The sequence below is a fragment of the Bufo bufo genome, chromosome 4, assembly GCF_905171765.1.
Source record: "Bufo bufo chromosome 4, aBufBuf1.1, whole genome shotgun sequence".
Taxonomy (NCBI): Eukaryota; Metazoa; Chordata; class Amphibia; order Anura; family Bufonidae; genus Bufo; species Bufo bufo.
The window spans coordinates 219,666,674-219,738,762 of NC_053392.1; the positions used below are offsets into that span (position 1 = coordinate 219,666,674).

At 44.8% G+C, this 72,089-nt stretch overlaps 1 protein-coding gene across 1 annotated transcript; it reads left to right on the forward strand.

Moving 5' to 3' along the window:
- The first annotated feature begins 575 nt into the window (after positions 1 to 575).
- Positions 576 to 42,624, forward strand: LOC120999118 (fetuin-B-like). The gene is made up of 8 exons (XM_040429989.1): positions 576 to 835; positions 15,690 to 15,692; positions 18,928 to 19,053; positions 20,461 to 20,548; positions 20,628 to 20,794; positions 32,254 to 32,367; positions 39,398 to 39,484; positions 41,946 to 42,624. The coding sequence occupies exons 1-8, from the start codon at positions 647 to 649 to the stop codon at positions 42,552 to 42,554; spliced, it is 1,383 nt and encodes a 460-aa protein (XP_040285923.1). The 5' UTR covers positions 576 to 646; the 3' UTR covers positions 42,555 to 42,624.
- The last annotated feature ends 29,465 nt before the right edge of the window (positions 42,625 to 72,089 follow it).

A 72,089-nucleotide genomic window follows, 5' to 3' on the forward strand; every position in this document is an offset into this window, starting at 1 on the left:
ATTTGGAAATTCGGCATACAAGCGGACCAGCTACAGGAGCGGTAAAGTACCGTATATAAATATGGATACATTGAACTCTGTGATTTACCAATTATAACCGTTTTTGGACTATAGAATGTGCAGCTAATTGGGAATAGCAATAACCTCTGAAACTATACCAGTGTCTTTGCAAATAGCCCTTCAGAGACTTCAGCGCTATTGAACTATAGGTCTACACCTAATGACCTCTTAGTGCGGTGCCAATTTTACACTGTTTTTTATTAACTGTTTTTTATGAAATTTTTTATGAAATGTTTTATGTGTAATATTGTAATGTGGTTATTTTCAAACCTATAAAATTTATGTGGATACTCATATCGTGTGTTTGCCTATTATTCGAGTGACCCCCAATCCAAATTTTACAATTATACCTAGAAATCAGTTGAGCAAGTCAGTTTACCATAGATAATAAAATGGGCACCGATCCTGAATAGATAGTGGCAGTATTTCTCAAATCAAGCAGACTAATCATTTACCTTTTATTTGTAGTTCCCTAACAAAAAGTTCAGGGATAAAAGCCAGTGTCCACAATTAAGTGCTATATAATACAGGGCATTGGAAGTTAAACGGTTGATCAGGCCACACAGTTTTGCAGGACTTGATCAACATGGAGCAGTTTGTAATAATAGCCTTATTGGTGGCATTGTGTTCTGCCACAAGCCCGCCATTTCCTAATATAATCGCTCTAGATTGCAATGAAACACTATTTGAAACAGATGTGGCAATGAACCTCATCAACGAACATCGTGATGAGGGGTTTGTGTTAAGACCAGTGCGAGTTAAGTCGGTTGTCCAGTAGGAGGTAAGTGACCATCCTATAGCAATGACATGGTAAAAACTAATTGAATTGGGTTTCATTGTCACAAACATATCAACATAAAAATACATGGCCAAAGAGGTGAGAAACCATGCCATCTTTGATAAATTTGATAAAATATAATGATCATAATATCCAGTTTATACTACAAATCAAAATTTTTAAGTAGGTTTATATAGGTTTATAGAGATATACAGAGCTGGATTTGACTTTCTTGTTATAACTAGTTTATATAATTCAGTAAGTTTACCTGCACAGCAAATCACATTGAACTGAAGTCTGCTGTCCGTTTTATTAATATTAAATATAAGGAATAATAATATATTACCGTTTAATTACAACATAAATGGATATAATAGCAAAAACATGTAGGTTTTTTGTAGGTTTTAGTGGAAACAGAAAATTAATTACAAGTTTCTATGCTATTTTGCACTATGACTGATATAGGAGGACATTTCATGCACACGACCGTTGTGTGCATCCGTGTCTGTTGTTCCGTTTTCTGTGATTTTCTGCGATTTTCTGCGGACCCATTGACTTTCAATGGGTCCGTTGAAAACTCGGAAAATGCACCGTTGTTCATCCTCGTCTGTGATCCGTGTTTCCTGTCCGTCAAAAAAATAGGACCTGTCCTATTTTTTTCACGGACAACGGTTCGGGGACCCATTCAAGTCAATGGGTCCATGAAAAAACACGGAGGCACACAAGATTGTCATCCGTGTCCGTGATCTGTGTCCGTTTTTTTCCTATCATTTTCAAGGCAAACTTGACTTAGATTTTTGGAGGATTTTTGGAGGATCCACGGACATGAAAAAAATGTCGTTTTGGTGTCCACCTGGCCGTGCGGAGCCAAACGGATCCGTCCTGAATTACAATGAAAGTCAATGGGGACGGATCCGTTTGACGTTGACACAATATGGTGCAATTTCAAAAGGATCCGTCCCTCATTGACTTTCAATGTAAAGTCAGGAGTCCCTATTATACCATCGGATCAGAGTTTTCTCCAATCCGATGGTATATTTTAACTTGAAGCGTCCCCATCACCATGGGAACGCCTCTATGTTAGAATATACTGTTGGATATGAGTTAGATCGTGAAACTCATATCCGACATTATATTCTAACACAGAGGCGTTCCCATAGTGATGGGGACGCTTCTAGTTAGATTATACAACGAACTGTGTACATGACTGCCCCCTGCTGCCTGGCAGCACCCGATCTCTTACAGGGGGCTGTGATCCTCACAATTAACCCCTCAGGTGCTGCACCTGAGGGGTTAATTGTGCATATCATAGCCCCCTGTAAGAGATCAGGGGTTGCCAGGCAGCAGGGGGCAGACCCCCCTACCTCCCCAGTTTGAATATCATTGGTGGCCAGTGTGCGGCCCCCACCCCCGGCCCCCCTCCCTCCCTCTATTGTAATATCATTGGTGGCCAGTGTGCGGCCTCCCCCGGCCCCCCCTCCCTCCCTCTATTGTAATATCATTGGTGGCCAGTGTGAGGCCTCCCCCGGCCCCCCCGGCCCCCCCTCCCTCCCTCTATTGTAATATCATTGGTGGCCAGTGTGCGGCCCCCCACGGCCCGCCCTCCCTCCCTCTATTGTAATATCATTGGTGGCCAGTGTGCGGCCTCCCCCGGCCCCCCTCCCTTTATTGTATTATCATTGGTGGCCAGTGTGCGGCCCCCCCGGCTCCCCCTCTATTGTATTAATATCATTGGTGGCCAGTGTGCGGCCTCCCCTCTCCCCCCCCCGATCATTGGTGGCAGTGGAGAGTTCCGATCGGAGTCCCAGTTTAATCGCTCTGGGGCTCCGATCGGTAACCATGGCAACCAGGACGCTACTGCAGGCCTGGTTGCCATGGTTAATTAGCAATATTACAATATTAGAAGCATCATACTTACCTGCTGCGCTGTCTGTGACCGGCCGGGAGCTCCTCCTACTGGTATGTGACAGGTCTGTGTGGCGCCTTGCTTAATGATCTGTCACTTACCAGTAGGAGGAGCTCCTGGCCGGTCACAGACAGCGCACCAGGTAAGTATGATGCTTCTAATATTGTAATATTGCTAAGTAACCATGGCAACCAGGCCTGCAGTAACGTCCTGGTTGCCATGGTTACTGATTGGAGCCCCAGAGCGATTAAACTGGGACTCCGATCGGAACTCTCCGCTGCCACCAATGATCGGGGGGGAGAGGGGAGGCCGCACACTGGCCACCAATGATATTAATACAATAGAGGGGGGGCCGGGGGGGGGCCGCACACTGGCCACCAATGATAATACAATAGAGGGAGGGGGGGGGCCGAGGGAGGCCGCACACTGGCCACCAATGATATTACAATAGAGGGAAGGGGGGCCGGGGGGGGGCGCACACTGGCCACCAATGATAATACAATAGAGGGAGGGAGGGGGGGCCGGGGGAGGCCGCACACTGGCCACCAATGATATTACAACAGAGGGAAAGGGGGCCGGGGGGGCTGCACTGGCCACCAATGAAATTAAAACTGGGGAGGGGGGTCTGCCCCCTGCTGCCTGGCAGCCCCTGATCTCTTATAGGGGGCTATGATATGCACAATTAACCCCTTAGGTGCAGCACCTGAGGGGTTAATTGTGCGGATCACAGCCCCCTGTAAGAGATCGGGTGCTGCCAGGCAGCAGGGGGCAGTCATGTACACAGTTCGTAGTATATTCTAACTAGAAGCGTCCCCATCACTATGGGAACGCCTCTGTGTTAGAATATAATGTCGGATATTCTCTGAAAAAGCTTTTATGCAGACGGATCTTCGGATCCGTCTGTATGAAAGTAACCTACGGCCACGGATTACGGACGCGGATGCCAATCTTGTGTGCATCCGTGTTCTTTCACGGACCCATTGACTTGAATGGGTCTGTGAACCGTTGTCCGTCAAAAAAATAGGACAGGTCCTATTTTTTGACAGACAGGAAACACGGATCACGGATGCAGCTGCAAAACGGTGCATTTTCAGATTTTTCCACTGACCCATGGGTCCGCGGAAAAAAAAACGGAAAACGGCACAACGGCCACGGATGCACACAACGGTCGTGTGCGTGAGGCCTTATGCTCAGGATAGGTCATCAGATCTGCAGTGGTGCAACACCCAGGACCCCCACGATCAGCTGTTAGAGGAAGTGCTGAGCGCTGCAGCCTCTTCCTAGGCTAGTGACATCACTGTACATCGGTCACATGGCCTATTTGCAGCTCAGCCACATTCCCCAATGAGGCTGAGCTGCATTACCAAGCACTGCCACTATACGATGTATGGTGCTGTCCTTCGAACGCTGCTGGGAGCCTGCATCGCTCACCAGAACTTGGGTAAGCACAGCAGCTACCTATATCAGCTTATAAGAGGAGATGCCAGGACTTGGACCCCCACTGATGTAATAATGGTGACCCATCCTGAGGATGTCATCATTATCTTTTCTAGGATAACCCCTTAAAGCCTCATTCACATTGCATTTTTCTATATACTTCAGGGAAAGTATATATTTTTTTTAAACTATAAAAAAGCTCACAAATTTTCATGGGCTAAATATAGGTCTAAAGTGTCTCCTTGTAGCAGGTGTCGACCTGTGCAAACTGTGCAGACCTTTCCCTTATTGGTTATCAAAAAAAGTATGTCACAAAGATTTTCTGTCACCATGAAAGTTAATAAGATGACTATGGAAATTTATGGCATATATTTGTATACATTTGTATCCTTTTTTTCTCCCTTTTTTTAATTTGTAAATGTACACACAGAAAGAAGGAACACAAAATATATCTATATATACAAAGAAGGACGCATGTATGTATGTATGTTCCACGATCACTCAAAAACGCAACCATCGATTTCAACGAAACTTGGTATACACGTCCCTTGCTACCTGGAAAGAAATCACAGCTCTCTAAGACGTACCGTTCCTGAGATATTCCCAAAAAAATGCAAATATGGCACATCATATGACCTACATTAGCCAATAGAAGCCTGCAGATCTTTGTCTTCATACCCCAACTGCCATACACACGGTCACATGTCCCTTATCAACCAATAGAAGCTTGCAGGTCCTTAGTCTCCACATACACACAGTTTTACACCAGGTTTCCATAACAACCCAGCCATTTTTCTTCACTGCTGCAGGTCAGCTTTAAAAGAGCAGGGAGCTGTGGATGACACTGTTAAGGGGGCAGGGTGCTGTGGAATGAACAATTCAGGGGGCAGGTAGGGTGGCCATTCAGGCCACCCTCAAAAGACGGACTTAAAAACCCGACCCATGTCATGCTAAGCCACGCCCCAATCCAGTTAGGCCACGCCCTCCCCCCACTCCGCAGCCGACAGGGATTGAAAAAATTAACGTAAAAATTAACTTCTGTCAGCTGCAGGGGTGGGAGGGACGGTGACTTTCTCCCTGCAGCTCATGCTCAGACATCACTGTGCTGTTGTCTGAGAGTGAGCTGTTCAAAAGGACATCCCTGCATGAGATATTCCCAAAAATGCATTAGCCAATAGAAGCCTTGTCACATGACCGATATCACCCAATAGAAGCTCACAGGCCCTTAGTCTCCACATACACACAGTCGGGAGGGCTGGCAGCCTTAGCCCTGGGGGCAAATCCAGTCAAGTGGCTAATTTTAGCCCCGCCTATTAAAAGCCCCTCCTACATATAATAGGCCACGCCCAACAAACTCTGTACAGCTGAAATTCTATTGTTGAGGCCTGTCTCTGAACATCATACGGAGAGGGTAGGGCCTGTCCTGGCTGCACTGCCTGCTTCACATTATACAATAAACAACAGCAGGCTACAGCCAGGAAGCTCCTCCGCTCTACTCCCTCCCCAGATCCTGCTCAAGGCTTGTGGTTCCCCCCACCATCTGCCACCCGCCCGTGGCCTGCTGCCCACCTTGGCCGTCCTCACCCAGTTCTGAATCCTCCTTCTGCAAATGGCAGGGGGAGGAGCCAGAGCATCTCTTCTCCTACATAGCGCCCCATACCTCTTACATCCAGTGATGTCACCTTTGTTGTAGACGTTCTTGTCACCTTTGTTGTAGACGTTCTCTTTCCTCATCTTCTCCATTCAGACCAGACCGCCATGATGATTTTTCAGCCATCTCCCGTCTCTGCAGAGATTCACAAACTGTCACGGATGGTGTTTCAGAAAACAAGAAGTAACAAATAAAGATCCGACTGACTTGATCCCAAACTAAGGAACAAAAGGGTGAGCCCTATTAAAGCCCTAGAGCTCTCCCTGGCTGCTCAGCCCATGCAAAGATCTCAATGATAGAAAGTTGCATGTCCACGTACCTCGACTGAATGACACCTGAAAACCCTATAATAGTGAGGGGACACGACCACCGGCTCCCTGCACTTAATACGGAGGGAGTCAGGGTCGCCTAGAATCAAGCCAACAGGAAAACACAAATACAGAAATAGACTTATCTTGAGGAACCAGCAGTAGCAACTTCAAGCAGTGAACAGAATCCAGGAAGTAGTATAAACCGCAAAGTGAGGCAGTATGGGAGGAGATATATAGGGAGGCAATCACTGCTAATAGATGAGAGCTGGGAGAGGGAGAAGAGATGTCAAAGCGAAAGCAAAACAAAAGAACATCATGCAGAAGGTATTGAAGAACGTCTGTCAGAACTTCTCAAAGATCTGGCGGAGACAGTACTCCTTACTCTACGAGTGGACTCCGGACACTCAGAGCCCACCTTCTGAGGATGGGACCTATGGAATGCCCTGAGAAGACAAGTGGCCCTAATGTCCGCCACTGGAACCCACATCCTCTCCTCAGGACCATAACCCTCCCAATGAACGAGGTACTGAAGAGAACCGCGGACAATACGAGAGTCCACAATCCTAGAGACCTGAAATTCGAGATTACCATCAACCACAATCGGAGGAGGAGGCAAAGAGGAGGGTACAGTGGGTTGGACATAAGGTTTTAATAGGGACTTGTGAAAAACATTATGGATCTTCCAAGTCTGAGGAAGATCAAGACGGTAGGCAACGGGATTGATGATGGACAAGATTTTGTAAGGCCCGATAAACTTAGGACCCAACTTCCAGGAGGGAACCTTCAATTTGATATTCTTAGTAGACAACCACACCAGATCACCAACATTCAGGTCCGGACCAGGCACACGTCTCTTATCCGCCACACGCTTATATCTCTCACTCATGCTCTTTAGATTATCCTGAATCTTTTGCCAAATAGATGACAAAGACGAGGAGAATCTCTCCTCATCAGGTAAACCAGAAGCCCCCTCTCCAGAAAATGTCCCAAACTGCGGATGAAACCCATATGCACCAAAAAATGGTGACTTATCAGAGGACTCCTGACGACGGTTATTTAAAGCAAACTCCGCAAGGGAGAGAAAAGAACACCAATACTCCTGATTCTTCGCCACAAAACAGCGCAGATATGTCTCCAGATTCTGATTGACGCGCTCTGTCTGGCCATTCGACTGCGGGTGGAAAGCAGAAGAGAATGACAACCGAACCCCCAAGCGAGAACAGAAAGCCTTCCAGAATCTGGAAACAAACTGCGTGCCCCTATCAGAGACTATGTCTGAAGGAATACCATGCAATTTGACAATATGATCAATAAATGCCTGCGCCAGCGTTTTAGCATTGGGCAACCCAGGAAAAGGAATAAAATGCGCCATTTTGCTAAAACGGTCCACCACCACCAGAATCACAGTCTTCCCTGAGGAATGAGGCAGGTCTGTGATGAAATCCATGGACAGATGTGTCCAAGGACGGGAAGGAATGGGTAACAGAAGGAGAGGACCTGATGGCCGTGAATGAGGGACTTTGGCACGAGCGCAGGTCGGCAATGGGCACCAGATTTGCCCCGAGCTACGCCAACATCTTCATGTCCGAATGGGAGCTGGAGATGATTGGCCCCAGGCTCGGGGGGAATCTGGTGCTATGGAGAAGATACATAGATGACGTGATTTTCATATGGCAAGACACAGATAGTTCTCTACAGTTATTTCTAAATGAAATTAATGTCAACAATTTAAATCTAAGATTCACATCCAACACAACAAAAACCCAACTAGAATTCCTTGACTTAAATATTCAAATAGAAAACACAAAACTAATATGTATTACATACCAAAAACCGGTAATGAAAAACAACCATATCCTATTCTCCAGTTGTCATCTCCCACAATGGTTAACCAACATCCCAACTAACCAATTCAGAAGATTGAAGAGAAATTGTACCATTAACACCAAATTCGAAGAAGAAGCCATCCAAATGAAAGAGAAATTTGCAAATAAAAAATACCCAGACAAACTATTAGACAACGCATTAGATAGAGTCAAGAAAATGGACAGATCAGAATTTTTCAGAGAAAAAGAAGAGACAAATATACAACAAAAAGAAGAAGCCAGACTGATCCTACCCTATAATGCCCAACACAAAACCATTGCCAAAATCATCAATAGACATTGGCATCACCTACTTAGAGACAAAATTATAGGCCCCTTAATAAACACCACACCATCTATAGTCTACACTAAAGCCCCCAATTTAGGACTAAAAATAGCCCCTACAATTAAACAAAAAACAAAACAACCACAAAATAACTGGCTTTCCCTTAAGGGCTTCTTTCGATGTGGACGATGTAGCAATTGCAGAGTGACAAATTTCCCTAAAAAAACAACACAGGTCTGCTCCACACAAAACCCATTCAAAGTACGAATAGATGAATGTCTTACATGCAACACGACAGACGTCATATACATACTGGAATGCCCATGTCACAAACAATACATCGGAAGGACAAAAAGACAGCTGAAGAAAAGAATATCGGAACACATAGCAAACATCAAAAAAGGATACGAACAACACACATTATCCAAACACTACAAAACACACCACAACAGTGACCCGTCATCTCTTAAATTCATAGCCTTCGAAAAAATCAACAAACCTTGGAGAGGAGGAAACCATATAAACAATATGTCACGACACGAATCTAAGAGAATTTATGAATTCGACACCCTAATGCCCGCAGGTCTAAATGCCGAATTAGAAATTTTTGGATTCTTATAGATGGGGATGTGCCTCTTTGGGAAAGAGAAATAGAGGTCAGGCTGTTTTACCAGCACCTCTATCTCCTCTCCTATTGAGGCCCCTCCCCCAATCACACCTCTCATCCCCACCAAGAAACCCATGAGACCAATACTATATATGGAATCAAGGAAATCCCTGCGTAATAGACCATCATAATGACAATTACCAATGAAAAGACAAAGAAGCAGACCCAGGACATAAAAGAAAAAAGACAAGAAAACTCCTAACCACAAAAAAGCCTAGATATCACAAAATTACCACAAAAAAGCAAAAACCCAAATAAAACGCACAGAAACCGCACCAGAAACGTAAGGACTGTGTAAACATCCCCAAAAAAAACCTTTCCACTAATGACACATCCATACATAATCTGAACAACCAGATTAAGCTAATGAACAAAAAAGAAAGATAATGACCATCCATCAGGTTAAACTTGAAAAACATATAGTGAAAGATCATTCAAAATACAAGTTAAAACCACAAACGCTTGTTAGGGTCAATCGATATGGACCATCAGGACAGTAACATATATACATCTACAACACAAATGATTCAACCCCAAATTCCAAAAAAAACACTCTAAAACCGCACTGTAATATATATTAATATATATATTAAAAAAAAAACACACTGAAACCGCAATGAAACTGCACAAAATCATGACAGGAACATACATCCACAACACAAATGATTTAATCCTAAAGTAACATAATTTTTCAAAAAACGCACTGAAACCGCACTGTATTATATTTATCATAAAAAACCGCACTGAAACCGCACAAAAAGAAACCGCACATAGAATATAACAAGTTTTAGTGGAAATCGATTATTATTTTTTATTAACTAATAGACAAAGATCTTTATTGTAGAAACATATTCTTTATGGGATCCTAAGAATGAATTGTACGGACATAAATTCACCTGACTGCCGACAAAATCCAGTCCAGGACTTATATCTAACCCAATAAAATTAGGGCAACACCCCTTAAAGAAGAACGCACATAAGACCTCACTTGCTCCGGACTCATCACTACGTGACCACTGAGGAAGGGACCAGAAAGTGTCCCGAAACGCGTCTGGTCAAGAGGAAGCAGTGAGGACCATAAGGAAATCAATTACAGTGAACTAAAATTCATCGGAAGAAAATACCTGCCACCGTGATATTTTCAAATTTCCCGCAGCTAAGGAGATTGGCCAATAAGAAAGCAACCATCGTGTGACGTCAGGCTGCATCACCATCACGTGCAGCATTCACACGGTAAGGCAAGCGATCACGTGGGACGCCACGCAGGTCCTTGCAGAACGGGAGATACCGTAACCAACTGAAGAGGGGTAAAGTAAACTTTATCTTTTTACTATTCCTCCATAAACAACATATGCTATTTGCCCGTGAGAACGGCCATATGTAATAACGATATCGGGAAATTTTACATCCAAATCCAAGTGAATTGGAAAACTGCCAGGAGAGTCGCTCTCTCTTTAAAAGGCGGACACTAACACTTGACAATTCGGTGTATACAGGTCCTAACCAAGCTGTATCAGTACCAACAACGATTTTAACACATTTTTCACTTGTATGCTAAAAGGAAACATTTGTTGTGCACAACATATGCCATTGAGCACATATATTTATTATTATTATTATTTTTTTTTTCCCAATTCTCTATTTTTTCCCAATTCTCTATTTTTGCACTGCACTTTATTCCTATTTTTATCAATTGGATTTTATATGCGCATATACTGCACTCTTCTCAAGAACACCACTACCTGACTGAAGACAGACAACATCTATTATTAGAACTTCTTGGACCACATTTATTGATTCCAGGACCTCTTTGAACATTCTCTAATATATTTTTTGGACACTACTTTTTGGACACTACTTTTACTTTATTTTACCTATTTTTAATCATAATTTTAGGGAATCCTACTCCATCAATACCCATTGAACTATATACCTATGCCGAATAGACTCTATACTCTACCCTAACGTACATATATATATATATATATATATATATACATACATACATACACACACACACACACACACACATATTTTATATATATATATATATTTTTCATTTATTATTATTTTTTATTTTTATTTTTATTTTTATTGTTATATTTATAGCATCATCTATATAATATAAACATTCACCATCAAATACTTTTTTACTTCATATAATAATAAAAAATTCCCGTATATAATCCAAGTGCGAGTGTGCCATCACAATTCTTTTCTATTGTAACAATTTGACAATATGATCAATAAATGCCTGCGTCAGCGTTTTAGCATTGGGCAACCCAGGAAAAGGAATAAAATGCGCCATTTTGCTAAAACGGTCCACCACCACCAGAATCACAGTCTTCCCTGAGGAATGAGGCAGGTCTGTGATGAAATCCATGGACAGATGTGTCCAAGGACGGGAAGGAATGGGTAACGGAAGGAGAGGACCTGATGGCCGTGAATGAGGGACTTTGGCACGAGCGCAGGTCTCGCAGGCTGCCACAAAACCCTCAACGGACTTACGAAGAGCCGGCCACCAGAATCTCTGAGCAATGAGATCCACTGTGGCTCTACCCCCCGGGTGCCCAGCAAGGACAGTATCGTGGTGCTCCTTAAAAACCTTGTGTCGTAAAGCGAGAGGCACAAACAACCTTCCAGGAGGACAAAGATCAGGAGCCTCTGCCTGGGCTGCCTGAACCTCTGCCTCCAATTCAGGATAAAGAGCAGAGACCACCACCCCTTCAGCCAAAATGGGACCCGGGTCTTAAAAGTTCCCCCCTCCCGGAAAACAACGTGACAGGGCATCCGCCTTCATATTCTTAACCCCAGGGCGGAACGTGACAACAAAATTAAACTTTGAAAAGAACAAAGACCATCTGGCCTGTCTCGGGTTCAGACGCTTGGCTGACTCCAAGTAGGCCAGATTCTTATGGTCGGTAAACACGGTAATAGGGTGTCTGGCTCCCTCTAGCCAATGGCGCTAACTTGATGGCCAACAACTCCCTATCTCCCACATCGTAATTTCTCTCTGCGGAGGAGAGTTTCTTCGAGAAAAAGGCACACGGTCGCCATTTGGCAGGAGAGGGACCCTGAGACAAGACCGCACCCACACACACCTCAGAAGCGTCCACCTCAACAATGAAGGGCAGAGAGACATCAGGTTGTACCAAGATGGGAGCGGAAGCAAAACTCTCTTTGATACTAGAAAAGGCCTTACGCGCCTCTACCGACCAGGAGGAAAAATCTACCCCCTTTCTAGTCATATCAGTCAGTGGTTTAACAACAGAGGAATAATTCAAAATGAACTTCCTGTAATAATTGGCAAAACCCAAAAAACGCATCAGTGCCTTCTGATTCTCAGGAAGCTCCATATCAAGCACAGCGCGAACCTTCTCAGGGTCCATGCGAAAACCAGAAGCATACATTTTTCCAGTTTAGCGTACAATTTATTCTCCCGCAAAATGAGCAAAACCTGACGTAGGTGGTCCCTATGAGTCTTGAAATCAGGAGAAAAATATCTAAATGTCATCTAGATACACTAGTACAAATTTCCCCATTACATGATAAAAAATGCTGTTCACAAAATGTTGGAAGACGGCTGGAACATTCATCAAACCAAAAGGCATAACCAAATTCTCAAAATTGCCCTCAAGGGTATTGAAGGCCGTCTTCCATTCATCCCCTTCTCTGACCCTGACCAGGTTGTATGCCCCTCTCAAATCCAACTTGGAAAAAACTTTAGCCCCAACAATCTGGTTAAACAGGTCCGGGATCAGAGGAAGCGTATAAGGGTCACGAATAGTGATACTGTTCAGCTCCCTGAAATCCAGACATGGTCTTAAAGAACCATCTTTTTTCTTAACAAAAAAAAACCCAGCGGCAACAGGTGACTTCAAGAGTCGTATGTGTCCCTTTCTCAGGCTCTCAGAGATATAAGTACGCATAGCGACCCTTTCTCTGAAAGAGATGTCGAGAGGCAATTCTCTCTGCAAAAGTCACTCCAACCATTTATTTGCCTCGCTTGCCAATCAATGGTGGGGTTATGTTTAGTGAGCCAGGGTAGCCCCAACACTAGAGGAGTAGGTAATCTGCTTAGGATGAAGCATGACACATCCTCAACATGAGCATCAGCCACAATCAAACGGATATTTTTGAGAAAGTGGAGCGGAATCAATAGCAAAAACAGGTATGTCCTTTCCCAAAGTGCATACCTGGAAACCATGTGTTATAGAAAATTGATTATCAATGAGATTGACAGCTGCTCCACTATCTACAAAAATCTCACAAACAATATTCTTGCTCTCTAGCGCCACCCTGGCAGGTAGGACAAAACTGGAACTACAAGCAAACGGAAAACCTTCAATTTCCGCATCAACCTTGCCAATAGTAACAGATGGAACTTTTTAGAGGATTTTTTTCTTTTTGTTTCTTTATTACCCTCAAAAAACTCCCTGAATCTCCTAGAGGGACAAACATTTGCCAAATGATTTATACCTCCACAACAGAAACAAACCCTCCTCTGAGAGGTGAATCCTCTATTGTTAGAGGCAAGCAAACCCAGCTGCATGGGCTCCTGCTCAGAGAGGATTGAGAGAGACTGAGGCTCCTGCGCACTGAATGAGACCGCCCCACTGTCCTTGGACTGAGTATGACAGGAAGGAATGATCTCTCCTCTCTCTCTAAGACGCCTGTCAATACGAACAGCCCGAGACATGGCAGACTCCAAAGAGGTAGGTCTCTCATGAAAGGCAAATGCATCTTTCAATCCCTCTGAAAGACCATGGCAAAATTGACTTCGGAGTGCAACATCATTCCAACCAGTATCAGCTGCCCATCTCCGAAATTCTGAACAGTATATCTCTGCTGACTGTTTACCCTGGCATAAAAGATGCAGTTTAGATTCAGCCAGAGCAATACGATCCGGATCATCATATATCTGACCCAGGGCTGCAAAAAATTCATCCACTGAACAGAGGGGCCGTGCCCCCACCGGCAGCAGAGAGGCCCAGGACTGAGCGTTATCCCTGAGCAGTGAGATGATGATCCCCACCCTCCGCTCCTCATCACCAGAGGAATGGGGAAGTAGGCGAAAATGGAGTTTGCAAGCCTCTCTAAAACAAACAAAATTCTCACTACCCCCGGAGAACGTATCCGGAAGCGAGATTTTAGGCTCAGAACAAATTCCATGAACGCAAGCAGAAACGGTCACCTGAAACTGAGAGACAGTTTTACGGAGATCTGCTACCTCCAGTGAAAGACCCTGCATGTGGTCAATCAAGGCTGAAACCGGATTCATGCTTAAGACGGTTTTGACGGTTTATAATGTCACGGATGGTGTTGCAGAAAACAAGAAGTAACAAATAAAGATCCGACTGACTTGATCCCAAACTAAGGAACAAAAGGGTGAGCCCTATTAACGCCCTAGAGCTCTCCGTGGCTGCTCAGCCCATGCAAAGATCTCAATGATAGAAAGTTGCATGTCCACGTACCTCGACTGAGTGACACCTGAAAACCCTATAATAGTGAGGGGACACGACCACCGGCTCCCTGCACTTAATACGGAGGGAGTCAGGGTCACCTAGAATCAAGCCAACAGGAAAACACAAATACAGAAATAGACTTATCTTGAGGAACCAGCAGTAGCAACTTCAAGCAGTGAACAGAATCCAGGAAATAGTATAAACCGCAAAGTGAGGCAGTATGGGACGAAATACAGTACAAACCAAATGTTTGGACACACCTTCTCATTCAAAGAGTTTTCTTTATTTTCAGGACTATGAAAATTGTAGATTCACACTGAAGGCATCAAAACTATGAATTAACACATGTGGAATTATATACATAACAAACAAGTGTGAAACAACTGAAAATATGTCATATTCTAGGTTCTTCAAAGTAGCCACCTTTTGCTTTGATTACTGCTTTGCACACTCTTGGCATTCTCTTGATGAGCTTCAAGAGGTAGTTCCCTGAAATGGTTTTCACTTCACAGGTGTGCCCTGTCAGGTTTAATAAGTGGGATTTCTTGCCTTATAAATGGGGTTGGGACCATCAGTTGCGTTGAGGAGAAGTCAGGTGGATACACAGCTGATAGTCCTACTGAATAGACTGTTAGAATTTGTATTATGGCAAGAAAAAAGCAGCTGAGTAAAGAAAAACGAGTGGCCATCATTACTTTAAGAAATGAAGGTCAGTCAGTAAGCCGAAAAATTGGGAAAACTTTGAAAGTAAGGTCTATTTGACCATGAAGGAGAGTGATGGGGTGCTGCGCCAGATGACCTGGCCTCCACAGTCACCGGACCTGAACCTAATCGAGATGGTTTGGGGTGAGCTGGACCGCAGAGTGAAGGCAAAAGGGCCAACAAGTGTTAAGCATCTCTGGGAACTCCTTCAAGACTGTTGGAAGACCATTTCAGGTGACTACCTCTTGAAGCTCATCAAGAGAATGCCAAGAGTGTGCAAAGCAGTAATCAAAGCAAAAGGTGGCTACTTTGAAGAACCTAGAATATGACATATTTTCAGTTGTTTCACACTTGTTTGTTATATATATAATTCCACATGTGTTAATTCATAGTTTTGATGCCTTCATAGTCATGAAAATATAGAAAACTCTTTGAATGAGAAGGTGTGTCCAAACTTTTGGTCTGTACTGTATATAGGGAGGCAATCACTGCTAATAGATGACAGCTGGGAGAGGGAGAAGAGATGTCAAAGCGAAAGCAAAACAAAAGAACATCATGCAGGAGGTACTGAAGAACGTCTGTCAGAACTTCTCAAAGATCTGGCGGTGACACAAACAGACATTAGTTTCCCACATTTCCAACACCTTCACATCTTCGGAACACCCTTTCCTGCCACCCCCAATACTATACTGCAGAAACAGTCCCCCTGGAAATACTACTACCACACAGATAGTGCCCCCTTCAACAATTATTGGCACACAGTGCTCTAAAAAAAACTGCGCCCAGACACTAATAGTATAAAGATAATGTCCCCCAGAAATAATTGTGCTAAGCTAATACTGTGCCAGGATGCCCCCCAAAGTAATAGTGCTCCCCAAAATCCCACCAATAGAAATAATTTTCTGCCAGAGCACACTTAGTAGTAATAATGCCCCTATAGTGCCCATACTCGTAATCATGTTCCTCATAGCCCCCCAGTAGTAGTAAAGCTCTGCATAATACCTCCTAGTAGTAATAATTCTCCCTATAATATGACAGTACATGAAATACCCCTGCTTAGTGCCAGCAGTTGAGCTAATGTCCCCATAATGTATGCCAGTATAAAATACCCCTATATAGTGCCACAGTAAATGCCCTCATAATGCTCCTCTCCCCCTTCCCCATAGTGTCCCCCATAATATGCCAGTAAAAAAATGCCCCTTCTTAGTGCCCCCAGCAGATGTCCCTAAAGTGCTCCTCTCCCCCATAATGTGCCAGTAAAAAATGCCCCTTCTTAGTGCCACCATATGCCCCAATAGTGCTCCATTCCCCCATAGTGCACCCAAATAATGCCCCATAATGCAGCTCTCCCCTTTAGTGCCTCCCATAATGTGCCAGTAAAAAATGCCCCCTTAGTGCCACCAGATGCCATAGTGCCCCCCATAATGTGCCAATAAAAAAGGTCCCTTTAGAGCCCCCACTTCCCCATAGTGCCCCCAAATACTGCCCCTATAGTGACACCAGATGCCCCATAGTGCCACTCTCCCCTATAGTGCCCCCCATAATGTGCCAATAATAAAAAAGCCCCTTTAGAGACCCCAGATACCCCCATAGTGCTCCTCTCCCCCATAGTGCCTCCCCCAAAATGGGCAAGAAAAAAAATGCCCCCAGAATGCCACCCCAATAGAAATGGGGCTGTAAGAAATGACAGCTCCCCCCATAGTGCCAGCCCCCCATAGTGCCAGCTCCCCTCATAGTGCCAGCTCCCCTCATAGTGCCAGCTCCCCCCATAGTGTCAGCTCCCCCCATAGTGCAAGCCCCCCCTATAGTGCCAGGCCCCCATAGTGCCAGCCCCCCCCCCCCCCCATAGTGCCAGCTCCCCCCATAGTGCCAGCTGCCCCGGCAAAGAAAAAAAAAACACTAATACTTACCTACATCAGCAGCGATGCGATGCAGGCCTCTTCCGGCCTGTGTCCCTGCTGAGTGCTGCCCGGCTCAGGCGGCGCGATGATAATGACGTCATCGCGCCACCTAAGCCGGCCTCTGATTAGTGCCAGTGGCCTATCAGAAGAACAGGTGAGGAAGACGCCTTTCCCTCCCCTGCCCCACAGCACAACCATCTGTATCACTGTCCTGAGGACGGCGATACAGATGAATATGGAGATGAGCGATTCCACAATGAAAGCGCTCATCTCCTACTGCCCGCCGCCACTGCTGCCCGCCGCAATTACATCCAGGGCTGCGCCGCCTGTGCCTCCCTGCCCCCCGTCCCAGCCCGCCCCTGCACACAGTTTTACACCAGGTTTCCATAACAACCCAGCAATTTTTCTTCAGTGCTGTACTGCTGTAGGTCAGCTTTAAAGGGGCAGGGTACTATGGATGACACTGTTAAGGGAGCGGAGTGCTGTGGAGGTCACAGTTCAGGGGCAGGTAGTGTGGCTATTCAGGCCACCCTTAAAAGATGGACTTAAAACCACGCCCCCAGGTCCCACTAAGCCACACCCCCTCCCACTCCACAGCCGACGGGGATTGAAAAAATGAAGGTAAAAATCAACTTCTGTCTTTCTCCCTGCAGCTCATGCTCAGACAGCACAGTGCTGCTGTCTGAGAGTGAGCTGTTGAAAAGAACATCCCTGTGTCCGTCCAGCGACGGTCCAGGTCCGGTGCCGGACGGAGGACAGGGAGTCTGAAACCGGACCTCTGGCCACCCTAGAGGCTGGCTGCTGTGGAGGTCACAGTTAAGGGGACAGCCCGCTATGGAGGTCAGTGTTAAGGGGCAGATTGCTGTAGAGGCCACTGTTAAGGGGATTGGGTACTGTGGAGGTCACTAATGAAGGGGCGGCTGCTATGGAGGTCACTGCTAAAGGAGCGGGCTGCTGTGGACGTCACTGATAAGGGGGCGGGCACTGTGGAGGTCTCTGTTTAGGGGACAGGGAACTGTGGAGGTCACAGTTAGGGGGACGGTTTGTTATGGAGGTCAGTGTTAAGGGGAAGATTGCTGTAGAGGCCACTGTTAAGGAGATTGGGTAATGTGGAGGTCACTAATGAAGGGGCGGCCGCTGTGGAGGTCACTGTTAAGGGGGCGGGATGCTGTTGAGGTCACTGTTAAAGGAGCGGGCTGTTGTGGAGTTCACTGATAAGGGGTCGGGCACTGTGGAGGTCTCTGTTAAGGGGACAGGGAACTGTGGAGGTCACAGTTAAGGGGACGGTCCGCTATGGAGGTCAGTGTTAAGGGGCAGGGTGCTGTAGAGGTAACTCTTAAGGGGGATACTGTCGATATCTTTTAATGACATACACAAACATTAAATGAAATAGATGAAATATACCTGTGCAAAGCTGGGTCCTTCTGCTAGTAACATATAAAACATATACAAAATTATGTCATAAGTAAACATATATTTGCCTTAGAATATACACTCACAAGCACACTAAAATGTAGTATGAAAGGAACCTTATAGGGTGGCCATTGTAATTAGATATTATCTGGATGGTTCTCCTGATTCCAATGGGATCCATTACCAAACCTGTGTTGTATTATACATTTCTCCTATTATGCCTTCTTTTTCTACAAAAGTGACTGACGGGAATGATTGCTATTACAGTTCCCATAGAGGTTGTGACCAAGTCCTGGGAATACTGGTGAACAGCAACCCCTCAGACAATTATAATGGCGGTCATCAGATATAACAAATATAGTTGGAAATCACTGAAAGAAAGAACAACTGAATGAGAGAAAACAACTCAATGACTTCTATTTGTTGTTGTCTTTTATTTTAATTTTTTATTCTCTCTTTTTTTTTTTATCATTTTCTAATTTTAGTCAACGACACAACATGGAGGCTTCATCTACTATATGGATCTGGATGTGGTTGAAACAAAATGCTCTGTCCTGAGTGGGAAATCGTGGAAAGAGTGTAGCAATCATAACATTTCAATCGCTGAAGCTGTAAGTAGAGACCACCAGAGAGCCATGCCACTTATCGATAAGCTGATAATAACAAATACCAGCAAACATCTATAATGTCTTGTGTGTTACACAACAGGTGAATGTGCTAGCTAGTATTGTCTGTAGTTATGTTTATAATATTCACCATCAATACATCTATTTTACTTGTGCAGTGGGTTAATATTGCTGCTCTACCCTCAGAATAGTTAATCAATATCAGATTGGTGGGGATCTGACTCCCGGCAACCCCACCGATCAGCTGTTTGAAGACTTCCTCTTCAAAATTACAGTACCTGTGTGTCCTGTCTCTTGTAATTACAATACATTCACTGGAATGGGAAGGATCAGTCGTAATTACACTGCACCTCCTGTACAATCGAGTCAATGGGCAGGTAATTATGAGGAAGTAGCACTTACATGAGCTCCACTACCTCTTCAAACAGCTGATCAACAGGGTACAGGGAATCAGACGCTTGCAGATCAGATATTGACCTATCCTGAGGATAGGCCATAAGCATTAACCCACCGTAGAACCCCTTTATCCGCTTTGAAATGAGTGGAACAATAAAAAATTGCATGTTTGGAATTTGAGTATTTGGAGATATCTAGGTGCTAATTTATGGGTGCTATCCATTTTTTATCTTGCCATGATTTTATTTGGCTTGACAGCAGCTGTCTGACACTGGTTGCTAATGGAAAGTGTACTGTCCACCACTATCTTTTTCACTAGTAGTTTTACTCAGTAAAGTATTATTTAATTTTAAATAGGACCTGTCACCACTCCTGACGTGCCTGTTTTAATAGCTACTTGCATTCCCCATGTAATACCAATTCTGGAACATCTATTCTTTTGGCTCTATGTTGTGCCGTTCTTTTAATATTTCTACTAGAAGTTATGAATGAATTGCTATTAGCCTTCAGTAAGGGTACAGAGGGGTGTTACCAGTTGGGGGGGGGGGGGGTGTACCTGTACAGTCTGAAAATGGAAGCACTGATTGGATAGAGTGAGTCTGTGCAGGTACACCCCCCCCCCCCCCCCAACTGGTTACCTCCCCTCTGTACCCTTACTGCAGACTGCTGGCTATTCATTCATAACTTCTAATAGAAAAAATAAAGGAATGGCACAACATAGAGCCATAAGAAGAGATGTTCCAGAATTGTTATTACATAGGGAATACATGTAGCTATGAAAATAGGCACGTCAGGAGGGGTGACAGGTCCTCTTTAATACAAAACTGTACATGTTGTTTCCTCAGTCCAGGTGCATAACCTTCCATATATCAACATTGATTTTTTTCTTGCCAACTCTCTGTGTAAACACCGAGCTTCTCCATTGTTGTAAACTCATCTCTAAAAATATGCATAGAAAAAAGAATACTTTAAAAGCTCTATACTTGTATGCTCCAGGTATATGGTCACTGTAAAGTCATCACTTTCATATCCAAGCCATCGAGAAGTCAGAGTCTCTTGAATTATAATTGCACCCTTGGCACAGGTAAGAGCAACGTATAATGTAGGACGTCGGCTGCTCCTGTCAAATCAATCTGCTCATTCAATGACCCTTTTATTATCAGTTCCTTCTAGGGCAGTTGGTCATATTTCCCCAAGCAGCCCCTTTCTAATGGACAAGATCACCCCACACATAAAAAGAAAGGCTAATCGCGTCATCCAGCAGTTTAATGAAGACAGCAATAAGACGCATCATTTCAAAGTGGCTGTAATTGAAAGAGTGAGAACACAGGTAAGATGCAGCTATGCATGGAAGCTCCTTACTTGCATGCAGCCTTGTCTATTTCTGACACAATCAATTGAAAAACCAGATCAGGCATTACATTGTGACACAACTAATAAAAAAGTCTAACAGCAGTGAAAGCCCCGATCACAAGAGCTTACAATCTATGAGGAGCTAGAAGTACAATAGTCCAGCCATCTTTTAGAAAAACGATATACTGCACATAAAGCTGCACAAGCCAGTCTCCAGCCAGTGTCTAGAAGGCACAGATATGAAGGGCCTTAGGGTGCAAGTCATGTGGAGGGTACTGTGTACACTGTAACGTCAATCATTCATGCAGGATATGCGTAGGGCGAACATACTGCATGGGCCCACACTTCAGTGTACACGGCTCACCCCTGTGCAAATACTGCAAGGACCAACATTGCTGCACAGTAAATAATAAGGTAATAATTGCTCTCTGCAAAGATCCTTTAGGGTCCTTGCACATGACCGTATGCCCTCCGAAACACGAGTCATAAGATCATATGAGCACGGGACACATTGCTATATGCACTATAATACAAGTTAAACTCTTGGACCAAGCCAAGTTTTTCTTTCCCTGCCTTCCAAAAACCCTAATTGGTTTTATCTTTATGTTTTTTATCTTTTGAGTTTTTTATGAATTGTATTTTTTACTGTTTAATATTCCATATAGTACATTGTGGGTTTTTTTTTTTTTTTTTTTTTTTACATAAGTCAGGTGAAATAGAAAAAAACCACAATTGCAGCATTCTTTTTTGGGTTTTCTTTTTTCTTTTCTGCAGCATTCACTATATGGTAAAAAGGACTTGATAACCTTAAAAGGCATCTGTCAGCAGATTTGTACCTATGACACTGACTGATCTCTTGATGAACGCTTGGCAGCTGAAGGCATCTGTGTTGGTCCCATGTTCATATGTGCCCGCATTCCTGAGAAAAATGATGTTTAAATATATGCAAATGGACCTCTAGGACCAACAGGAGTGTTGCCGTTACACCTAGAGTCACTGCTCTCTCTGCAACTTTCATGCCCTCTGCACTTTGATTGGCAGGGCCAGGCATGATGACGTTTACACTGCCTGGTCCTGTCAATCAAAGTGCAGAAGACATGACAGTTACAGAGAGAGCAGAGCCTCTAGGTGTAATGGCAATGCCCCCATTGCTCCTAGAGGCTCATTTGCATATATTGAAACATCATTTTTCTCAGGAATGCGGGCACATATGGGACATGGGACCAATAGAGATGCCTTCAGCTGCCAAGTGCACATGGAACAGGTCAGCCAGTTTGAAAGGCACAAATCTGCAGACAGATGCTATTTAGTCTTCTGGTCAGTACGTTTACAGTAATAACAGTGATAATAATATACATTCAATAGTTTTTGGTATATATCACTACTTTCAAACTTTAAAAGTAATGCTTTGTGTTGGCATATTCTGATTATGTCACGAGGGTGTCAAGAGCCACGTCTGACTCCGTTATACCCGGGGTCAGGAAGTCGCAGCGGGTGGCTGCGCGCTCTATGTCTAAAGATCGCGCTGTTACTTAATGGTAGCTTTCTGGGTTTGCCTTGCAATCCTTTTTGTCTCACTCAGGGATCCGTAGCTTCTTCTCCTGAGCTGTTTCTTGTCCGGCACTCCCAACCTCCTTATATTCCCCTCTCCCACTTCTCTGGTTGCCAGATATAGAGCTTCCTGCCTGGACTTCTATACTGACCCACTGAAGCTGTGTAGCTGTTATTCCTAGTTGTTGTTCCAGAGCGTTACCCTCCGGATCCCTGTTGGGTTTTTGTTGTCTGCTGTTGTCGCCCACCTGGGATTTTATGTTTTGTCTGTATTGTCTGTCCTCTCCTTGGTGTTACCCTTTAGTGTTAATGGTGTGGACTAGTGTTACCACCGCCCTATTTACTACTTAGGGATCATCTTAGGGAAAGCCAGGGTTTAGGCACGAGATCGGCGTACGGGTGAGAAACCCGTCTAGGGACGTCAAGGCAGTCAGGTGCCAGCCTCAAGGTGAGTTAGAGGTCACCACCTTTCCCTCTCCCTTGGACAGGGCCTTCCCTTTTCCCTCCCTTTGCGTCACGTATGTGATCGATACGCCAGTCGTGATAGATTGCTTGTACAATACACTGCAATACTACTGTATTGCAGGGGATTGTGATCTTACTGGTTCTGCCAGAAGCAGCATTTAATATGCAGGTTAAGTGCAGGCTTGGGGGGGTTTTACAAGGCCCCTGACTTCTATGACATTTTTATGGTTCAATTATTTTTTATTGAAAACCATGTAAACTTAGACATAAGAAATATAAGAAGGTTACTGAATCACATATCATTTCAGCATATAGAGATAAAATCCATAATCATCAATATAAGATGAAAGGAAAAAAAAAGGGGGGAAGACAAGACGAAGGATCAAGGGGGGAGGGGAGAGGAGGGGAAGGGGAGGAGGTATTGTACTCGTAGTCCAGACAAGATTTTATTGCAGTCAGACTATGTAGAGTAAGTTAAGTAAAAGAGCCTGAGGTCAACCAACCCAAGAAACCTGTAGATGTGCGGAACTGGTACCAGGCTTCCCATTGTTTAGAGTGAGCCACTCCAGAACCCTGGTCCTCGGCACCCAGCTCCTCCAGGCGCGCCAGAGAATCCAAAGCCCCAACCCAAGTGACTCTGAGAAGACTTTCTGTTGAGCGCCAGACTCGAGGAATTATTTGGCGCATTGCTATGACAAAAAATCTGAGGATGCCCTTCCTGACCACCTTGATTCTGCCCGGGTAAACTGACAGAAGAGCTAACTGGGGAGACATAGGAATACGGATTTTGTATAGATGTTCATATAGCGTGAAAATGTCACGCCATAGCGTTGCCACTCCTGTACACTCCCACCAAATGTGTAACATAGTGCCTCTAGATTTCGAACACCTCCAACATGTGTCCGACACCGAAGGGTAGAACTGATTAAGCTTAACCGGGGTTCTATACCACCTAGACCAGATCTTGTAATTGAGTTCCTGTATCTTACAGGAAATCGAGGACTTATGAGTGAATAGAAGGGATCTCTTCCACTGATCAGGCGTTAGGGGGCATCCCAACTCAGATTCCCATGATTGCATAATTTTCTTAGCCGGGGCAGGGAATTCCTCTGTGTCATCCCCGATCTCTCCTGAGTTCAGAATGGCATATATAAGGGATATAGAATGCCTAGGAGCTGAAGTAGCCAGGCATAGTTTCTCAAAGTCAGATAAGGAGGATTGAAGTTGCGTACCGGGTGCCAGAGATCTAGTGAAACTGCGTAATTGTAAGTAGTGGAACCATCGCCCTGGTGAGTCAGGGATAAGATGCCCTAAATCTTTAAGATCCTTAATCCCTCTGACAGAGTATATGTCTTTGACCCTGGAGTGTAACCCGAGAGCTGGCAGAGCTGACAGTGTGGCTGGCATCAGCGGATGACCAGATATGTTTGTGAGAGGGCCAGGGATCGTGGCCAATCGGGCCGTGGAGGCGAACCTAGACCATACATCTACCAGAGAGGATAGTAAAGGTGATAGCCTTTGGATAGGTATTTGGATCAGGGTACTTGACGGGAACCAGAAAACGCCCGGAATTAGATCAGGGGCTAGAGCGTGTTCTAATTCGACCCATAGCTTTTTCTCGAGATTGAGGGTAAGGTCAATCACGCAATTGGCAACCGCTGCTCTGTAGTATGATAGGAAGTCAGGCAAACCCGTTCCCCCGTGTTCCTTGGACCTAATCATGAGATTGTAGCTCAGTCTGGCTTTGGATCTACCCCATATAAAGCGGGAAGCAAGCTTCCTTAGTCTTGCAAAATAAGAGGCTGGGATCCGACAGGGGATTGTCTGGAATAGGTATAGGAGCCTGGGCAGAACGTCCATTTTTAAGGTGTTTATTCTACCGAACCAGGAGACATTTAAGGCTGACCAAGTACGCAGGTTATTTTCAATGGTGTGGAGTATAGGAAGGTAATTGAGCTTGAACAAGTGGGAAGTATCAGAAGAGATGTAGGTTCCCAGGTGTTTAAGCTTATTTGGGGCCCATTTAAAAGAGAATGAGTCCTTGAGTGCGGTAACATCTCGAGGAGGGAGAGTGACATTTAAAAGTTCAGACTTTTGGACATTGACCTTAAAGTTGGACAATGCCCCAAAAATCCGAAATTCCTTCAGTACCGAGGGGAGTCCAATTCTAGGGGATGTTAAGTAGAGCAAGAGATCGTCGGCAAACAGTGATAGTTTATGTTCCACGTTTACCAATGTGTAGGCCTTTAATTGCGTCATTAGCCCGTAGGGCATTAGCTAAAGATTCCATAACAAGAATGTAGAGGAACGGGGAGAGAGGGCATCCCTGTCGTGTTCCATTTGAGATGGGGAAGGAATCAGACAGAGTACCATTGACACGAACCCGAGCAGTAGGGCCAGAGTATAAGGCCATGATTCTATTTATCATCTTGGGACCTACTCCAATATTTGTCAAGGTCCTTTCCAGGAAGTGCCAACTGACCCTGTCGAAGGCCTTCTCCGCATCCACCGAGAGCATGCACATGGGGATCTTTAGTTGTTTAGCTTTAGAGATCAGACTTATAGATTTAATGGTGTTGTCGCGGGCCTCTCGTCCTGGAACAAATCCTACCTGCTCTCTATGAATACAATTTGGTATATGGGGGTGTAGTCTTAAGGCTAGCATTTTGGCAAATACTTTCAGGTCGATATTAAGAAGGGAGATGGGCCTATAATTGGAACAGAGGGAATGATCTTTGTCCGGTTTGGGGATAACTGTAATATGGGCCTGAAGGGTTTGAGATGGGAAAGGACATGTGGCGGATATAGAATTGAATGTATCTAGTAGTATGGGGGCCAGATCATCCGTGAAGTATTTATAGAAACGTGCGGTCAACCCATCTGGGCCGGGACTCTTCCCATTTTTGAGGTCTTTAAGGACATATAGGAGCTCTGATGAGGAAAAATCTTCCTCCATACCAGCAGATGCATCATCTGGAAGATTCGAGGGGCCAAATTGGGATAGGTAATTTTGTACGTCGTGGGACGACGATCTTGGAACAGATGTACATGTGTGATCTAAGTTGTATAGGTCCGAGTAAAATGACCGGAACTCACGTGCAATTTCAAGCGGGGCGTGTATCTGACCATTTGAACCTACATTCAACGAGGGAATATGTGTAAGAGGGATACGCGGATGTAAAGCTTTCGCCAGCCATTTACCACACTTGTCACCAAACTCGTAGTAACCTCGTTTAACTTTGTCTCTCAAGCAAAGAGATTTTTGGTCTAAAATTTTTAATATCTGCTGTCTAATGGAAGAGAGTTCAGCTTTAAGAGAGTCTGAAGCAGAAGTTTTATTAATGGCCTCTTTAGAGTCAAGCTCTGTAAAAAGAGTAGCTAGTTTATGTGTCCTTTCTCTTTTAAGCCGAGACCCATGGGACAGAAAAACGCCTCTAACCACACATTTGAGTGCTTCCCATTTTAGAGGTGAAGCAGTATTATCCAATCTATGGTCCGCAACAAAGTCAGCAATGGTTTTCTTTATAGCTGCAGAACATACCGCGTCATTTAAGAGATTATCGTTTAATCTCCAAGTGAATGTGCGAGGGAATGTGTGGGTTGGGGACAGGAGTCCGAATACCGGAGCATGATCCGACCATATCATAGAATCGATCGAGCATCGAGGATCAAGGTCCAAGAAGCTCTGCGATACGAAGAGATGGTCCAGTCTGCTGTATGTGTTGTGGGCAGCGGAATAATAACTATAATCTCTGACACCCGGATGCAAGACCCTCCAAAGATCAACCAACCTGAGGGATGTGAGAGCTGTTCTGAACTTACGTAATGCAGAAGGAGAGATCGTGGACTTACCCACCGAAGAATCAAGCTCAGGGTTCATGGTCATGTTAAGGTCACCGCCCAAGATAATACGGGAGCCCTCAGCAAAGCCTGCCAATCTTCTCAATAGCTTGGTCCCAAAGGAAGCCTGGCCCTGGTTAGGGAAGTACATATTAGCAACAGTGAATATGTGATCATTAAGTGCAAGCTTAAGGAATATATAGCGCCCCTTAGTGTCAATGTCAGAGGCTAAGACCTTGGGTTGAAAGGCTTTATGGAAAGCTATGGAGACTCCACCTGCTTTTTTGTCTGGGTGTGGACTGTGGAACCAGGTAGGGTAGTACCTGTTCCTACAATTTGGGATGGACGAGATCTTGAAATGGGTCTCCTGAATCATCGCTATCATGATCCTCTTTTTATGGAATCGGTATAGGATTTGACTGCATTTCTCAGGTTTGTTGAGGCCCCTGGCATTGAAGGAGCTAAATGACAACAATCCTGCCATGGTGGATGGGAGGGATAGGGGTCAAGGGTGTGTGGATAGACTACACGCAGGGGGGAAAACAAGAGGAAGGTGTAGGACAAACAAACAATACAATAAGGGAACACTGGGATATCAGTGAACAGATAATGATAATCTGAGAAGTAACAGGAACCAAACAATCGGTTCAACGGTCACTAAGTAATGACTATTCGTCATATACAACACTCAGTAGGTGTTGTAATACTTACTGGGGGTAAGAGAAGACAAGGGCATTGCGACTGCCTGACTTGTCTCCGGGTAAGCAATGTAGTAAATGGTTAAAACAGGTCAAAATCAAACTGTCAAGACATTAGGTAGAGCATTAAGAGTATTTTAAAGAGCCTGTACAACTAGGCCTCTTTTAGAGAGAAAAATAAATCACTTGCAACTAGAGACTGGAGCCTCTCAATAAATAGACAGATCAGTCCTTAGACGTGCGAGAGCTTCTAGGCGGTCTCTGTTGTTTTGGGAGCGCCGTCTGCCAGGGGTTTCTGCGTGGCGTAGGGATCATCTCTCGCTGTCTGGGCCAATCAGGAAGGCTAACAGAAGGTAAGTTGAAAGTGTCCAGTATTTTCTGGAGGTCAGTGATGGTCTTGAAAGTGGCAGACTTCCCATCTTTTCTGGCGAAGAGCTGAAAGGGATAGCCCCAGCGGTATATAATATCATTGTCCTTAAGGAGGATCAATAAAGGTTTAAGGGCTTTCCTCAGCATGAGTGTGCGCCTAGCTAAATCTGGCAAGATGAGCACTCCGGGGTAATCCTGGAGATTTGGCGGCATGCTCCTAGAGGCTTTGAGGATCTCTTCTTTCTCTTTAAAGAAATGAATCCTGCACACTATGTCGCGCGTGCGAGCTGGATCTGAAAGTTTCGGACCCAGGGTTCTGTGGATCCTGTCAATTTCGACCGGAGTATCCAGATTTTTATTAAGCAACTTGACAAAGAGGCCTTGAGCCCAATGTTCCAGGTCCTGTGGGAGAACAGATTCTGGGACTCCCCTTATGCGGAGATTATTTCTCCTATTTCTGTTCTCAATGTCATCAAGATGACTCAGTATGTCCTGGATCTGACCTGTATGATCTTGCAGGATCTGCTGATGAGACTCCAGTGTCTGGAGGGTCTGTTCTTGAATGGCTTCCACATCCTACACTCTATGGCCCACTTGCTTGAGGTCTGATTGCAGGGCAGCAATATCTTGCTTGTGTGACGCTTCTAGCTTTGTGAAGAGAGCATTCAGCTCATGTTTTGTAGGCAGAGCTTTAAGATGGACCTTCCAGTCCCATTCCTCCTCCGGTGAGGACGGTGTCGCCTGTACATCAATACTTGGACGCCCCTGAGAGCGGTGTGACTGAGGTGAGGAGCTAGGTGAGGAGTGCCTGCTGTCCGTCATGGCGGGTGAGGAAGGGACCGCTGAAGACGGGCTGTGAACCGCTCCTGCATATGACTGGATACTCGGTACATCGGGCGGTGAGTGGTTAGGGTCAGGGGATGTTGCTGCGGCGTCCTGATCCGCTATCTTCTCCTCAGGAGGTGCGTCCGCCATCTTAAGACGCATGGCTGTCTTGGCGCCACTCACCGGCTGAGAGCTGGAGGCCAGAAATCTTTCCATGGCGCCGGATTTTCTGTCCACCGGTGCCGGTGTGGACGACGTTCTTTTCCCCCTGTTTTTCATGGTGATATGTGGGTCGACTGTGTCCTGGGCTCTGAATAACTGCCGGAGATAGTCAGGAGCTCTGAGTGCGCGCTGCTCACTCGGCCATTGGCAAGCTCCGCCCCCCTTCTATTACATTTTTAGGTCCAAAATGTAGAGCTCATTTAGTGCTAAGTATACCAGTGCTCCAAATCCCTTGGTTCCCTTTACATGGCCAAATCAAGTTTTTATGTTAAACGTATTTATTTAGAATTTTTGGTAAAACATTTTTTCCATGTCCCTATCTATATTTTAAAATATTCCTATAATCCTGCAATTTTCACACTGGCTACAAGGCATAAAATATGTCAAGACTTCCTGTTTGAGAACAGCCACATGGGCCACAGACACAAATAGACTAGAGCTGCTATCATTGACTTCTATGGGAGAATTTTCTAGGCATGTGACTGTAACAGGAATGTGAAAAGCTGTGATCACACTTGTTGTGAATGGTGGATCCTGTGTTATCTATACTAAGGTGATATGTCATTCTAATCCTGCCTGTGATGATAACGCAACGGCTACTGAAAAGTTACCTGTATTAAGAAGAGGAAGTCTCGACATTAGGCCTAGTGGCCAGTGTGAAAACTGCATGTTTAGATATTTTTAAACAAAAATCATGAAAAATTCTGAAAATAAATGTTTAACAAAAAAATGTCAACATTTTTTAATAACACACTGCCTAAAGACATAAATATGTCTACCTACAGTCACTGGGAGTTGCTTATAGAACATAGATTTCTTTAGCTCAGGAGCAGCTTACTGATTTGGACATCTGTATTGGAAACCTTAGGTCCCCTATTAAGATATAAAATTATCAGCACAGAATTTTTGATCTACTTAGGCTATTTTCACAAATCTTCCGGCAGGCTGTTTCAGCAGAAGAATTGCCTGCCACAGTTCATTGCATCCAGCATAGCTGGAAAAGGCTGGAGTCAAAAACCTATTGACTATAATAGAACCCAACGGGAATTCCGTCATTTTCCAGCAGTAGTGACAGGGAATGTTCCACAGGATTAGCGCATAGCAAATATAGTGGCAATATTCAAAAAGGGTCCAAAAACAGAGCCCGGGAACTATAGGCTAATGTTTTCTAAGAGATGCTATCTTGGAAAACCTCAATGAAAATAAAAAAATAACACCATATTAGCATGGCTTCATGAGGGATCGGTCATGTCAAACTAATTTAATCAGTTTCTATGAGGAGTTAAGTTCTAGACTTGACCACGGCGAATCAATGGATGTCGTATATCTGGACTTCTCCAAAGCATTTGACACTGTACCACATAAAAGGTTAGTATATAAAATGAGAATGCTCGGACTGGGAGAAAATGTCTGTATGTGGGTAAGTAACTAGCTCAGTGATAGAAAACAGAGGGTGGTTATTAATGGTACACACTCAGATTGGGTCACTGTCACTAGCGGAGTACCTCAGGGGTCAGTAATGGGCCCTATTCTCTTCAATATATTTATTAATGATCTTGTAGAAGGCTTGCACAGTAAAATATCAATTTTTGCAGATGACACTAAACTGTGCAAAGTAATTGACACAAAAGAGGACAGTATACTGCTACAGAAGGATCTGGATAGACTGGAGGCTTGGGCAGAGAAGTGGCAGATGAGGTTTAACACTGAGAAATGTAAGGTTATGCACATGGGAAGGAAAAATGCAAGTCACCCGTACATACTAAATGGTAAAACACTCGGTAACACTGACATGGAAAAGGACCTAGGAATTTCAGTGAACAGCAAACTAAGCTGTAAAAAACCGTGTCAGGCAGCTGCTGCCAAGGCCAATAAGATAATGGGTTGTATCAAAAGGGGCATAGATACCCGTGATGAGAACATAGTCCTACCACTTTACAAATCACTAGTCAGACCACACATGGAGTACTGTGTATAGTTATGGTCTCCTGTGAACAAGGCAGACATAGCAGAGCTGGAGAGGGTTCAGAGGAGGGTAACTAAAGTAATAACTGGAATGGGGGGACTACAGTACCCTGAAAGTTTATCAACATTGGGGTATTCACTTTAGAAAAAAGACGACTGAGGGGAGATCTAATTATAAGGTATAAATATAACAGGGGTCAGTACAGAGATCTCTCCCATCATCTATTTATCCCCAGGACTGTGACTGTGACGAGGGGACATCCTCTGTGTCTGGAGGAAAGAAGGTTTCTACACAAACATAGAAGAGGATTCTTTACGGTAAGAGCAGTGAGACTATGGAACTCTCTGCCTGAGGAGGTGGTGATGGTGAGTTCACTAAAAGAGTTCAAGAGGGGCTTGGATGAATTTCTGGAGTGTAATAATATTACAGGCTATAGCTACTAGAGAGGGGTCGTTGATCCAGGGAGTTAGTCTGGTTGCCTGATTGGAGTCGGGAAGGAATTTTTTTCCCCTTAAAGAGTACCTTTCACCGATTATGACAATGTGAACTAAGTATACAGACATGGAGAGCGGCGCCCGGGGATCTCACTGCACTTACTATTATCCCTGGGCGCCGCTCTGTTCTCCCGCTATGACCTCCGGTATCTCCGGTCACAAAGTTATGGTAGGCGGAGTCTGCCCTTGTTCTGCTGTAGCGCTGGCCAATCGTAGCGCAGATCTCACAGCTTGGGAGGTTATTTTCTCCCAGGCTGTGAGCTCTGCAATGCGATTGGCCAGCGCTACGGCAGAACAAGGGCAGACTCCGCCTACCATAACTTAGTGACTGAAATCTCCGCCTACTATAACTTAGTGAGCCAAGATACCGGAGGGCATAATGGGGGGAGAACGGAGAGGCACCCAGGGATAATAGTAAGTGCAGTGAGATCCCCGGGCGCCGCTCTCCATGTCTGTATACTTAGTTCACATTGTCATAATCGCTGAAAGGTCCTCTTTAAGTAGGGAAAATTGGCTTCTACCTCACAGTTTTTTTTTTTGCCTTCCTCTGGATCAACGTGCAGGATGACAGGCCGAACTGGATGGACAAATTTCTTTTTTCGTCCTTATATACTATGTTACTAGTGCTAGCATTCTGCCCAACAAAAACTGGTGCTTGCAGTATTTGGCTATGCTAGTGTATAACTAGCCTTAGATTGAAACCAGAAGCATTCCCAATTATAAAAATGATGGCGAGTGCTCTGGTTGTATCTTTAGTTTCCTTACCAGCTTGGTATAGAAAAAGAGAGATGATAGTAGAACTGTCAATGGAACATTTCTTACTAGTATGATACAGTAAATCCATAACAGTATATGTGAAAGAAACAGCGTTGAACATAAATACATACATACATATAGCTAACTGCTCAATATAAAGAAAACAAAAACACAATAGACAATAAAGAATAAAGGACAACTCCATTATGACTGCTTTTTATATAATGTAGTCATTTTTTTTCTTTTCTAGTATAAGTTTGGACAATTGTATTTCTTTGAATTCATCATAAAGGAAACTGAGTGTTTGAGAACACAAGCTGATGTAAATCTTGATGATTGCGTGTTCCGTGCAGACAAGGATGCAGTAAGTTGTATTATTTCATATTCTTTTGATCCTTTATATATTTGCAGCTTTATATTTTACTAATGTACTATCACAAAATACTGTAAGGGCTTGTTCACATGTCAGTGAATCACGGTTCTGTGCTTTCTATGTTCTCCACATGAGGGGGCATTAGACATACTGAAAGGGGTTGGTACAAATTACCACATCACCATTCATTCTTTTCTTGTTGTCTCTAATAAATGAAAGACTCCAAATGAATCATGACACGCACTTGATCGGTGAGATTTAAAAGAGTTTTCAGAGAATTTTTTTACTGATGACCTATCCTCTGGAAAAAAAAAAAGCTATTCTACCACAGTTTTATAGGGTTTTTATTTACAACGTTCGATGTGTGATAAAACTAACCAGTGAACCCGGTGTTTTTCTTGCATTTTGATACTGGTAAAATAATAAATACCTTGGAAAAAAATCTGTTTTATTTTTTTATCACCAAATATTCTAACCCCTAAAACTGAATTGGCCACTTTTTATTCCGTTTCGCAGTTTGCCATATGGGGAAAATATTTTTATAGTATGGGTGTTTTCACACGTGGTGATACCCATTATGTGCTTTTTTTTATTTTGGGGAAATTGAGGTGATTTGAATTTTTATATTTTTTTCATTTTTTTATGTTAAAAACGTTTTTTTTTTTACACTTTTTTATAGTTCCCATAGATAAATATAACAAGTAGTCATTAGATTGCTATTGTCATAGATTTTAACGCATTAGCATTGGAGTCTATGAGAAATTTACTAGATTCCTGTGGAGATGGAGCCCTGGTACAGACAGGGGCTTCATAGGAAACACTATGCAGCGGAAAAAAACCAAGGGCAGACTCCGCCTACTATAACCAAGTCCCCGAACATACCGGAGGACATAATGGGAGAACGGAGCGGCGCCCAGGAATAATAGATCCCTGCAGTGAGATCCCTGGGCGCCGCAGTATATGTCATGATACTTAGTTCACAATGTCAGGATCGGTGAAAGGTCCTCTTTAAAATTCACCATATGTCTACTTTATGTTATCATCATTTTGGTAATGTTTTTTTTAATTTTCTTTACAACTTTAGGAGGCTTAGGCCCCTTTCTCACGGGCGAGTTTTCCGCCCGGGTGAAATGTGTGACATGAACACATTGCACCCGCACTGAATCCTGACCCATTCATTTCAATGGGACTGTGTACACGAGCAATGTTTTTCATGCATCACTTGTGCGTTGCGTGAAAATCGCAGCATGTTCTGAATCCGGCACACTCGTCTGCAAGGGGCTTTAGAATTTTAGAAGCAATTTTTTTAATTCTCAAGAAAATTTCCAAAATCAATTCAGTTTTGAAGTCACTTTGAGGAGCTTACATAATAGAAACCACCCATAAATGAACTACACCCCTCAAGTGATTCAAAACTAATTTTAGAATTGTTACTCCACAGGAATTAAAGTAAAATGGAGGTGAAATTTTCTAATTTCCCTTATTTTTGCAGATAATCCATTTATTCCTGTAACACATCAAGGGTTAACAGCAAAGCAAACCTCAACATTTATTACCCTGATTCTGTAGTTTACAGAAACATTCCATATCTGGTCATAAACTGCTATATGGGCACATAACAGTGCTCAGAAGCCAAGGAGTGCCATATGGTTTTTGGATTGCAGATTGTGCTGGAATGGTCTTTGGGCGTCATGTTACCCAAACCATGTTGACTCTGAGGTACCCATAAAGTGGGAACCCCCAAAAAGTGACCACATATTGGAAACTACACCACCCAAGGAATTTTTAAGGGGCGTAGTAAGTACTTTGACCCAACAAGCGCATCATAGAATTTATAAAACTCTGTGGAAATTAAAAAAATACATTATTTTTATAAGAAAATGGGCCCAAATTTTCTTTTACACAAGGGATAACAGGAGAAAATCACTCCACAATTTGCATCCCATTATCTACTGAATACAGAAACACCCGATATGTGGTCTAAAACTGCAGTTTGGCGATATGCCAGGGTTCAGAAGGGAAGGAGCCGCATGAAATGAAATTGCTTAAATGTTTTTTAAGAGCCATATGTTTTTTATTATTTTGTTGACTGAGCTGTGTGGGTGCTTATTTTGGCTGGACAAGCTGTTGTTTTTATTGGCACTATTTTGAGGTACATTTGGCTTCCTGATCTTTTTTTTAATCTCATTTTTTGGGAGGTGAAGTGGGCAAAAATTTAAATGTTGTCAATGCTTTTTTACTTTTATTTATTACTTTTATTTTTTATGAGGTTCACTATGTGATACATATGATATGATAACTTTATTCTGCAGGTTGATATGATTATGGCGATGCCAAAGGTGTATAGTTTTTTTCATGTTTTACTGTTTTGCATAATAAAATAACTTTTTATTAAAAATATTTAGTATTTTGCATCACCATATGCTAACATCCATAACATTTTTATTTTTCTGCCAATATAGATGTCTAAGGACTTGCCATTTGCAGGACAGACTGTATTTTTATTGGTACTATTTGGGGGTACATAAGACTTTTTGCTGACTTGATATTATGTTTTTGGGAGGCCAAGGGCACAAAAAAAGCTGCTTTGTCCCCAGATGGCTGATACGGACGTGGCGATAACAAATATGTCTATTTTTTTGTTTTACACAATAAGAGTACTTTTGAAAAAAAAAATCTTAGAGACATATTTTTTTTTAGATTACAATGGTCTTGTGTGAGGGCTCTTTTTTTACGTTTTCATTGGTACCATTTTGGGGTACATATGACTCTTTGATCGTTTGATATGTTTTTTGGGAAGTGAGGTGACTAAAAATAGCTGTTTCAGCATAATTTTGCAATACCAAATATGTCAATTTTTTTAAAAAAATTAAAATTTTTAAATAACTTGATTACGGGAAAAGGGCACTTTTTTACACCTGAACATTTTTTTTTTTACACTTTGTGTCCCCCATAAGGTCATACAAGACCTTTAGGGACATTTAACATAACATTTTTTTTATTATTTTTTTACTGTTGATTTCTCCTGTAACTAGGGTTGAGGTTGTGCAGTGGCACAGTACAGATTTACTGCAGAGCCGATTGAGGTCTAGGAAGGCCTGGCAGCTCCTGCAGTCTCTGGGCCCGGCGGTCACATAATCGCTAGGGCCAGAACAGGATGCAGCATCTTGTTTCCTATCTGTAGACACAGTGCTTGTTCAGTGCTGGTTCTATGGCACTATACTGCAGATGTTGTACCGTGCCAAAACATTAGAAGCTCCTTTAAAATTACTTTTTTATGATGACTGTGAGGAATATGGAGTATGATTTCATTCCTGCCATATGCTCCAGGAGTGGGCAGAGGAAGTCAAACTCCACAAGGGGGCCCTGCTTCAAAAACGCAGCCAGATAGCAGAGGTCAGAACTCCACAGGAGGTCCTGGACAAGCAGGCCACTTGCGTACAATTTCACACCTCCATTCAGACAACACGGATCTTGCAGGAAAACTTCCTTGCAGAAGGTCTAGGCCATTCCCCAGTGGCATCATGGCCGGGCGATTCATTATGTGACGAATGCCGCACCTCGCTGCAGCCAGGACGTCAAATACGTAGAGCCAGTGAGATACGGTATACTGGTTACCAAGGCATGACGTTACGCCGTCCCTGAGGAGCAGGTAAGGTCAGCTTGGTACAATGTTCACAGACTCCTCCTGTCCACATGGACACAGAGAGGCAACAAGCTGAGGGACCCTTTTCACTGCCCCAGTGAAACAGTGCTTCCTCCGCCCGGGAAGACTGCCACCAGCTTCTCGTTTGATATAAGCCCGGTCCGTTAACAGGGTTATATAGGGTGAGAAACCAACACGCAGTAGCGTATAACTAGGCCGAAACACGGACATGGGGATTCATGATCGAGATACCAGTCAGCACAAGATTAAATTATATATTGGGTGGTGGTACTTTGGGTAATTATGAATAATGGGTTTCTGTAAGGCTTGGCTGTAGTCACAATGACCCTTTAAGCTTTTCATCTTGGGGAAATTTGGACATTTTAAGCTTTTGCGGTTTTTAATTTTTTTTTATAAATATTACTAAATGTAGCTAAAATGTATACCTATATTTTTTTTATTTTTTATGAAAGCAAAAAGGAAAAAAATGTGTGTACGTTTGTATATTGCACACACACAAAGTCCGCTATACTATTGCTAAAACTAATACATTTTTTTATGAATGAAAAACGGTCAGCTAATGGCTTATGTAAAGGTCTTATCTGTGATGTTCTGAACTCATAAACACTCATTCTAGCTAAACTCTTAGCAAACTAATAAGAATATGGCTTATACTGTAGAGTGTTTATGAGGTCAGGAGATCACAATAAGCCCTCTACATGAGCTGTTATATCACCTGACAGAACTCAGGAAAGATAGTCTCAAATGATGTTTGACCGCATGTATCGTTAAAACTGCTGACAAATTTTTATAAAGACCAATGAGTAAAATGAAATCATAAAAAGATGTCCATAGCAGTGAACTTGTTTAGGAAGAGAAGGTGCAGGAATCTGGTTTGGGTTTGGAAGTTCTCCACTACAATCTGAATTGGTCTGGTTTATAAGCAATTTATGTAGCTGGTGAAGGAGGGAATTGATGATGAAGGCCAAATGAACCATCGTCAAATTGTTCATGTGACCATTGGCTGCCGCAGGTAGACGTAGCCTATGTGAGCCAGGCTGCAGATGGATGTTTAGCTTATCCTTACATACATGCAACCAATGTGAAGGGAAGGATGACTCTCTAAAACCATTCAGGGTTAAACGAAACTTAGGGGGACGTTTATGAAGACTGGCGATTTAGATGCTGGGCCGCTGTCCCTTCTGCAATGGCGGTTCATAACGTAGGCAGACTTTATACTTGTCTAAATCTAAATCAGCTCCCTTGCTGGTGTACATTTAGACCATTTTCTACATTAAAACAGACGTAGAAAATGATAAATGAGACGGGCCATCTGGTCCGCCCTTTTACCCGCCCACGCCATGCCCCCTTTTTTAGACCTGTCGTGAGCAGTGAAAAAGGGGAAAAAGTCACAGATTGCAGAACAAATAACCTTTGCACCGCAATCTGTCACAGATATATGCCAAAAGTGCCATATATTTGTTCTTAAATGACCCCCTTTAGAGTTTATTCACACACAAGTGAAAGTGTGCCTCAGAATTTGAACGTCATTCCATTATTAAGTCCAAATAACACTTAGGTGAGAATGTTCTGGCTGCCTTTAACCACCACTCAGGAAAGTGGAAAGGGATTCTATGGGTATTCATAAAATAAAATTACTAAAAATACTTTAATATTACTATATTATAAGTATATTCCTAAATACATTTCATTAGTTATAATGACTCATTTTCTCTAGGGAGCAATCATCGGGGGAAATAACATGGCCACCGTCCTATTAGTGCACACACAACCTGTCGCACAGGTGGACAAGTTACTTCACAACACTAAGGTAAAGAGCTGCCTCATCCTCCTCTCCTACTTGTCATAATCCTGAATACAGCTGATGAGATCTACAGCTAAATCTCTGTAGGATTGGAGTTCATGAGGAGACATGAATTACAGAGAGGAGGGTGGGGATGTGACTAATGAGCAGCAGCACTTGTATGCAGTCTCTGTTACCACAGACCCACATTACCACAGTCTGTGGTAAAAAAAAATACAAGCTCTTTGCACACATTTTTGATCAAACGTGTGTAGGGCCCATCTACCAGGTGTCAAGGTGGCTTCTGCAGATGGGTCCCTAACACTGCCTATCCTGGGCTTGACTAAGCCTACAATATTCAGGGCAGTGTAGGAACCAGCTACATATATACTCTGCTCAGAAGCCCCAGGCAGATGAGCGGGTAGTGCTCAATCTAAAAGAGGCAGCTACCCTCAATATATACTACACTATACTAGCATCCTCTCTGTACTTCATATCTTTTCATGAATTCCTGCAGAGATTCAGCAGAAGATCTTATCAGCAGAGAGGAGGCTGAGGCAGTTATTTAGCTCAGTGTTGTGAAGTAACTTATACTCCTGTGTGATTATGACAAGTAATATTTAAGTATTTTCAATAAATTTATTTTATGAATTCACGGAGAACCCATTTAAGGGCTTGTGGAATAGAAATGTATTGAAATGATTGCCAGCCTTCCCTCTATGACTGTGTATACCGATACACTGATAGGACCACCTCCTAGACTTTAAAGCTCAGAATGAGCTGGAATTTATATGACTGAATTAGGCCTCATGCACACGACAAAAAAACTGACACACTGTCAGTTTTTCATGGCCATTTTGCATCAGTGTGTGCATCCATTTTCTGGCTGTGTGTCCATTTTTAATGTCCGTTTTGCATCAGTTTTTCTTGTCCGTCATTGTGCTCTCCCACATGGTTACGTCACCACGCAGATCGCAGGTCCTTCTGTAGGTCCTGCTCAATGAAGAGAGAAGAGACTGCCGCACCGCGAGCAAGTGGATGAGGTGAGGTTTCGTTTTTTTAACCCCTAAATGGCCTGTGTACCCGTTTTTAACGGCCGTTAGACGGGTACATTCCTGTCAGTTGGCCATTAAAAACAGTCCCATTGATTTTAATGTGGTCCATCCGGCCGTGAAAACGGCAAAAAATAGAACATGTCCTATTTTTGGACGAACGCTATTCACTGGCTGTTAAAAAAAAAAGTGTGCATGTAGCCTAACAAGTTATACTGAATATTTTCCCATAAAACTACATGTCAATCTGCTCAGCTTCTCCTGCTCTATAACATGATGCCTTCAGCTCAGGCACCATGTTTAACATGACAGGTTCCCTTTAAACATCACCTTGAATTTATGGCTTCTGGGGAAAAAAATAATTATTTGACCGCACCAACATATGGGGGTCAGTCTGCTATAGGTTTCAGCATGGTATGTTTGTCAGATAGTAGAGTTATAAGACAAAAAAAGAGATTGTTAGCTGCAAATACCAAAGTAATAAACAGCAGACATAACTGAGGTGTTCCCTTTCCACAGCATGTTGGTTTCTGCACAGGAGGTGTTTACCACACACCTGAAAGGCAAGAAAAGTATTACGTGTCCTGTGACATCTACAACCCAAGGGTAAGCTGAGTACATGCTTCAAATTGATAATCAGTCACATTTTGAACTAGACATGTGTTGTTGTTTTTTTTACTCGGGAAGCCTTTCACTCAGAATAGTAGAGAAATACACTTGCATACACATGAGACAGCGATCATAGCCGCCAATGACTCGTCAGTGGAATTGTTCATGCGAATGATCCAATCACCAATGTGCCAGACTAAAGAGTCGATTTCTAAAGAAAAAAATGAGTTCCTGGGCCTTAAGTTCAATGGTAAGTGATTGGCCAAACGATTGCTCTTGCTGATATTTCAAACAAGGGTCAGTCAAAATTAGCAATTGCAACTGACATCTCATGGTATTGGCAGATTCAATGCACATAGTAAAGTTGTGTGTTATATGGCAGCATTATGCCTTACATTATGGGATTCATAAGCCTTCTGTATGCTGCAGTATGGTGTCTTCCCTAGAAGCAGAGAGTGCCATACTTTTGTTTTATTTCCAAATTTTGTAATTTATGAGAAAATAACCTAAATGCTCCCAGCCACTCCATTCATTCTCTATGGAGCTGCTCGGCTGTCTCTGACAGTCCCAGAAAGTCCATAGAATGAATGGAGTGGCACTCCATTGGGATCAGAGGTGGTCCCAGCTGTTGGAACCCTACAAATCAGTTAGCTATCCCCTATTCTGTCATATCCAGGGGATAGGGGATATCCTTTAATAACCAGAATAAATGGAAATGAATATAGCATTAGGCCACTTTCGCAGTGTTTCACAGTGCTATTGGCTTCATGTTCTGAGCTAAACCCTTGCTGACTAATGTTTTTATCAAAAGCAGCATGTCTGAGTATAGTGTTTTTTCAGTTTTTTGTCTCAATAGCAAAAGGAAAACACCATAAAACATCTCAAACTCTTGGTGTAATGAGGAGTTTATATGACTATGTGTTTTCAAATGCTGAAAAAACAACTGTGTGTAATAGGCCTAACGATTGGTGTAAGGTTGTTGTTTTCCGGTATTGAGATACGGCAGAGGATCTCAATAGCACGAGAAAAAAAAATTCTGTTTAGTCCTCATGCATTCTGAATAGAAAGAGATCTGTTCAGTATGCATCACGATCTCTTCTGTTCAGGCAGCATTCTGTTTTGTGACCGGACACAAAACCGCTGCAAAATGCAGTTTTGTGTCCGGTCAGAAAAAATTGAAAAAAATGGATCCAGCACTGAAAACAAGTAAAGTCAATGGTGACAGATCCGTGTTTTTTTTTTACCAAACACTGACGTGTGAATAAAGCTTAACAGAAAGGATGCATCATGATGTGCAAAATCAAAATGGATACGTTTAATTCACCTATTGAGATCCTCTGCCGGATCTCAATACCGGAATTAACAACGTGTGAAAGTAGCCTAATCACAGTATAATGTAAAGTTATGTAAGTTTCTAACAAACCTTGTCTTTGAATTACTTACCTTTTTAAGAACCCTGATTGTTGTCAGTTACTCGTTCACAAACAGAGGCTGAAAACTTGTCCTGTTCTGACTCAGGGTCAGAGACTGTTAGAAGAGAGTTCTCAAACTTTAAGGCTAGGTCTACACGACGACATTTGTCGTGCGACAGATAGGGCACAACTACACTGCAACATTTGTAGCGCAACATTTTGTTGAACCAATGTCGCGCAACAATTTTTATAATGGCAGTCTAGGGTGTCGCACTGCAACATGCAACATGCTGCGACTACGACGCAACAGTCGCAGAAAAATCCATCTCAAATGGATTTTCTGCGACTGTTGCGTTGCAGTCGCAGCATGTTGCATGTTGCAGTGCGACACCATAGACTGCCATTATAAAAATTGTCGCGCGACATTAGTGCAACAAAATGTCGCGTGACAAATGTCGTCGTGTAGACCTAGCCTAATAAGCTGTGCACCTATGTCAGTTGGACATGATCTTAGCAGATTTTTGCCTCAAGATGTCAATGAGAATGTTTCCATTCACTGACAACAACTAGATGGTTTTTAAATTGTAAGGAATTGGTAGACAAATGTGGTAATTTATCAAACTGATGTAAAGTAGAACAGGCTTAGTTACCCATAGCAACCAATCAGATTCCATCTATATATTTTGACAGCTCCTTTGGAAAATGATATGTGGAATCTGATTGGTTGCTATGCACAACTAAGCCAGTTCTACTTTACACCAGTTTGATAAATGACCCCAAAATATTTTAGTTTCCCATGACTTTTTATTATACAGCAATTTATCTATAATGGATTAAAACTAGAAAATTACTAAAGGGGGTCCTGATCGGCAAGGGTGCCAGGAGTTGAACCACCACTGATCACATAATGATGACCTTTCCTTAGGATAAGCCATCTATATTAAACTCGCGGAAAATCCCTTTAAATTGATTTTATCTATTTGTTTAGTATAATAAATATAGTTTTTTTTAATAAACAAAAGCCTGAATATGATTTTTCTTTTCAGGTTGATAAAGACTATGATGATCATAGACATCAGCTTTGTGGTCATGGACCAGTTAGATTAAATAATAAACAAGGAGAAGAAAAGAACACAGTCCCAGGCGTAGATGCAGCAGAAGAAATGCAAAAAGATGCTGGGGAGTCAGGAAAAGGCAAAGAGGCACCTGGCAATTGTGAGCATGGGCGATGCCCACTCCACAGGGGTCATAAACATCATCGTTGCCGACATGATCACCATCATCATTATCCTCACCATCATAATCATTCTCACCATCATGATCATCCTCACCATCATGACCATCCTCACCATCATCATCATGATCACCACAATCATACCGCATCTAAGGATGGCAGCTCATCTGAAGAACATTCTATTAAAAAACCTTTTGAAAAAAGATCAAAAGGTTCAGTTGAGCTTTACTATCTATCTGCTAAGAGAGACTGTGTACCACATCCTACCATTGTCCACCAACCTCAAAAATATGAAAAGCCTGGGAAGCATGGAAAGTTTGATAATATTGAATTTCCAAGTGAACAATCAAAACTGAAAACATGTCCAGGTGAACCAATGGTAGAATTACTACAAATTGTTCAAGATTGTCTTTTTAAATAATATAGAGCAACAGCATTTGTCTACTATATATGTTAAAAAGAGCAACAATAAACATTTATGAAACAAAAAATAGCAGTATTTGTCACCTTCAATGCATGTCATAAAGGAAAAATCTGAATAAGACTTAAAGATTCACTACCTTTTCACACAACTCTGCATAAATCAATAGTACAAGCAAGTATAAGAAACTTTATAATGTATCTTATTAAACAAAAATGCCTTGTTCTAGAGTCATCAGCTGCCCCCTTCCTTTCTAAAATAACTTTGACCAGATAAAGGACTAGGAATTTTACGTGGTCCTGAAAAAAACTAAAAGTGGCCAACACAAGTACGTGGGGCCAACAGAATAACATAGTAATGCACAAAATACTGCCCCAGTAGAACCAAATACCACAGTTCAGAACATATTTGACACTGTTTCCATGCAGAAACTGTGGGAGGTAAGCTGCACAGAAATTGGACCCTTTGAATCCACATGTGGACCTGCTACTGTTGTGCGAATATGCAGCAAAATTTCAAAGGTCAACCTTTGAAAACCAGTCTGACTGTGGAATATGTGCTACACCGTGGACTGACTGCAGCAGTTACAGCATACGCTGCATAGTAGATGTAAAAACATACTGCATCTGCTGTAAATGCAGCGGTCAGTCCACAGTGTAGCACAGATTCCACATTTAGGCTGGGTTCACACATGACGGAATGGCTACGGATTTGCCGTCACAGATTTTTGCAGTGTTGAACATTACCAGCAAAGTGAATGAGATTTTAAGAAATTTTATCCCCACGCTACATACAAAAATCATAGCGTAAACTGATGTAATGACCGGCGTCACGCAAAGGGAGGGAAATGGGAAGGCCCTGTCCAAGGGAGAGGGAAAGGTGGTGACCCCTGACTCACCTTGCGGCTGGCACCTGACTGCCCTGACGTCCCTAGACGGGTTCCTCACCCGTACGCCGATCACGTGCCTAAACCCTGGCTTTCCCTAAGATGAGCCCTATGTAGTGAACGGGGCGGTGGGATCACTAGTCCGCACCACTGACACTAAGAGGAAAACACCAAGGAGAGGACAGACAATACAGACAAACATATAATCCCAGGTGGGCGACAACAGCAGACCACCAAGGCCCAACAGGGATCCGGAGGGTAACGTTCTGGAACAACAACCAGGGAACACAGCTACACAGCTCCAGTGGGTCAGTATAGAAGTCTAGGCAGGAAGCTCTATATCTGGCAACCAGAGAAGTGAGAGATGGGAATATAAGGAGGTTGGGATTGCTGGACAAGAAACAGCTGAGGAGGAGAAGCTACGGATCCCTGAGTGAGCCAAAAAGGATTGCAAGGCAAACCCAGAAAGCTACCATTAATAAACAGCACTGTTTTTAGACATAGAGCGCGCAGCCACCCGCTGCGACTTCCTGACCCTGGGTATAACGGAGTCAGGCGTGGCTCTTGACACCCTCGTGACCGTACCCCCCTCTCTACGAGGGGCCTCCGGACACTCAGGACTAGGTCTCTCAGGATGAGAGGCATGAAAAGCCCGAACTAACCTGTTGGCGCTTACCTCAGACGCTGGAACCCACATTCTTTCCTCGGGACCGTAACCCCTCCAATGCACCAGATATTGAAGAGAGCGGCGGACCCGACGAGAATCAACAATTTTGGATATTTGAAACTCTAGATTACCATCCACAACAACAGGAGGAGGTGGCAGCGGTGACGGTTCTAGAGGTGGAACATACTTCTTGAGTAACGACTTATGGAAGACGTTATGGATTTTAAAAGTCTGAGGTAGCTCCAGGCGAAAAGCCACGGGGTTAATGATGGCTACTATTTTGTAAGGGCCAATGAACCTAGGACCCAGTTTCCAAGAGGGAACCTTTAATTTAATATTCCTAGTAGACAACCACACATAGTCATTCACTCCTAGGTCCGGACCTGGCGACCGTCTCTTATCAGCCATGCATTTATATTTACCTCCCATATTTTTCAAATTAGCTTGCACTTTCTGCCATACAGAAGAAAGAGATGACGAAAACCGTTCCTCTTCGGGAACCCCAGAAGACCCCCCCCTCTTTGAAAGTACAGAATTGGGGATGAAAACCATATGCACCAAGAAATGGTGACTTGCCAGTAGATTCCTGACGGCGATTATTTATGGCAAACTCGGCTAACGGTAAATATGATGACCACAACTCTTGGTTTTCAGACACAAAACATCTTAGATATGTCTCAAGGTTTTGGTTGGTACGCTCAGTCTGTCCATTCGACTGAGGATGGAAAGCTGAGGAAAAAGGACAAGTGTACCCCCAAACGGGAACAAAAAGCTTTCCAAAATTTTGAAATAAACTGGGTTCCCCCATCCGAAACAACATCGGAAGGGACCCCGTGAAGCTTCACGATTTCACTGATGAATACCTGAGCAAGAGTCTTAGCATTAGGTAGTGCGGGTAACGCAATGAAGTGTACCATTTTGCTAAACCTGTCCACTACTACCAAGATAACTGTTTTACCCGCAGACAAAGGTAAGTCAGTGATAAAATCCATTGACAGATGTGTCCATGGCCTATTGGGAATGACAAGTGGCAATAAAGACCCTGCAGCACGTGTATGAGAGACTTTCGCGCGCGCACAAGTAGAACAGGAAGACACAAAATCCATTACATCCTGACGCAACCTTGGCCACCAAAAACGACGAGACAATAGCTCCAAGGTTGCTTTACTACCCGGGTGCCCAGCAAGTGCCGAATTATGATGTCCCTTTAATAATTCGAGGCGCAGGTTTAACGGTACAAACAATTTCTCTGAGGGGCAAAAGACAGGGGCCTCTAACACCTTCCCCTCCAGAACAGAGTGTACCGCAGAGACAACCACTCCTCTTTGTAGAATGGGTACCGGATCACTCACATTACCCCCTCCAGGGAAACAACAAGATAGTGCATCTGCCTTGGTATTTTTTGCCCAAGGACGATAGGTAATAACAAAGTTAAACCTGGTAAAAAATAGCGACCACCTAGCTTGTCTAGGGGTGAGACGCTTAGCTGATTCGAGGTACAGAAGGTTTTTGTGGTCCATAATCAGTGACGGGGTGGATTGCCCCCTCTAAAAAGTGACGCCATTCTTCAAACAATAGTTTAATAGCTAATAGTTCCCTATTGGCAATATCATAGTTCTTCTCTGCTGCAGATAGTTTTTTAGAAAAGAACGCACAAGGACGCCATTTGCCAGGAGACGGACCCTGACACAGCACAGCCCCCACTCCCACCTCTGACGCATCTACTTCAACAATAAAAGGCTGGGAGACATCAGGTTGGATTAGTACAGGTGCCGAGGTAAACCTCTCTTTTAGAGAGGAAAAAGCAATTTTAGCGGCGTCAGACCATTTAGAAAAATCAGTCCCCTTCCTAGTCATGTCAGTAAGAGGTTTTACAATCACCGAATAATTTTTAATGAATTTTCTATAGAAATTTGCAAAGCCCAAGAACCGTTGCAGTGCTTTGAGGTTCTCAGGAAGATCCCAATCTAAAATTGCCTGGACCTTCCTAGGATCCATACAGAAACCTGAAGCAGATAATAAATAACCTAGGAACTGTATTTCCTGAACGGCGAAAACACACTTTTCAATTTTAGCATATAATTTATTCGTCCGTAGGACCTGCAGTACCTGTCTGACATACACCTCATGTGTTTTCAGATCCGACGAATAAATTAAAATATCATCTAGGTATATCACCACAAACCTGCCGATAAGATGACCAAAAATGTCATTAATGAAATGTTGGAAGACAGCAGGAGCATTGGTCAGACCGAAGGGCATGACTAGATTTTCATAATGCCCCTCAGGGGTGTTAAAAGCTGTCTTCCACTCATCCCCTTCCTTGATACGAATCAGATTGTAGGCCCCCCTAAGATCAAGTTTGGAGAACCACCTAACACCCGCAATCTGATTAAACAGGTCAGGAATGAGAGGAAGAGGGTATGGGTCTCGGATGGTTATCCGGTTTAATTCGCGAAAATCTAGGCAAGGACGCAGGCCCCCATCTTTCATTTTAACAAAGAAAAACCCTGCAGCCACGGGTGAAGAAGAGGGTCTGATGTATCCCTTAGCCAAGCTCTCGGAGATATAATCTTTCATAGCTTGTCTCTCTGGACCCGAAAGATTATATAACCTGGTCTTGGGTAATTTTGCACCAGGAATCAGGTTAACCGGGCAATCATAAGGACGGTGAGGTGGTAACTTCTGACAACCCTTTTCAGAAAAAACGTCCTCAAAGTCCTAAACAAATGTAGGTAGGGTAGCTAAGGAGGCGACTAAGCAATTGCTATTTAAGCAATTTTCTCTGCACTGCTCACTCCACTCCAATATCTCCCTGGCCTGCCAATCCACCACTGGATTGTGCGCTACCAACCAGGGAAGACCCAACACCACCGGAGTGGGAAGCCCCTCCAGAACATAACATAAAAGCAACTCGTTATGGTGGTCCCCTACCCGAAGGTGTAAGTTATGGACAATGTGAGTGAGGTTTCTCTGAGACAGAGGAACAGAATCAATAGCGAATATGGGAATAGGTCTCTGTAGCGTACAGAGAGACAAACCCATAGTTTGGGCAAAATGGGCATCTATCAAATTTACTCCTGCTCCACTGTCTAGAAAAAAAGAAATAGTCTCCGTCTTAACGCCAAAAACAACAACCGCTGGCAACACAAATTGCGATGTTCGTATGGAGGAAACGTATACCCCCCGGCTGACATCCTCCACACAGCCTGGGGTTAGTAGTTTTCCGACGGAAGGACAGACATTAATAAAATGACCCCTCTCCCCACAGAAAAAACAAACCCCACGCCTACGGCGAGCCTCAGGAGGACGGACCTGACGAGTAGTTCCTCCTAGCTGCATAGGTTCGTCCAAGTCCGTACAGACTAACTGCTGCTTGGGAGGGGTTACCAATTGCTCCGGATTTTTCAATCTGTCCCTAAGACGTCTATCTATTCTGATAGAAAGGGACATCACCGCATCAAGGGAAAAAGGAGTCTCATACAGCGCAAGCGCATCCTTAATCCTTTCGGATAACCCAGAGCAGAACTGACTCCTGAGAGCCGGGTCGTTCCATTGGGTATCCGTAGCCCACCTACGGAACTCTGAGCAATACTCCTCTACTGGCCGCTCTCCCTGTAGGAGTCTCCGTAATTTTGATTCAGCCATATATGAGACCCAAGGCCCCAAAAAATTCATCCACTGACCGGAGAGCCTGGGAATCAGTGGGTAAAGAGAACGCCCAGGATTGCGGGTCCCCCTGCAGCAGGGAAATAACAACCCCCACCCGCTGTTCTTCATTACCAGAGGAGTAAGGGCGCAGCTTAAAATATAATTTACAGGCCTCACGGAACGTTACAAATTTGTCCCTTCCCCCAGAAAATCTGTCAGGAAGAGCAACCTTGGGTTCCGCAACAACCTGGTTACCTGTAGCAACCGCTGGGCTTGCGGTCTGTTGCAATTGCTGCTGTTGCTGGAGGATCGACGCCTTCAATCCTGCCACCTCCAAAGACAGGCCTTGAAGTTGCTTTGACAAAGCAGCAATTGGATCCATACTGAATTCTAAGTAGGTAGAAAGAAAAAGTGTTTTTTTTTTTTGTTTTTTTTACCTACACAAAATAAGGGCCAGATATAATGTAATGACCGGCGTCACGCAAAGGGAGGGAAATGGGAAGGCCCTGTCCAAGGGAGAGGGAAAGGTGGTGACCCCTGACTCACCTTGCGGCTGGCACCTGATTGCCCTGACGTCCCTAGACGGGTTCCTCACCCGTACGCGGATCACGTGCCTAAACCCTGGCTTTCCCTAAGATGAGCCCTATGTAGTGAACGGGGCGGTGGGATCACTAGTCCGCACCACTGACACTAAAAGGAAAACACCAAGGAGAGGACAGACAATACAGACAAACATATAATCCCAGGTGGGCGACAACAGCAGACCACCAAGGCCCAACAGGGATCCGGAGGGTAACGTTCTGGAACAACAACCAGGGAAAACAGCTACACAGCTCCAGTGGGTCAGTATAGAAGTCCAGGCAGGAAGCTCTATATCTGGCAACCAGAGAAGTGAGAGATGGGAATATAAGGAGGTTGGGATTGCTGGACAAGAAACAGCTGAGGAGGAGAAGCTACGGATCCCTGAGTGAGCCAAAAAGGATTGCAAGGCAAACCCAGAAAGCTACCATTAATAAACAGCACTGTTTTTAGACATAGAGCGCGCAGCCATCCGCTGCGACTTCCTGACCCCGGGTATAACGGAGTCAGGCGTGGCTCTTGACACCCTCGTGACAACTGACCTGTGGTGCAAATTGTAAATCTGCAGCATGTCAATTTATGCTGCAGTTCTCCCCAGCAAATTCCACCCTTTGCAATGTAGAGTGGCAAAAAAACCTGCACTGGAACTAGCACTTTGAATGAAACAGGAAGCACACCTCCATTCAAAGTGTAATGTTGGGTTACTACTAGGGTTGAGCGAACCCGAACTGTAAAGTTCGGGTTCGTACCGAACTTTAAGATTTTTGGACTCGAACCCGAACATTTCAGTAAAAGTTCGGGTTCGGTGTTCTGCGCGATTTCTCTGCGCAGAGCAGCCAATCAACAAGCGTTTAACTGTCTGACCTTAGAAGCTATCACAGCCATGCTCACTAATGGTATGGCTGTGATTGACCAGTGCAGCATGTGACCCAGCCTCTATATAAGCTTGAGTCACGTAGCGCTGCACGTCACTCTGCTGTTACAAGTGTAGGGAGAGGATGCTGCTGGACTGGTGATTTATGGGAGAGAATAGGAGAGAATCTAACTCAGCGATCTACATACAATTAGTTGTGTGGGTGCAGGGCACAATCTTTTTGCCCTGCCCTGAGCCCATTGACCAAAAAACAACAACTTTTATCCGTTTGTTACTTAGGTGGGCGGCGGCCATTTTATGCAAGCTCAGTGCACCAGCACTGCATCTGAGCTTTTGTGACATTCTAATCCAAGCTTGAAAAACTGCACTAATAATCTGGTTGTAAAAAAAATCACCCTTTTTTGGCAACATACAACATCTGGTGCATTTGCAGGATTAGTCAGTGTGCAATTTTAGCTAGAAATACAGGCATAATTTTCTGGGTTTTTTAAAACGCCCTTTTTGTGCAAAATACACTATTTTACATCCTTAGCTGCATCTGGACGTGTGAAATTCAAACGTTATATACAGCTTTCATATTCTGTTAGTAAAAAAAACACTTTTTTGGTAATATACAACATCTGGATTAGTCAGTGTGCAATTTAAGCTAGAAATACAGCCATAATTTTCTGGGTTTTTAAAAACACACTTTTTGGCCAAAATACACTATTTTACAGCCCTTGGAGCATCAATACGTGTGAAATTCAAGGGTTATATACTGCTGTCATATTCAGTTATTAGCAAGGAGTTTGGCCGGCACACGCTGAGGTGCTCGCCGCACGGGATAGGATAATTACCACGTGTGATGAAAAGAAAGATCCCAGCAGACGAGTCTTCAATGCTTGCAAAGTTTTAATGCCTGTAACAATAGTCCATCAAAGGGACGCGTTTCGGCTCAATTGCCTTTCTCAACAAAACCGTTTTGTTGAGAAAGGCAATTGAGCCGAAACGCGTCCCTTTGATGGACTATTGTTACAGGCATTAAAACTTTGCAAGCATTGAAGACTCGTCTGCTGGGATCTTTCTTTTCATATTCAGTTATTAAACAAACACCCATTAGGGCAAAAAAAAGTTTATTTGGCAGGCTTTGCTGCATATGTCATTGTGAGATACACCCTTTAAATACAGCGGTTCTATTCAGATATTTGAAATACCGCCATTTTGTGCACAAATCTTTAATTGCGGCCTAGTGTGGGTCAGGCCGTGTGAGATACACCCTATATATACAGGGCTTATATTCTTCTATTAAAAAAACAACCTTTGTGGGGCAAAATACACAATTTTTCAGGCCTTGCAGCATCAAGATGTCTGAAATTCCAGGGTTATATACTGCTGTCATGCCCTGCTCGGACGGTGTGCGGAGGTCTGTCTGATTGGCAGCACGTGTCTAACCTTTTGTTTGTTTTGGAATCATGCTGTATCCGCCTTCCTTCAGGTGCTCTGGTTGGGGTCATTGGCTTAAATTGCCTTCACTCCCAGAGGGCCATGCGGGTTATAGAATTCAGTCTGGCCTTGGATTCAAGGAAGGAAGGATTGTCTGTTCCAGCTCAGATAAGTTTGGTTTCTGTTTGTGTTGTTTGCGGTCTAGGCTATTTGTGTGTCTTCTGCCCCTTCTCCCCTTTCACCATCTCAGGGATTCTAGGGTGTTTGCAGTCCAGGCACGAGGACACATCATTCCTACCATCAAGGTCTGAATGTGGGCTTAGCAGCATAGGGAGAGAAGTCAGGGATGTGCTAGGAGGTGACCTTTCCCTAGCATCTAGCCTAGACACTTGTGTATTTGGTTGTCTGTGTATCTGAGATCCTGTCCGCCGTGACAACTGCTGCCATATTCAGTTATTAAACAAACACCTGTTTGGGCAAAAAAAGGTTTATTTGGCAGTCTTTGCTGCATATGCCATTGGGAGATACACCCTTTAAATACAGGGGTTCTATTCAGATATTTGAAATACCGCCATTTTGTGCACAAATCTTTAATTGCGGCCTAGTGTGGGTCAGGCCGTGTGAGATACACCCTGTATATACAGGGCTTATATTCTCTATTAATAAAACACCCTTTTTGGGGCAAAATACACAATTTTTCATGCCTTGCAGCATCAAGACGTTTGAAATTCCAGGGTTATATACTGCTGCCATATTCAGCTATTAAACAAACACCCGTTTGGGCAGAAAAAGTTTATTAGGCTGCCTTTGCTGCAGATGTCATTGTGAGATACACCCTTTAAATACAGGGGTTCTGTCACAGTCGTTACCTCTGGCTGTGACCTTCTGTCTATGCTCTCACTGCAGCTCCGTTCCTGTGTGTTGCTTGTGGTTCATTATGGGTTAACTCCCCTGTGTTCCTATCTGGAGTTAATCCTCTCTGTCTGCTCCATGGGTGTGGCCTCTCTGCTGCACCCATGGAACCTGTATATAAGGCCTCATGCACACGACCGTTGTGTGCACCCGTGGCCGTTCCGTTTTCCGTGATTTTCTGCGTACCCATTGACTTTCAATGGGTCCGTTGAAAACTCGGAAAATGCACCGTTTGTCATCCGCCTCCGTGATCCGTGTATCCTATACCTGAAGGGGTTAATTGTGCGTATTATAGCCCCCTGTAAGAGATCAGGGGCTGCCAGGCAGCAGGGGGCACACCCCCCTCCCCAGTTTTAATTTCATTGGTGGCCAGTGCGGCCCCCCCCGGCCCCCCCTCCCTCTATTGTATTAATATCATTGGTGGCACAGTGTGCGGCCCCCCCGGCTCCCCCTCCCTCCCTTTATTGTATTATCATTGGTAGCCAGTGTGCGGCGCCCCCCCCCTTCCCTCCCTTTATTGTATTATCATTGGTGGTCAGTGTGCGCCCCCCCCCGGCCCCCCCTCTATTGTATTAATATCATTGGTGGCCAGTGTGAGGCCTCCCCTCTCCCCCCCCCTAATACTTAGCAATATTAGAAGCATCATACTTACCTGCTGCCGGTCTGTGACCGGCCGGGAGCTCCTCCTACTGGTAAGTGACAGATCATTAAGCAATGCGCCGCACAGACCTGTCACTTACCAGTAGGAGAAGCTCCCGGCCGGTCACAGACAGCGCAGCAGGTAAGTATGATGCTTCTAATATTGCTAAGTAACCATGGCAACCAGGACTGCAGTAGCGTCCTGGTTGCCATGGTTACCGATCGGAGCCCCAGCGATAAAACTGGGACTCCGATCGGAACTCTCCGCTGCCACCAATTATCGGGGGGGGGGGGGTCGAGGGCAGGCCACACACTGGCCACCAATGATATTAATACAATAGAGAGGGGGCCGGGGGGGCGCACACTGGCCACCAATGATAATACAATAGAGGGAGGGAGGGGGGGCCGGGGTCAGGCCACACACTGGCCACCAATGATAATACAATAGAGGGAGGGCCGGGGGGGGGCGCACACTGGCCACCAATGATAATACAATAGAGGGAGGGGGGGCGGGGGGGTGGTGCACACTGGCCACCAATGATAATACAATAGAGGGAGGGAGGGGGGGCCGGGGGGGTGCACACTGGCCACCAATGATATTTAAACTGGGGAGGGAGGGGGGTCTGCCCACTGCTGCCTGGCAGCCCCTGATCTCTTACAGGGGGCTATGATACGCACAATTATCCCCTTCAGGTGCGGCACCTGAGGGGTTAATTGTGCTGATCACAGCCCCCTGTAAGAGATCGGGTGCTGCCAGGCAGCAGGGGGAAGTCATGTACACAGTTCGTAGTATATTCCAACTTGAAGCGTCCCCATCACTATGGGAACGCCTCTGTTGAGGGAAGTGTTATATTTAAATATATATGTATATATGCCCTGACATATATACATGTATATTGGCCCTTGGCTGTGGGCCCATCCAGGTGGGACCGGTGGATATACAGTTGCAAGAAAAAGTATGTGAACCCTTTGGAATGATATGGATTTCTGCACAAATTGGTTATAAAATGTGATCTGATCTTCATCTAAGTCACAACAATAGACAATCACAGTTTGCTTAAACTAATAACACACAAAGAATTAAATGTTACCATGTTTTTATTGAACACACCATGTAAGCATTCACAGTGCAGGTGGAAAAAGTATGTGAACCCCTAGACTAATAGCATCTCCAAGAGCTAATTGGAGTGAGGTGTCAGCCAACTGGAGTCCAATCAATGAGATGAGATTGGAGGTGTTGGTTACAGCTGCCCTGCCCTATAAAAAACACACACCAGTTCTGGGTTTGCTTTTCACAAGAAGCATTGCCTGATGTAAAAGGTGCCTCGCACAAAAGAGCTCTCAGAAGATCTGTTGACTTGCATAAAGCTGGAAAGGGTTATAAAAGTATCTCCAAAAGCCTTGCTGTTCATCAGTCCACGGTAAAACAAATTGTCTATAAATGGAGAAAGTTCAGCACTGCTGCTACTCTCCCTAGGAGTGGCCGTCCTGTAATGATGACTTCAAGAGCACAGCGCAGACTGCTCAATGAGGTGAAGAAGAATCCTAGAGTGTCAGCTAAAGACTTACAAAAGTCTCTGGCATATGCTAACATCCCTGTTAGCGAATCTACGATACGTAAAACACTAAACAAGAATGGATTTCATGGGAGGATACCACAGAGGAAGCCACTGCTGTCCAAAAAAAACATTGCTGCACGTTTACAGTTTGCACAAGAGCACCTAGATGGTCCACAGCAGTACTGGCAAAATATTCTGTTGACAGATGAAACCAAAGTTGAGTTGTTTGGAAGAAACACACAACACTATATGTGGAGAAAAAGAGGCACAGCACACCAACATCAAATCCTCATCCCAACTGTGAAGTATGGTGGTGGGGGCATCATGGTTTGGGGCTGCTTTGCTGCGTCAGGGCCTGGACGGATTGCTATCATCGAAGGAAAAATGAATTCCCAAGTTTATCAAGACATTTTGCAGGAGAACTTAAGGCCACCTGTCCACCAGCTGAAGCTTAACAGAAGATGGGTGTTGCAAAAGGACAACGACCTAAAGCATAGAAGTAAATAAACAACAGAATGGCTTAAACAGAAGAAAATACGCCTTCTGGAGTGGCCCAGTCAGAGTCCTGACCTCAACCCGATTGAGATGCGGTGGCATTACCTCAAGAAAGTGATTCACACCAGACATCCCAAGAATATTGCTGTACTGAAACAGTTCTGTAAAGAGGAATGGTCAAGAATTACTCCTGACAGTTGTGCACGTCTGATCTGCAACTGTAGGAAACGTTTGGTTGAAGTTATTGCTGCCAAAGGAGGTTCAACCAGTTATTAAATCCAAGGGTTCACATACTTTTTCCACCTGCACTGTGAATGTTTACATGGTGTGTTCATGATAAAAACATGGTAACATTTAATTCTTTGTGTGTTATTAGTTTAAGCAGACTGTGATTATCTATTGTTGTGACTTAGATGAAGATCAGATCACATTTTATGACCAATTTGTGCCGAAATCCATATCATTCCAAAGGGTTCACATACTTTTTCTTGCAACTGTACATGGAGATGTATGTAGGCCCCCTTGACAGGCATACATCTCTATGTACAGTATATATATGGATGGGCTTATTGTCACTTATGTGTGTGTGTGTATGCATATTTCTGGATGTGCCCCAAACATCCATGAATATGCATATACTTATAAATATATCTATATGTGTATATATATGTGTATGGATGTGCCCCAAGCATCCATACACATATAATATAAGAACAAGATGTCCCCCCCCCCCTCCTCCTGCATCTCTGCAGGGGATGAGAAGGTCACCAGATGGCTGGACAATTATGTCCAGCCTCTGGTGACCTCAAAAGGCATAGGATCAATAGAGATCCGATGCCTTTTGGTATTTAACTATCCCCAGCCGTTGGGGATAGTTAACATAACAGAGAGAGGGAAACAAACGTCCCTCCCTCTGTTATCTGCACACCTCCGGCGCGATAATTATCGCACCGCATGGAGGATCAAAGGAACCCTCCGCCTGGAAGCGCGCTCCGGGATGCGCGGGCCGGCGCGGTGACGTCATATCACCGCGCCGGCCCACGTGTTCTGGACGAGCTGCCTCGGGAGCGAGCGCCGCCAAACTTAAATAGTCCGGCGGCGCTACGCTGAGGCACCTTTTGAAACGAGCCCCAGCCGGAGAGGATCATCCCTGGACAAACGAGCCCCCCTGGACGTTGAGCATAATACCCTAAGTATCATTATAATATTTAACCCTCGCTCCCCCATACAATATTAACCCTTATTCCCCCCATACTATAACCCTTATTATCTACCATATTTATAACCCGTATTCTACCCTATTTCCACCCATACAATATTCCCTCTACCACCAATGAACCCTTCCTGTTAACCCTTGCTACCACCAACGTACCCCCCCCTGGACCCTTGATACACCCCTTATCCCCTTGGTTACCCCTAATCCCTCTATACCCTTACATACATATGCCTTCACCCCCTGATCCCTTGGTTACCCTTACCTTCTCCTGCCCTGAGTCCCCCTTTTCTCCTAATATCCCCTGTGTTCCCCCAGGTCATCCCTCATATATCCGTAATAACCCCTTGTCATTTCCCGTAGGGATAGTATATTGTCAAGATTGGGTGGGCTGCTGGTAAAGTGTATGTATGTGTATTATTGCCATTGTAGTTAGATTTTGGGGAGGACTTGGGGCTGTGTTAGTGTAGTCAGAACCGTATTAGTGTGTTGTTATAGTGTGTATACTCATATTGCTGTGTGCCGCTATAACTATATATGTCTATTCCCTTGATATAGATATATATAGTTATAAACATTTATATTCCTTTGTATTAGTAAGTCGCCACAGCAATAGTTGTAGTGTATTGTGGTACTGTATTATCAGTGTACTACATGTGTTATGTTCTGTAAGAATTAATAAATACGGTGTTATTTATACCTATTGTGTAACTTGTGGTTACTAGCGGTAGTTAGTAAGGCGCAAGCAGCTAGTTTAGTGAGTAGCGTAGGGCAATCAGTAGTGTTTTGTTGTTAAGTAAGGCATAAATAGGCGGAGTTACCAGAAGACGACTCACGCCTATTTATGAATATTAATTATTGAGATTTGCATAAATATCAATAATTAATATCCCCTTTAACAGCCTCTGTGTTAGAATATACTGTCGGATATGAGTTTCACGATCTAACTCAAATCCGATGGTATATTCTAACATAGAGGCGTTCCCATGGTGATGGGGACGCTTCAAGTTAAAATATACCATCGGGTTGGAGAAAACTCCGATCCGATGGTATAATAGGGACTCCTGACTTTACATTTAAAGTCAATGGGGACGGATCCGTTTGCAATTGCACCATATTGTGTCAACGTCAAACGGATCCGTCCCCATTGACTTGCATTGTAAGTCAGGACGGATCCGTTTGTCTCCGCACGGCCAGGCGGACACCAAAACGACATTTTTTTCATGTCCGTGGATCCTCCAAAAATCAAGGAAGACCCACGGATGAAAAAACGGTCATGGATCACGGACCAACATAACCCTGTTTTGCAGACCGTGAAAAAATACTGTCGTGTGCGTGAGACCTAAGGCTGAGGTTTCCTCAGTTCTGTGTCAGCTCTCCTAGGGTGTGTTGTCTTGTCCTGCTCCTTGTTTGTACTCACTCTCCCATGCTGCTGACCCATGGGATCCGTGTCTGTCTGTGCTCTGTGGGTTTCCTACTTGTTCATTGCCGTCCTCTTTCCTGTGTTTCTGTTATCTGTTCTGCCAGTTATGTTTGAGTCACCTTGTGTGTATTCAATTGTCTCTGTTCAGCAAACCCTTGCTGCAGCGTGCCTTGCTGCAGAGTGTTATGGGCAAGGCCACGCAGTATACCACTGGTGGAGCTAGTCCTTCTCTGCTCGTTGCCACTCCTGCTCCCTTGCGTGAACTCCTGCTTGTGTTTTCAGTTGCCTGCTTGTATTTGCTTGTTTATGTTTGCCTATGTACCGTCGTAACCTTCTGGTACCTGTTGTCCGTTTGCTCCTGTTGTCACTGTCTAGTTCACGCTCCAGAGTGGACCCTGGCAACTCCCTGCGGCAAAGCCTAACCCTACCATCTGGGGCCCTAGTGAATACCAGGAGTTGCTTAGTCACGCCCCTCTGGAGTATTACTAGACAGTGGCGCAGTGGGGGTTTTCCTCCCACTGTGCGGACGGTACATATAGCTCTTAATTTCCCTGTGCTTCCCTCCTTGGATTCTGTTTGTGCAATAAACTCTGTTGTGACTGTACCGTTTTGCTGTATGTTTTTGCTTGACAACGCGGAGGTCTCTCCTGGGACCTCCAACTTGTGACAGGTTCTATTCATATATTTGAAATACCGCCATTTTGTGCACAAATCTTTAATTGAATCCTAGTGTGGGTCAGGCCGTGTGAGATACACTGTGTATATACAGGGCTAAACACCCTATTTGGGGCAAAATACACAAATTTTTAAGGCCTTGCAGCATCAAGACGTTTGAAATTCCAGGGTTATATACTGCTGCCATATTCAGTTATTAAACAAACACCCGTTTGGGCAAAAAAAGTTTATTTGGCAGCCTTTGCTGCATATGTCATTGTGAGATACACCCTTTAAATACAGAGGTACTATTCAGATATTTGAAATACCGCCATTTTGTGCACAAATCTTTAATTGCGGCCTAGTGTGGATCAGGCCGTGTGAGATACACCTTGTATATACAGGGCTTATATTCTTCTATTAATAAAACATCCTTTGTGGGGCAAAATACACAATATTTCAGGCCTTCCAGCATCAAGACGTTTGAAATTCCAGGGTTATATAATGCTGCCATATTCAGTTGCCCGTTTGGGCAAAAAAAGTTTATTTTTCAGCCTTTGCTGCATATGTCATTGTGAGATGCACCCTTTAAATACAGGGGTTCTATTCAGATATTTGAAATACAGCCATTTTGGCGAAACAAAATTAAAAGAAGGCCTAGTCTGGTTCAGGGTGTGTGAGATGCACCCTGTACATACTGTCGTTCTATTCTACTATTAATTAAACACCCATTTAGGGCAAGATCCTAAATTCAAGAAATATGAGGAGAGCGTCAAATAAGGGATGTGGCCCAGGTCGTGGTGCTGCTGGTGGAGCTCCTGTTGCAGGGAGAGGACGTGGTCGATCTGTGCCAGCTACACGCACAAGGGAAAACCCTTTCTCAGGTGCGAGTAGGCGACAGAACCTTCAGCTGTATTTGGTGGGGCCTAATGCGGCTCTACGAATGGTGAGGCCTGAACAAGTATAGGCGATAGTAGATTGGGTTTCTGACAGTGGATCCAGTTCCTTCACATTGTCTCCCACCCAGTCTCCTGCTGAAAGACCACAGTTGGCACCTGCAGCCGATGTCCATCAGTCTTTCACCTCACCCCCTTGCAAATCAGCCAAGCAGTCTGAGCCCCAAGTCATGCAGCAGTCTCTTCTGCTTTTTGATGACTCTGTTAGCAGGGTTTCCCAGGGCCATCCACCTATCTCTGCCCCAGAAGTGGAAGAGATTGAGTGCACTGATGCCCAACCACTTATTTTTCAAGATGAGTACATGGGAGGACCATCGCAGCACGTCTCGGATGCCAACTGCTGGGGCTTTCGAAAGTGTGCAGACCCACAAGGAATGCAGGGGTGAAGACTGGGTGGAAGATGATGTGGAGGACGATGAGGTCCTCGATACCACATGGAATCAATGTCATGCGAGTGACCTATGTAGTTCGGAGGAAGAGGCGGTGGTCGTACAGAGCCACCAGCACAGCAGAAGAGGAAGCAGGGTGCAAAAGCGGAGCGGCCGTCCTCTAGACAGTACGCCTGCTACTGCCCACTGCAGCAAGGGACCGAGCACACCAAAACCAGCTTCAATGAGTTCCCTGGCGTGGCAGTTGTTCAGACAATGTGCTGACGACAAGACACAAGTGGATTGCACGCTGTGCTATCATAGCCTGAAGCGAGGCATAAAAGTTTTCAACCTGAGCACAACCTGCATGACCAGGCATTTAAGTGTAAAGCACGAGCTGCAGTGGAGTAGACACCTCAAAAACCAAGAAAGGTCTCTGGCTTCTCGTGCTTCCTCTTCTGCTGCAGTCTCGGCCTCTTCATCCACCGCTGGAGTGACAGTGCCACCTGCCACCCCGCAAACAGAGGATCTGCCAGCAACACCAACACCTGGGTCACCAAGCATCTCCACAATGTCCCACGCAAGCATTCAGCTCTCCATCTCCCAAACGCTGGAGAGGAAGAGGAAGTACCCCCCTACCCACCCGCGATCCCTAGCACTGAATGCCAGCATTTCTAAATTACTGGCCTTTGAAATGCTGTCATTCCGTCTGGTGGAAACAGATAGTTTTAAAGGCCTTATGGTGGTGGCTGTCCCACAGTACGTCATGCCCAGCCGCCACTACTTTTCCAGGAGAGCCATCCCTTCCCTGCACAACCAAGTAGGGGACAAAATCAGGTGTGCACTGCGCAATGCCATCTGTGGCAAGGTGCACCTCACTACGGATACGTGGACCAGTAAGCACGGTCAGGGACGTTATATCTCCATAACAGCACACTGGGTAAATGCAGTGGCGGCTGGGTTTCAGTTTTCCTCCTGTTGCTTCCTCCTCCTACTCTGCTTCCTCATCCTCTACCGGCTCCTCATCCGGTCAGCGTAACACCTTGACCACCAACTTCAGCACAGCCAGGGGTAAACGACAGCAGGCAGTTTTAAAACTTATCTGTTTGGGGGACAAACCCCACACCGCGCAGGAGCTGTGGATGGGCCTTGAACAACAGACCGATGAGTGGTTGGTGCCAGTGAGCCTCAAGCCCGGCCTGGTGGTGTGCGATAAATGGCGAAATCTCGTAGCAGCTCTGGGACTAGCCGGTTTGACGCACATCCCTTGTCTGGCGCATGTGCTGAATTTGGTCGTGCAGAGATTCCTTAAAAATTACCCTGATATGTCAGAGCTGCAGCATAAAGTGTGTGCCGTCTGTGCGCGCTTTCGGCGTTCTCACCCTGCTGCTGCTCGCCTTTCATCGCTGCAGCGTAACTTCGGCCTTCCCGCCCACCGCCTCATATGCGACGTGCCCACAAGGTGGAACTCCACCTTGCACATGCTGGCCAGACTGTGCGAGCAGCAGCCGGCGATAGTGGAAATTCAGCTGCAGCACGCACGGGTGAGTCGCTCGGTGGAACAGCACCACTTCACCACCAATGACTGGACCTCCATGCGAGACCTGTGTTCCTTGTTGCGCTGTTTCGAGTACTCCACCAACATGGCCAGTGCCGATAACGCCGTTCTCAGCGTTACTATCCGACTTCTACGCCTCCTTGAAAAACCGCTCCTGGTGATGATGGAAGAGGAAGTGGCACAGGAGGAGGAGGAGGAAGAGGGATCATTTCGTAGGGTTTCCAGCCAGTCATTCCCAAGTGGCTCTGAGGGTGGGTTCCTGCACCCACAAACCCAAGGTACACAATTGTCCAGCCAGGGCACAGTTCTGGAGGATGACAAGCTGGAGGATGAGGAGGAGGAGATGGAGGAGGAGGAACCATGTTCACAGCAGGGTGGCACCCAGACCAGCTCATGGCCATCACTGGTGCGTGGCTGGGGGGATACAGAGGACACAGACGATACACCTCCCACAAAGGACAGCTTTTCGTTGCCTCTGGCCAGCCTTGCACACATGAGCGATTACATGCTGCAGTGTCTCCGCAACAACCGCCGAGTTGCCCACGTTCTAACTTGTGCTGATTACTCAGTGGCCACGCTGCTGGATTCCTGTTACAAGGACAACGTACCGTCCTTAATTCCGTCACTGGAGCGTGATCGTAAGATGCGCGAGTACAAGCGCACGCTGGTAGACGTGCTGCTGGTGGCATTCCCACCTGACAGCGGTGGCACAGTGGAAGCACAAGGCGAAGGCAGAGGACGAGGAAGAGGTCGCCAACGCAGCTGGGGCACCGCCAGCACCTCAGAAGGCAGGGTTAGCATGGCCGAAATGTGGAAAAGCTTTGTCAGCACGCCACAACAACCATCACCACCAGCTGATATGGAACGTCTTAGCAGGAGGCAGCATTTCACCAACATGGTGGAGCAGTATGTGTGCACACGCCTACACGTACTGAATGACGGGTCTGCCCCCTTCAACTTCTGGGTCTCCAAATTGGGCACATGGCCTGAGTTTGCCCTTTACGCCTTGGAGGTGCTGGCCTGCCCTGTAGCCAGTGTATTATCTGAACGTGTGTTTAGCACGGCAGGGGGCGTCATCACAGACAAGCACAGCCGTCTGTCCACAGCCAATGTGGACAAGCTCACGTTCATTAAAATGAAACAGGCATGGATGCAACAGGACTTGTCCGTACCTTGTGCAGAATAGTCATGTATACCTGCACTAACTAGCCATTGTTATACTGCAGCGCAATTGCTCATTCTTGTATTTTGAATATTTCACACTCTTTTAGAGTGTACCCTAATTTTAAAAAATAAAATTAAAACCAAAAACCAGTGTTGGCTACCTCGTCCTCCTCCACCGCCGCTTCCACCTACACTGCTACGTCCACCGCCTCCTCAAACTCCTACTCCATATGGAACTCCACCTCATAAATTAATTATTTTTTTATTTGTACGTATTTTATTTTATATAATTTCACTACTTTGTCAGTTACATTTTCTGGTGAAATTCAGCAATTTTTGGGTGTATAGTACCACTGCTATACCAAGTAGACAGGTTTAAAAAATAAAAAATAAAGTAATTTCCATTTTCGGTTGAAATTCACAAATTTTTGGATGTATAGTACCACTGCTATACCTAGTAGGCCGGTTAAAAAAAGAAAATTGTCATTTATATTTTCGGGTGAAATTCACCAATTTTTGGGTGTATAGTACCACTGCTATACTAGTAGGCCACTTAAAAAAAAAAAAATATTTGTCAGTTACATTTTCTGGTGAAATTAACACATTTTTGGGTGTATAGTACCACTGCTTTACCTAGTAGGTCGGTTAAAAAAAAAATTGTCATTTACATTTTCTCGTGAAATTAACCAATTTTTAGGTGTATAGTACCACTGCTATACTAGTAGGCCAGTTTAAAATAAAAAATGAAAAAATTGTCAGTTACATTTTCTGGTGAAATTAACACATTTTGGAGTGTATAGTACCACTGCTATACCTAGTAGACAGGTTAAACAAAAAAAAAATTGTCATTAACATTTTTGGGTGAAATTCACCAATTTTGGTGTGTATAGTACCACTGCTATACATAGTAGACCGGTAAAAAAAAATAAAAAAATTGTCAGTTATATATTCTGGTGAAATTCACCAATTTTTGGGTGTGATGTACCACTGCTATACCTAGTAGACAGGTTAAAAAAATAAATAAATAAATTTTTCGATGAAATTCACTAATTTTTGGGTGTGCTGTACCACTGCTATACCTTGTAGACAGGTTTAAAATAAAATAATTTGTCAGTTACATTTTTTGGTGAAATTCACCAGTTTTTGGGTGTGATGTACCCCTCCTCTACCTAGTTGACAGCTTAATAAATTTCAATAATTATTCTGTTCCATTCTTGGGTTGACATTATACAATTTTAGACGTGAATAAACCCCTGCTATGCTTAGGTGACAGGGGAAAAATGTAATAAATTATTCAGTAATTAATGCGCGCCACATCCTTTCATTTAATGCTTAAAGGGACACTGACAGGCCAAATCAGCATATTTAGTTATATATATGACATTACAGGTCTTATACAGTCTATTAAAAGCATCTAAGTATCCCCCCTGTCCACCTTATAAATACCGAAAAATAAAGTTTTATAACCTGCCTGTCTCGTCACCAATCTGCCCAAGGGGCGGCGTTTCATCTCAAAATGCGCCCAGCCAGCCGCTCCCAACTGCCGTTCTGAAGCCCTTCGAGGCTTCTTCGAGGCCGCTGCAGCCTCTGCTTTATGCGCATGCGCCGGGCACTTGAGTCGGGGAGAGTTGTAGCCGCCGCCCAGCGAAGTGAATATTGATGAGCTGGGCGGCGGCTACAACTCTCCCCGACTCAAGTGCCCGGCGCATGCGCATAAAGCAGAGGCTGCAGCGGCCTCGAAGACGCAGGCTGGGTGTGTATGCAGGCGCGATGTAACCATGGCGGGGCGCAGGCGCAGAAGATTAGACATGAACGATGCCAGGAGGATTCAATTGCCCATGCGCAGGATCGTGACTGGGGAGAGTTGTAGCCGCCGCCCAGCGAAGTGAATATTGATGAGCTGGGCGGGGCTTCAGAACGGCAGTTGGGAGCGGCTGGCTGGGCGCATTTTGAGATGAAACGCCGCCCCTCGGGCAGATTGGTGACGAGACAGGCAGGTTATAAAACTTTATTTTTCGGTATTTATAAGGTGGACAGGGAGGATACTTAGATGCTTTTAATAGACTGTATAAGACCTGTAATGTCATATATATAACAAAATATGCTGATTTGAGCTGTCAGTGTCCCTTTAAACTTTGAAAAGTTGTCACACTTTTATGCTTTAATAACCTCTCCCATATTTCAACTCTATAATTTTAAATTTGAAAAAATGACTCCTCCCTTGGATGTGGTCTCTCTTTCTCACAGTTCCTCTCTGGCCTGGAACCCTGATTCCCCGTCACCCATGATTACCATGGTAGGCACATAAAAGAACATCGAAAGTTGATAGAGCAGATATCAAATTGGATTGTGAACATCACGGGGACGTGCGACATGGTGGGGCAGTAAGTGTGCACACGCCTACACAAACTGACTTACAGGGGTCAGCCCCTGCAACTTCTGGGTCTCTAAATTGGGCACATGGCCTGAGCTTGCCCTTTACCCCTTGGAGGTGCTGGCCTGTCTTGCAGCCAGTGTATTATCTCAACGTGTGTTTAGAACGACTGGAGGGGGTTATCACAGGTTATATTTCCCAATGTTTTGGGGTGTACCCCAATTTTAAAAATAAAATTTAAAACCAAAAAGCAGTGTAGGCTACCTCCTCCTCCTCCACCGCTTCCACCTACACTGCCACATCCACCGCCTCCTCAACCTCCTATTCCATATGGACCTTGTCCTCCTAGATCAAGATTATTATATTTTTTTTTACCTATTTTATGTTATTTAAAGTCCTTTCCCTATCCACATTTGTTTGCAGAGCACTTGCCATGCTCTTAACCACATTTTGACGACATTTGCAGCCCTCTAGCCCTTTCCATGACATTTTTACAGCCATTTTAGTGCTCAAAAGTTCGGGTCGCCATTGACTTCAATGGGGTTCGGGGTCAAGTTCGGGTCCCGAACTCGAACTTTTTTCTCAAGTTCGGCCGAACCCGTCGAACCCGAACATCCAGAAGTCCGTTCAACTCTAGTAACAACCCGCCACTTTGGAGAGATTTTCATATGGAAAAACCGCAACCCGCGCTGTGCTGACAAACAGGTAGCTTAACTATGCTATTTGTGTTCCATGCCAGAGTTTCCTTCCTGCTGGAAACTTGCACTGGTGTTTGAGCTTGGGGACTGCTCTGGAGTAGCCCCTGGCAACTACCCTAACGGCTCAAGCCTATCCTCACTATTAGAGGCTCTAGTGAAGACCAGGTAGTGGCTTAGTTACGCTCCTCCAGAGTATACCCAGTCAGTGGTGCAGTGGTTCCACACCCGCTTGCATAACAGTTTGCTCAGGCCATGGACCCTGCTGAACCAAACCCTCCCAGTACCACCGAGTTACACCAGTAGTTGGCCCAGCAGCGTGAGCGTCAGGATTAAATATTGTCCTACCTACGCAATGTGAATATGCGTCTAAATGACCTGACATCTTCTTGTAAATTTTTTTTATTTTTAAAAAATGACCTGACATCTTCTAACCCAGCGTCATCAAGCTTCTCTGCCCCAGTTAATTTGGCTCCTGCTCCGTCCTCTTCCTATGTACCCGGATCTGGACCTCGTCTCTCAGCTCCTCCATGTTTCAACAGTAACCCTAGGCAGCGCTGGGAGTTTATAAATCAATGCAATGTATTTTTAACTTTTGCCTCATCAATTTGCCTTGGACCGAGCCAAAGTGGCTTTTCTTATGTCACACATTACTGGGGAGGCACTGGTCTGGATCAATCCCCTCTGGGAAAGGAACGACCCAGTCATAATGGATCTACAGGCCTTCCTAGAGGCCTTCCGCAAGGTGTTCGACGAGCCCGGACGCACCACCTCTGCCACATCCTCCCTACCGCGGTTGCATCAAGGGAACCAATCCGTGGGTTGGTATGCAGTCCAGTTCCATACGCTAGCCTCTAAACTTGGCTGGAATAATGAGGCACTTGTGGCTACCTTTTGGCCCCTTTCACACGGGCGAGTATTCCGCGCGCATGCGATGCGTGAGTTGAACGCATTGCACCTGCGCTGAATACCGACCCATTCATTTCTATGGGGTTGTTCACATGAGCAGTGATTTTCACGCATCACTTGTGCGTTGCGTGAAAATCGCAGCATTCTCTATATTATGCGATTTTCACGCAACGCAGGCCCCATAGAAGTGAATAGGGCTGTGTGAAAATCGCAAGCATCCACAAGTAAGTGCGGATGCGGTGCGATTTTCACGCACGGTTGCTAGGAGACGATCGGGATGGAGACCCGATCATTATTATTTTCCCTTATAACATGGTTATAAGGGAAAATAATAGCATTCTGAATACAGAATGCATAGTAAAACAGCGCTGGAGGGGTTAAAAAAAAAAAATAATAATTAACTCACCTTAGTCCACTTGATCGCGTAGCCCGGCATCTCCTTCTGTCTCCTTTGCTGAACAGGACCTGTGGTGAGCATTAATTACAGGTAAAGGATCTTTGGTGACGTCACTCCGGTCATCACATGATCCATCACATGATCTTTTACCATGGTGATGGATCATGTGATGACCGGAGTGACGTCACCAAAGGTCCTTTACCTGTAATTAATGCTCACCACAGGTCCTGTTCAGCAAAGGAGACAGAAGGAGATGCCGGGCTACGCGATCAAATGAACTAAGGTGAGTTGAATTTTTATTTTATTTTTTTAACGCCTCCAGCGCTAGTTTACTATGCATTCTGTATTCAGAATGCTATTATTTTCCCTTATAACTATGTTATAAGGGGAAATAATACAATCTACAGAACACCGATCCCAAGCCCGAACTTCTGTGAAGAAGTTTGGGTACCAAACATGCGCGATTTTTCTCACGCGAGTGCAAAACTCATTACAATGTTTTGCACTCGCGCGGAAAAATCGCGGGTGTTCCCGCAACGCACCCGCATATTTTCCCGCAACGCCCGTGTGAACCCAGCCTTTAGGAGGGCCTCTGTGGGAGAATTAAAGACGAGCTGGCCGGACGGGTTGTTCCTTCCAGCTTGGATGACCTCATCTCCCTGGCTACTCTAATTGATTTATGGTTCCAGGAATGTTCCAGAGAAGTTGCACGTGAGGGGAGACCATTTTGCCCTATTTTCAGCAAGCTCCTAACTCTCTGCCTTCCATGTTGTCTGCAGTTCCTGAGCCCACGCAGGTTGACCGAGTTAGGCTGACTGAACAGGAACGTGATCACCGCCGTGCCAAAGGACTTTGTTTCTATTGTGGTGGTTCTGATCATGTGCTCTGTGGTGTCATCTGTCGATGGAAGGGCTCTATCCGAGTCCGTACAATCAAAGTTTGTAAAATCAGTTTTGAATACCTTGAGGGGTGTAGTTTCCAAAATGGGGTCATTTTTGGGTGGTTTCTATTATTTAAGCCTCACAAAGTGACTTCAGACATGAACTGGTCCTTAAAAAGTGGGTTTTGGAAAATTTCAGAAAAATTTCAAGATTTGCTTCTAAACTTCTAAGCCTTGTAACGTCCCCAAAAAAAATAAAATGACATTCCCAAAATGATCCAAACATGAAGTAGACATATGGGGAATGTAAATTAATAACTATTTTTAGAGGTATTACTATGTATTATAGAAGTAGAGAAATTGAAACTTGGAAATTTGCTAATTTTTCAAAATTATTGGTAAATTATTTTTTTTGTTTATAAATAAAAATGTTTTTTTTTAAAACTCCATTTTACCAGTGTCATGAAGTACAATATGTGACGAAAAAACAATCTCTGAATGGCCTGGATAAGTAAAAGCGTTTTAAAGTTATTCACACATAAAGTGACACTGGTCAGATTTGCAAAAAATGGCCTGGTCCTTAAGGTGAAAATTAGCCCGGTCCCTAAGGGGTTAAGCTTCCGGCCTCTCTCCGGGTACCAAATTCCTTACACGTCTTCCTCCTGAAGCCTGTCACCCTGAATCGTTTTTTCAAGAAACCTGTCTCAGCTCCTGTTGCGGTCAGTGATGAGAAAGTCTATGAGGTAAAAGCTATTCTGGATATGAAGAAGAGTAGAGGGAAAACCCTGTTTCTTGTGGATTGGCCCTGAGGAAAGATCTTGGGAACCTAGAGAAAACTTCAACGCACCTTCTGAAAAAATTCTTGTCCAGGACCAGGCCTGAGGAGAGGGGGCCTGGTTATCCCAGCGGTCTGTGCTGGCGCTGCTGCCCCTAACTGCAGGCAGGGTCACGAGCTCCCTCTTTCCCTCCAGCGCGCCTTGCGGACAAACGCGGGCAGCAGGTAGCTTAACTATACTATTTGTGTTCCATGCCAGAGTTTTCTTCCTGCTGGAGACTTGCACTGGTGTTTGAGCTTGCTTGCGTGGGTGTGTCTCTCTTCACCTATGAGGCAGCACATACACGCCCTCTGTCTCACTAGCCTATGGCTGGATTGAAGCAGGTATTTAACCGCCTCCGGACCGCCTAACGCAGGATCGCGTTCCGGAGGCGGCAGCCCTGCGAAGAATCACGCATATATGCGTCATCTCGCGAGACGCGAGATTTCCTGTGAACGCGCGCACACAGGCGCGCGCGTTCACAGGATCGGAAGGTAAGCGAGTGGATCTCCAGCCTGCCAGCCGCGATCGTTCGCTGGCAGGCTGGAGATGTGATTTTTTTAACCCCTAACAGGTATATTAGACGCTGTTTTGATAACAGCGTCTAATATACCTGCTGCCTGGTCCTCTGGTGGTCCCTTTTGTTTGGATCGACCACCAGAGGACACAGGTAGCTCAGTAATAAGTAGCACCAAGCACCACACTACACTACACCCCCCCCGTCACTTATTAACCCCTTATTCACCCCTGATCACCCCATATCACCCCATATAGACTCCCTGATCACCCCCCTGTCATTGATCACGCCCCTGTCATTGATCACCCCCCTGTAAGGCTCCATTCAGACGTCCGTATGATTTTTACGGATCCACTGATACATGGATCGGATCCGCAAAACACATACGGACGTCTGAATGGAGCCTTACAGGGGGGTGATCACCCCATATAGACTCCCTGATCACCCCCCTGTCATTGATCACCCCCCTGTAAGGCTCCATTCAAACGTCCGTATGTTTTTTACGGATCCACGGATACATGGATCGGATCCCCAAAACACATACGGACATCTGAATGGAGCCTTACAGGGGGGTGATCAATGACGGGGGTGATCACCCCATATAGACTCCCTGATCACCCCCCTGTCATTGATCACCCCCCTGTAAGGCTGCATTCAGATGTCCGTATGTTTTTTACGGATCCACGGATACATGGATCGGATCCGCAAAACACATACAGACGTCTGAATGGAGCCTTACAGGGGGGTGATCACCCCATATAGACTCCCTGATCACCCCCCTGTCATTGATCACCCCCCTGTCATTGATCACCCCCCTGTAAGGCTCCATTCAGACGTCCGTATGATTTTTACGGATCCACTGATACATGGATCGGATCCGCAAAACACATACGGACGTCTGAATGGAGCCTTAAAGGGGGGTGATCACCCCATATAGACTCCCTGATCAACCCCCTGTCATTGATCATCCCCCTGTAAGGCTCCATTCAAACGTCCGTATGTTTTTTACGGATCCACGGATACATGGATCGGATCCGCAAAACACATACGGACATCTGAATGGAGCCTTACAGGGGGGTGATCAATGACGGGGGTGATCACCCCATATAGACTCCCTGATCACCCCCCTGTCATTGATCATCCCCCTGTAAGGCTCCATTCAAACGTCCGTATGTTTTTTACGGATCCACGGATACATGGATCGGATCCGCAAAACACATACAGACGTCTGAATGGAGCCTTACAGGGGGGTGATCACCCCATATAGACTCCCTGATCACCCCCCTGTCATTGATCACCCCCCTGTCATTGATCACCCCCCTGTCATTGATCACCCCCCTGTAAGGCTCCATTCAGACGTCCGCATGATTTTTACGGATCCACTGATACATGGATCGGATCCGCAAAACTCATACGGACGTCTGAATGGAGCCTTACAGGGGGGTGATCAATGACAGGGGGTGATCACCCCATATAGACTCCCTGATCACCCCGCTGTCATTGATCACCCCGCTGTCATTGATCACCCCCTTGTAAGGCTCCATTCAGATGTCCGTATGTTTTTTACGGATCCACGGATACATGGATCGGATCCGCAAAACACATACAGACGTCTGAATGGAGCCTTACAGGGGGGTGATCACCCCATATAGACTCCCTGATCACCCCCCTGTCATTGATCACCCCCCTGTCATTGATCACCCCCCTGTAAGGCTCCATTCAGACGTCCGTATGATTTTTACGGATCCACTGATACATGGATCGGATCCGCAAAACACATACGGACGTCTGAATGGAGCCTTACAGGGGGGTGATCACCCCATATAGACTCCCTGATCAACCCCCTGTCATTGATCTTCCCCCTGTAAGGCTCCATTCAAACGTCCGTATGTTTTTTACGGATCCACGATACATGGATCGGATCCATAAAACACATACGGACATCTGAATGGAGCCTTACAGGGGGGTGATCAATGACGGGGGTGATCACCCCTTATAGACTCCCTGATCACCCCCCTGTCATTGATCATCCCCCTGTAAGGCTCCATTCAAACGTCCGTATGTTTTTTACGGATCCACGGATACATGGATCGGATCCGCAAATCACATACAGACGTCTGAATGGAGCCTTACAGGGGGGTGATCACCCCATATAGACTCCCTGATCATCCCCCTGTCATTGATCACCCCCCTGTCATTGATCACCCCCCTGTAAGGCTCCATTCAGACGTCCGCATGATTTTTACGGATCCACTGATACATGGATCGGATCCGCAAAACTCATACGGACGTCTGAATGGAGCCTTACAGGGGGGTGATCAATGACAGGGGGTGATCACCCTATATAGACTCCCTGATCACCCCGCTGTCATTGATCACCCCGCTGTCATTGATCACCCCCTTGTAAGGCTCCATTCAGACGTCCGTATGATTTTTACGGATCCACGGATACATGGATCGGATCCGCAAAACACATACGGACATCTGAATGGAGCCTTACAGGGGGGTGATCAATGACGGGGGTGATCACCCCATATAGACTCCCTGATCACCCCCCTGTCATTGATCATCCCCCTGTAAGGCTCCATTCAAACATCCGTATGTTTTTTACGGATCCACGGATACATGGATCGGATCCGCAAAACACATACAGACGTCTGAATGGAGACTTACAGGGGGGTGATCACCCCATATAGACTCCCTGATCACCCCCCTGTCATTGATCACCCCCCTGTAAGGCTCCATTCAGACGTCCGTATGATTTTTACGGATCCACTGATACATGGATCGGATCCGCAAAACTCATACGGACGTCTGAATGGAGCCTTACAGGGGGGAGATCAATGACAGGGGGTGATCACCCCATATAGACTCCCTGATCACCCCGCTGTCATTGATCACCCCCTTGTAAGGCTCCATTCAGACGTCCGTATGATTTTTACGGATCCACGGATACATGGATCGGATCCGCAAAACACATACGGACATCTGAATGGAGCCTTACAGGGGGGTGATCAATGACGGGGGTGATCACCCCATATAGACTCCCTGATCACCCCCCTGTCATTGATCACCCCCCTGTCATTGATCACCCCCCTGTAAGGCTCCATTCAGACGTCCGTATGATTTTTACAGATCCACTGATACATGGATCGGATCCGCAAAACTCATACGGACGTCTGAATGGAGCCTTACAGGGGGGTGATCAATGACAGGGGGTGATCACCCCATATAGACTCCCTGATCACCCCGCTGTCATTGATCACCCCCTTGTAAGGCTCCATTCAGACGTCCGTATGATTTTTACGGATCCACGGATACATGGATCGGATCCGCAAAACACATACGGACATCTGAATGGAGCCTTACAGGGGGGTGATCAATGACGGGGGTGATCCCCCCATATAGACTCCCTGATCACCCCCCTGTCATTGATCACCCCCCTGTCATTGATCACCCCCCTGTAAGGCTCCATTCAGACGTCCGTATGATTTTTACAGATCCACTGATACATGGATCGGATCCGCAAAACTCATACGGACGTCTGAATGGAGCCTTACAGGGGGGTGATCAATGACAGGGGGTGATCACCCCATATAGACTCCCTGATCACCCCCCTGTCATTGATCACCCCGCTGTCATTGATCACCCCCTTGTAAGGCTCCATTCAGACGTCCGTATGATTTTTACGGATCCACGGATACATGGATCGAATCCGCAAAACACATACGGACATCTAAATGGAGCCTTTTAGGGGGGTGATCAATGACAGGGGGGTGATCACCCCATATGGACTCCCTGATCACCCCCCTGTCATTGATCACCCCCCCTGTAAGGCTGCATTCAGATGTCCGTATGATTTTTACGGATCCACGGATACATGTATCGGATTCGCAAAACACATACGGACATCTGAATGGAGCCTTAT

Excerpts from the sequence above, each read along its gene's own strand:
- LOC120999118 (XM_040429989.1), top strand. The coding sequence starts at position 647 with ATGGAGCAGTTTGTAATAATAGCCTTATTGGTGGCATTGTGTTCTGCC. Across the intron at positions 19,054-20,460 it reads ACATTTCAATCGCTGAAGCT|GTATATGGTCACTGTAAAGT; the intron begins GTAAGTAGAGAC and ends TGTATGCTCCAG. Across the intron at positions 20,795-32,253 it reads TTGAAAGAGTGAGAACACAG|TATAAGTTTGGACAATTGTA; the intron begins GTAAGATGCAGC and ends TTTCTTTTCTAG.